We start from the raw sequence: 72,089 nt of genomic DNA, 5'->3' as shown, positions 1-72,089 counted from the left end.
CTCTCTCTCTCTCTCTCTACCTCCTTACCTTTCTCTTTTTTCCTTCTCTTTTCCTCTGTCTCTACCTCTTTCTCTTTTCCTTCTCTCTTCATGTCTTTCCTTTTCCCTTTTACTTCTCTCTTCATGTCTCTCTCTTTTGCTCTGTCTCTACCTCTTCTTTGTCTATCTTTCTCTTTTCTCTCTTTTCCTGTCTCTAACTCTTTCTTTTCTTCTCTCCATGTCTTCTTTCTCTCTCTACCTCTCTCTTTCCCCTCTCTCCCCATATATCTCTACCTCACTTTCTCATTCCCTCTATCTCCATGTGTTTCTCTCTTTCCACCTCTCTCTTTCTCTCTACCTCCTTACCTTTCTCTTTTTTCCTTCTCTTTTCCTCTTTGTCTCTCTACCTCTTTCTCTCTCAATGTCTTTCTCTCTCTCTACCGCTCTCTTTCCCTCTCTTGCTGTCTTTTTTCTCCATCTCTTTCCCGCCCATGCTCTCTCTTTCTCTGTCTCTCTACCTGTTTCTCTCTTTTTTCTTCTCTCCATGTCTTCTTTTTCTCTCTACCTCTCTCCTCTCTCTTTCCCTCTCTCCCTATATATCTCTACCTCACTTTCTCATTCCCTCTATCTCCATGTGTTTCTCTCTTTCTATCTCTCTCTTTCTCTCTACCTCCTTATGTTTCTCTTTTTTCCTGTCTTTTTCCCTTTGTCTCTACCTCTTTCTCTCTCATTGTCTTTCTCTCTCTCTACCTCTCTCTTGCTTGCTTGCTCTGTCTTTTTTCTCCATCTCTTTCCCACCCCCTCTCTCTTTCTCTATCTCTCTACCTGTCTCTACCTCCTTATCTTTTTCTTTCTCTTTTCCTCTTTGGCTCTCTACCTCTTTCTCTCTCTCAATGTCTCTCTCTCTACCTCTCTTTCCCTCTCTTGCTGTCTTTTTCTCATCTCTCTTTCTTTGTCTCTCTACCTGGTTCTCTCTTTCCGTCTCTCTCCATGTCTCTCTACCTCTCTCTTTCCCTCTCTTGCTGTCTTTTTTCTCCATCTCTTTCCCGCCCCCTCTCTCTTTCTCTCTCTCTACCTTTCTCTTCTCTCTTTTTTCTTCTCTCATGTCTTCTTTTTCTCTCTACCTCTCTCTTTCCCTCTCTCCCCATATATCTCTACCTCACTTTCTCATTCCCTCTATCTCCATGTGTTTCTCTCTTTCTTTCTCTCTACCTCCTTACCTTTCTCTTTTTTCCTTCTCTTTTCCTCTTTGTCTCTCTACCTCTTTCTCTCTCTCAATGTCTTTCTCTACCTCTCTCTTTCCCTCTCTTGCTGTCTTTTTCTCCATCTCTCTTTCTGTGTTTCTCTACCTGTTTCTCTTTTTCCATCTCTCTCCATGTCTCTCTTTCTCTCTCTTTCCCTCTCTCTCTGTCTCCACCCTCCCCCCCCCCCCCTTCCCCCACCCACCCACAGGTGCTGCTGGTGTGCGCCTTGATCTCCATGGACGCGGTGAACATGTGGTCGTACGAGGGCTGGCACAACCCCAACATCACGGGGATCTTCGTGGTCTGCATCGCCATCGGCTGCGCCATGAACTTCACCACGCTGCACTGCACCTACATCAACTCCGCCGTCACCACCAGCTTCGTGGGCGTGGTCAAGAGCATCGCCACCATCACCGTGGGCATGCTGGCCTTCAGCGACGTGGAGCCCACCCGCCTGTTCATCGGCGGCGTGGTGGTCAACACGGTGGGCTCCATCACCTACTGCGTGGTCAAGTACTTCGAGACCAAGAAGAAGAGCATGTACCAGGACCTGGAGGAGGCCGGGAAGGACGGCTCGCCGCCCGGGGAGCCTTACCGGGAGAAACCCCCGCCTCTGAACGGCGCCGGGCCCGGTGGCGACGCCGAGGTTCAATCTGGGCAACCGGAGAAAGAGGGAGTGACCGGAGGCGAGGGGGAGGAGGCGCAGACCGGCTTGGCTAACGGAGAGTTGTGGACGGGAGATGGAGGAGAAGGAGAAGGAGGAGGAGGAGGAGAAGGAGGAGGAGGAGGAGTGAACCCCAAGTTCATGACGGACAAGGAGGCGGTGGAGATGCAGAGGGAGCACCTCCACAGGGAGAGCGCCCCCTCCGGCCAGGCGGTCAGTGACAGCTACGTCGGCGTGTGGAGGTCCGTCAGGCACCTGCAGTTCATGAAGAAAGACACTTTGCTCGATAACATGGAGCAGCAGAGTCCCTAATAAGAGCAGGAGAGAGAACTGGAAAGACACTAGAAAACAGAAGAGAGAGCGAGGGAGAGAGGGAGGGAATTAAAGGTGGAGCGTATGGGAGGGGCAGAAAAACCCCTGAGGAGAGAGAGGAGAGGAGAGGAGATGGGTTGAATAAAAACACAAACACCTGGAGGCAGAGGACGACAGACTGAGGCTCTGTGTCCGTCGGGAACCTCTGTCAGATGCTCACGGGAAGCACTGGTCATGGCTGCTGCTGTTGCTATGAGACTATCGAGAAGCCTCTTTGAAGCTCTGCGCTCTTTTTTTTGCTAAAAAAAAAGTTCAAACATTTTCAACGTGCAGCAGCGAACTCTTTCCTTTGTTAATGAAGAGGGGTAAAAAAAAGAGGAGAAAAAAAAGGAGGTTCCCGGAGGAGATAGACAGAAAGACAGTGGAGGGCAAAAAACTAGACGAAAAACTGAATGAAAACTTTTGGGAGAAGCTGCCTGTGAGTGATAACTTACTGTATGCCTTGTCTCCTCCAGCTCTGTCTCTAAGCCATGGCATGGTATGATTAGGTTTGGTTTGCATTTCCATTGATTAGCAAGGTCTTGAAAAAAAATGAGTATATTATCGGTCGAGTCAGAGGACAGCAAAACAAACGGCAAAGTTTCAGGTTTGTTATTCCTCTCCTAATTACTTTTGTGAAACAGATAGACATTTAAAGACTCCATGAAATAGCATCTTTATGTAGGGGCGGGATCATTCAAAAGTGTAAACCAATGGAATATCAGTCAGGGAGAGAAAGGTGGTTTTATTTGATGGGAGGGGAGGCGGGGCAAAAATCTGTCATGGTTTTATTGGTTGGAATTTATAGTTACGCCTCCTGGTGCAGAATGAGGTCATTAAAGATGCTCCAGTTTTCCAGGAAGTAAAAGTAATTCAGAGTTCATTTCATGGGGACTTTAATAACTGTCAAACTGTTAAAACAGAAACCAGAAGGAAGCTGTTAATCCTGCATGTCGGAGCTCACAGACAGACTTTATCCAGGTTTGGACAGGTTGCGAAAGGTGATTGGCTCAACTGTCGTCCAATCGAATTTGGCCTAATTTTGAGACTTAGTTTGGAGACCCTGTCAGGCCGTGGCATGGCTAGACCCAGGCCAGAGGAGACAAGGCGTTACTGTTAATGTAGGATTGTTTTAATGCAACTATACCTCCTGCTCCGACTTTAGAGGCGGACTCAGCAAAGTTGTGATGGAAAATGTAAATCGACTAGTGATTACTCCCCAGGCAAAGCCCCCCTAAACAAGAGTCGGGATCCTGAGTATTTTTGGAAACATATCTGGACAAACTGACGTCACATTTGTGAGACTTAACTAGGCTTAATGTGGGCTAAAGAGATTAAACACACTGTTTTCAATCATATTGAGACTATAGGGCTGGGTATCGTTTGGAAATTTGAGATACTGGTGCCAAAATCGGCGGCATGAATTTGATACCGGTGACAGAACGGTACTTTTCTCAATACCTATGTTGAATAAAAGCTTATTTTTGTTTTCCCAACTAAAAGAAATAACATTTAAACTGTTAAGTCTGAAATTTTATACATTTATTTTTCTCCAAACTATCAGATTTAAAGAGTAACTAAGCTCCAAACCCAAATCTTTGGTGAAGCCTGATGCCTAATGGTGAAAAGTAGAGTACTGCACTGCTCATCTGTTATTGGCTGGTCTTTGTACCATGTGATGTCACCACCTGTACTCTGTGGAAGGTGACATCACCTGGCACAAACACCAGCCAATAGCAGACGGCCAGTGCAGTACCCTACTTTTCACCATTAGGTGTCAGGCTTCACTAAAGATTTGGGTTTGGGGTTTAGTTACTCTTTAAAGACCTTACTATAACTATTAAAGCTTAAATTTGAAATATTTACAACTGTAGCCCTCTCCAGACGATATTAGTATTACCAGGGGAGGTTGGTAAATTAGATTTTGCCCATGCACATCAATATTTTCAGCTAGTCATCTGGATCGTTTTCTTGTCACAAAAGTTGCATAATCAAATTTAGTGGAGGAACAAAACTTCTGCACACTTAGGCCCATGTGACTTTCTTTATTACACCAAGCTTTCAGTCTATTTTATCATCAATTTTAGTAAAATGCAGCCAGACTTTGGGCTGTCTTACTTACTTTGCGCAAACCAGAGATGAGTTTGTTTTGTCTGCGTTTGAACGAGCCAATCAGCAGTCACTTCAGGAAAAAGAACAAGCATGGTGATTGGATGAAAGACGATGTAAGATTGACCATTAAAGTACCAAAGTTTGGCACCGAACATTTCACATTTTTCTGTAGTTTTCTGTTTTCTGGTGTCAAAACAGCACCGACTGTCGGTACCCAGCCCTAAATTAGACTTTATCTCTCTACCAAGTGACATCTGTAGTTGGGACTTGACCCAAAATGGCCGGGTGATGTGAATAATTCCTCCAGACATTTCCTCTGTACACCGGCCCACGCGTGTCCCTTCAAAAAGACTTGCGTGGGATCATTGACAAATTTTATTAGAAATCGTCTCCGGGCGGCCTTGAGCTGGACAGATAGTCTCGTCACTCGGGGAACAGCGGTTATTTTGAAACCTGTTATTTGTTGTTATGTGATGTCTGGATGCCTGGATTCATGGAGCAGCTCTGCCTGAATTTACACCGGACACAAAAAGTCTGATTTCTTGGTCTTTATGGAGCAGATCTGAACTTGTTTTTAGATAAGATTCTGTATATTTTCTTCCCGTTTAGACCACTGATATATTTAAAAAATAGATGAAGCCTCTTGTTCGTTCCTAAAATGCTGATGATGCTGCTTCTGCGTGGCATTTTGGGTAAACGAATCCCAAGAGCTTGTACTCAACTCCACCAATCAGAAGAAATGTAAGAGTAAAGAGTAAATTCTGGCTCAGTTGCCTTGATCCAAGATGGTGATACGCCAGCGAAGAACTAGTAAATTATGTTCCACTGTCTGATTTTGGCAGCAAAATCGAAAGACCCACAAGATCAAATTGATATACATTGTAGCTGAGTATTAAAAAATTAAGAAGAGTTACTTACTAATTTACACTTTTACCAACATTAGATTTGCATTAGTAGATTTGCATTGGGCCCGCTGGTTTAGACGGCTTCAAAAATCAGATCTGTGCCACAAATAATTAAACAAATCAAAACCTTTTTGTACCTGTGTATCTCTAGCCAATGCTTAATGCTGTCTATACTTGTATTGACGCTGCATCTGAAATTTGGATAAGAAATCACCCAAAGAAAATGTAAAAATGTCCTGCAATCTAGGGTATAATCCACTTTCTGAACTACTGAGCCGGCTGTTTCAGGCCGGCAGGGTCTGCCGTCCCATCAGCCTGCAGCTGAGACTGAGGTTGGAAATTATTGGGTGAGAAAGTGAAGGCCTAGATGAAGGTGTTGTGTTAGCACAGAGAGGTCTAATGAATGTGTGTGGGAGGGGGTTGCCGGTCCTGGGACACCAGAATAAATTGTTGATCCTTTAAATTCAACCAAACATCAGTGATGGGAGGTGACTACTTCATAACCCCAATTCAAACCCACACCACTCCTTTCTGTCCTCTAACATCCAAGCCAGGTTCCTAAACAAGCGTTCACACTAAATATCAAAAGGGGAAATCACTATATGACATCCAGTGGATCGGTACAGTGGCAGCAGGTTATGACAATTTTCCACTTCAAAATCTGACCTAAATCATGTATTTTTTCATATATATTTGCAACACATTCATCTATTTTCCCCTCTCGTAACCCCTTTCAAATGTATGTTTGTTTAGGCCTCTTGTATGTGGATTGTCTGGAGAATACTAGATGTCAAGGAACAAGCAGCGTTATTGATTTTTTCCCCCTGATCTCCAAAATTAATTTACCAGAACACAGGATGAGATGTACCTTTCCCTCGAGCTGTAACAGGATAGAGTCCTTTGCAGCAGCCTGGCTTGGATGTTAGTCGTGGTTTAGATGATTAAAACGTTACTAAAATAAATAAATATGTTTGTTAAACCGTGACATGTAACTGGTGCGGTGTTTTCACATGTACTTTTGAATGGTATTGGAGTCAATGGGAGGCGCAAGGCAGGCAGCACCCCACGTTAAACTACTGATATGCAACGGTTTACTGTAAGCCAGTGATTCTCAACCTTGAAGCAATACCTCCTTGTTGCAGGTGCAAATATGCTGAATTCCCAATTTTGACACTAAATTATCAGTTTTATTTCCCCCTTTTCAGGCTTTTTCTTTGATTTAATTGATTAGTTGTTGGAAGAATCCCAAAGTTGTACATGAATGTACAGTATCTGAAATGTGTTTTCTCCCAAACTAAGAGTTGAGAACCACTGCTAGAACAGTCTGTGGTTGATATCAATAGATGGACAAGCATGATGAAATGAGCATAAACATGTTTTTTATTCATTCTGGTATATACCAAAACTGAGGTTTTCTCCATTAAAAATGAATAAGGAGGTATTAGTAGAAGTTGACTCTGGGTCCAGTTGTCTGAAGGTTGCAGTCTGTCTGTCTGCATGTACAGTGGGAGCCGCTGTGAAAGTCCTGCTTCATGCATTTATCCTGCACCCATCCTGCATTAGTGCTGCGGACAATTCTTTCTCAACCAAATTGCTTCCAGCACATTCCTTATAAAAGACAGCAAAACTTGTTTTTTCCACAAAATTCAATACAGCAGCAGTTGAGCAACAATGCAGGACTTCTACAACGGCTAAATCTGTATGTTTGTGTTTCTGTAGATTTGTCGGTCTGAGTCGGTTTCTCTGTCTGTAAAAATGGTTTGAGCTCCAATGAATGTTTACAAATTCACTTTATCTTATTATCACAGAATATTTGGAAAATGGCTACCAATGAAAACGGCATGTCGGAAGAGTGACGACTAAATAAACAGCCTGGTCTCGCAAAATGTTGTGAAATGAGCATGATGACATGTTTCATGCACGAAAAGTGAGAGAAATACGTGAAACTGTATCGTGAGTGAAGTTTTAGTTGCCTAACTCTAACGCTAACTTTAACCAAAGTTGTTTCACTTGCCTGAACTTAACTGGCAGCTAAACTTTTCAAACAGATGAAAATGTCAAGTCCAATTCCTGCTGTTGTCATCATAATCCTTTCATTTCAATAAATTGTGTGAGACTGTGTTAAAAAAACATTATACATGAATATATGTTTATATAATCCTTCCTGATGCATCAAAAAGAAAACTCCTCATTTCTGAGCAGCAGTTTTCCGTGGGGGTTTTTTCTTTCCAGGCTCAGGCGATAACGTTAACAATGTTTTTTATTTTGTTGTCACTCTTCCAACATGGCGGCTTCTCCCTTGAAAACAGCGGTAACATTTCTCCAGGCGTTCTGAGACGGGCCTCTGTCTGTCTGGCTGTGTTTCATCCTCTGGAACGGGCTTTTATGGAAGAGACAAAGTGTGTTTTCTGGACGGAGGGAGGGAGAGAGGGAGGGAGGGAGGGATGTTTCTGTGTGAGTCGGGGTTGAGTGCCAATGTGCTGAGTCTTTGTACAAACAGTTAACGAAGAAGGTTAAATGTTTTCTATTGAATTGTGAGTCATATTGACGGCTTGTTATTGACATGAGCCGGTCAATGAGAGCGGTTAACAGTGCATGCATGCAAGCAAGGGCCATTCACACTCACACACACTCTCACACACACACACACACACACACACACACACACACACACACACACTGAGAGCAGTTACTAGTGCATGCATGTAAGCAAGAGCCTCACACACACACAAACACACACAGAACAGATTAAAGTGCATGCATGGAAGCAGGTAAAGCACATGTGCACATACACACACACACACACACTCAGTAAGAGCATCTAACAGAGCACGCATGCAAGCAGGGAAGAAAAGTGCACACACACACACACACACACACACACACACACACACACACACACAGTGTATGTATGCTGAATAAAAGAAGAAGTATTCCCTAAGGTGTCGAAAGCGAATTGGAAAGGTTTTGAAGGAATAAAACAAGCTAAGAAATGATTATTCTCAGGTTTGTTTTTATTCATATGAGGATTATTTTCATTTGCATGTAAAGTTAAAATGCCTGTGAGTCTGTTTGGCTCCTGGAAGAAAAACAAAAAAACCCAGAAAAGATCTTTGGCAAGTAAAAGAACCATCTTCTCTTCAATTTGCATGTTTAATGCAAAGTAAATTGAAAACCATTTTTTTACAGGAATCCCTCCGCCCGACACGGTATGTTTGTTTATTGTTGGGAGGGAAACCCCATTTTCACTGGGGTTTCCATGGCGATGATGGTGCTTCCATCAAATCACTATCAGCACAGAAGAGGTTCACTGCACATGAACATGCTGAGGCAAAGATCCACACTGGAGATGATGAGATGATTGTATTTATGCTAGGGATCATTACCTGGCCTGTGTGTGTGTGTGTGTGTGTGTGAGAGAGAGAGAGAGAGAGAGAGAGAGAGAGAGGGATTGTATGCATTTGTAAGTGTGTATGGGTGCATATTTCTGGGTGTGTGCCTGCATGTGTGTGCATCTGTGTTTGTTTATGTGTGTTTGTGTGTGTGTGTGTGTGTGTGTGTGTGTGTGAGAGAGAAAGAGAGTGAGACGTGCATGTGCTTGTATGGCTGTGTGTTTTTATTGGCAAGCATTTGTGTGTGTGTGAGTACATTTTGGAGTGTTCACGCGCGTGTGTGTGTGTGTGTGTGTGTGAGTACATTTTGGAGTGTGTGTGTGAGTGCATGTGTATGTCTCTATGTAGTTTTTCTGTGCTTGTGTGTGTGCATGTATACTTTGCTGCATGTGTGTAAGTGCATGTGTGTGTGCCCCTGTCTATTCTTGTTTGTGTGTGTGTGTGTGTGCATGGTTCGTGTGTCTGTGGATGTGTGCGTTTTTATTTTTGTGTACTCTTAGGTGTGTGTGTGTCTGCTTGTGAATTTATGCGTGTGTGCCAGGATTTATATGGATGTGTATGTATCTCTGTATCCGTGTGTGTCTGTGTTTTTGTGTGTGTGTGTGTGTGTGTGTGTGTGCAAGTGTGTGTCATATCTCCTCCCAGATGTCAGCATCAGATAGTTGTGTACAGGAGAGAGGGCGTTCTCGCTCTATGAAGCTGAACGTTTCATCATGATGGCAGAGATCATTATCGTCCTCCGGGGAAAAACAACAACACTACAGCTTCGTTTTCTGCAACCTTTTGTTTGCCAGCGCAGTTTGTTGTTTTGTCTCCGCAGCCTGGCTGACGAGATGAATAGAGACGGATAAATTCATTCTGTAAATGGAAGAGAAACATCCTAAAATGAGACACTTTGATCATGGGCGGAAATTATGGGGGGGGGGGGGGGGGGGGGGGTCCGGACTGGAAAAACAGAGAGTTGTCCCCCTCAATATATCATTGTAAACATAACTATATAATTGTAAATAATATAATAATATGCATTGGAAGCACTTGTGCTAATTAGAGACGCAAAACAATGCGTTTTTAAGTTTCAAAAGATTGCGTCCCCCCCTTCATATGCCTCACAGTGGTTTGGTCCACTGCCTACCATCCCCAAACCCCCACACACATGAACCCCCACACACACACATGAACCCCCACACACACACACATCAGCCCTCGGTACGAGTGTCTGTGGAGCGATCTCTGGAAGTGTGTCAGTGGCAGCTGACCTACAGTAAGGAGCTACTTTGCAAAGGTTAATTTAAAACAAAGGATGTGTCAGACATTTTTCTTTACTTCTACCACTCAATCAGGGCAGTTTGGCCTCATGCCCCTCAAAAACGTATATGCCCTGCGGCCACAGTGGCCTTGCTGCCCCGCCCGCACTGCCCCAGCTGATTTCACCGTTTTCTCCTCTGACTCTTTTCTGTCAATACGGTTTTCAGACACCAGTGCCTTTTGTTGAGGTTATGAATTCTTATTGGGCAACATCAGGTGAAACGCTGCACACAGAACCAGTGGTGGGTTCGATTTCGAGCCTGGTATGAACCACTGGAAAACCGGGCTGTTTATGATGATAGTTTGACACAAATCTAGCAGCCAACCAGGAGACTTAATCGAACTCATCCTGATGTGCCAATGCCGCAAAGCTGTGACTTCGATTTCTGTTGCTGTAACTTCTGAGAATAGAAGGTTGACTGAGCTGAGGTAAGAAATAAGACAAAAAACTCAACATATAATGTTACGCATTGCTCGTATATCACTACAACGTTGACTTAGCTGACCCAGTGGCCTAAGAAGTGTTACGTGCCTAATGAGTATTAGCCTAATGTTTGTAATATTAATGTTAACAAACGTAACGTTAGCTAACGCTTGCTAGCTAACATTGGAAACATTGGACGTTTAGTTGATAGTTATACTATGTATTAAAAATAAAATCATCCTTAATCCTGAAGTTAAATTAATTATTTCCGGCCATTTGATGGCCTTGCTGCCCTGGCATTTGGCCTTTGTGCCCTCAAAAAATTGACAACACCAAAGGCCAAGTGTCCTTGCCCCTAAAATGATGAAATTCCAGGCCTGCACTCAATAGAATAAAACACATTTACAGTTGAAACCAGACTACATTTTGTTCGCTCCATTACCTCGCGGTTGAACCTTGTGTGTCAACATATTGCTACGGGGCAACCGCCTCTCCTAATGCATGATGTCTATGGAGGCAGGAGGTTTATGATACAGGATACTCGGTTAAATTAAAATGCGGGTTTTCATACCAAAATACTTTACCTTTGGTCTCCCCCTTCAGGAATTGATCTTGAGAAATTTTTCTCTTTATTGTCCCCCCCCAACAGTGAAATGAAATATCCGCCCTTGACTCTGATGTGAAAATGAGTTGGTTTGCTCTTGGGGAGCCGTGGGTCAGCAACAGAGACACTGAGAGTCGAGGAAGGTTCTGGAAGACATTCAGCAGTCATTCGATCATTTGTTGGTTTATTTCACAAGGCTTTTATTAGAATTAGAAAAACTAAACAGGACAACATCAAGGAAAAGCTGACTGAGAAAAAACGCTCTTGTTCAGCAACGCATTCCCAAGTTACTGCTGCCACCAGTTTTCACTGCAGCTGCTCTGGATGATTGATTTTCCAGTTTCACAACTCTGTCCAGTTCAAATTGCTTGTGGAAATGTTTGGCTGGCTAGTAGCAGATTCATTTGAAGTTCCTTGGTTCCCTGATGAGTCGTGTCACTTTACAACATTAGATTAGGTTTTTCATATTGTCTGTTGGAGTTTTTTGTTATAAGTGGCATAATCCATCGAGGATGTAATGTTAGCGTAGAAGGCCTTGCTAAGCACATGCTAGCAGTAATGTTAGTTAAGTTGTAGGGTTTTTAGGTTTCATAGTTCATAGTTATATTTTATATTCACACAATTTGCCTGTAAGTGTTCAGCTTGGTTGCTGTCAGTTGTAGCCGGTTGCCTTTGTTGTCCATCTAGACGACTTGTTAGCCAAGACACTGCTAGCTAGTTTTCCAACGTGATTTCAGAAAAAGTTGTGAAATGAGCAAAAACTCTGAAATACAGATTTACAGGCTGTGGACACAAATTATGTGGAAATTATGTTCCTCCACCATGAATTGGATTCTGTGACAATAACACGAATTGGACATGTCATTTTCAGCTAAAGGTTGGCTCACGGTTCAGTTTAGACAAGTAAAACAACTTGGTTAAGGTTTGGGAAAAGCTTTGGTCATGATGAAATGGGAGCATATCTATGTTCCCAGGGTCCTATGTTTAACCCTAACCCTAACCAACCATATTAAGCGAATACAGAGCTGGGGAACATCTTTTTCAGGTTCCCATTATGTGCTACATAGAGCTGGGGAACATAGGACCCTGGGAACATAGGAATGACTCCGGTGAGGGAGCGAAAACCTTCGTTAAAAATTGAAATTTGCCTCGTACAAGCTGGAAATTGAACTCCGGTCTCCTGCATTTAAGTCAAACTCATCCGCCCATTCACCGCCCGACCACAACACCCTTACTTTCCACTGAGCTACTTTGTGTCGTATAAGTCGTGTTCATTTCACATATTTGTGTGAGACCATTTATTTATCCAGGAAAGTTGACTGAGCTCCATGCTCTTTTTCAGTAAAACTAGTTTCACATTCACACAGTTCCACACCCACTGACCCACTGACTGGCATCTCTACTGGATCAACTGGGGTTAAGTGCCTTGCTCATGGGTGCTGCCGTAATAGAGAAGATCAGCGCTGTGCACGGTTCATCTCCACACCCTCAGGTAACTATTTCACCTCGGTCTGGTGCTGTGGGAGGAGGGATGGAGGGAGCTGGAGGGGGAAGTGAGGAAGAGGAGTAATCTGTTCTGTTCACTGTCGTTTCTCCTGCTAACGTCCACTCAGCACTTTACCGCTGCAAAACCCATCCCTAAGTGCCTTTCAAATGCCTCGATAGGACTATAGGACACACACACGTGCTCATGCGCGCGCACACACACACACACACACACACACACACACACACACACACACACACACACACACAAATACATACACTCACACTCACACATGCCCATCATGGTACAATTTGCAGGGACTCAGGTTGCTGATAGCAGGCCATTTCCAGAGACAGGAGTGACTGAAACTCATTTGTTGGGAGGGACAGGAGGAAGAGGGGAGAGTTTAAAGGAGAGAACGAAGAGAGAGGAAAAAGAGGAGAGTGAGAGAGAGAGAGAGAGAGAGAGAGAGAGTGAAAGAGAGAGAGAGAGAAAACCAGAGGGGGCAGTTGGCACCTATAGCTTTTATCTTTTCAGTAAAATGAAAATGAATTTGGCTCAGCTTCAGACAGAAACACCAACAGACTGCCTTCATTTTGGATCATCAGCAGAACAGCCTGTGATTTCAGTTTTGCAGCAGCTGTGAAACAAATTTTGGGATTAGTACTGTAATACTGTACTTCATATACTGTACCTGAGTTGCATGCGTCAGTTGCAGGTTTGCTGCACACTTAATCACTCAGACATTTGACATGAACATTTACTTGCACCGTGAGAACTTTAAAGGAATAGTTCACCCAAAAATGAAAATTGGGTCATCATCTACTCACCCTCATGCCAAATGAAACACAGGTGAAATTTGTTAGTCCATATAACACACAGGGAGGCTGCCAGCACAACTTGGTAGCAACCTTCTCCAAAACAACTGAAGTCAATGGGGACTTGTTCTTTAGAGCTCCACAACAAAAACAGCCAAACAATCACACTGTGAATAGAAAGACCTATACACCATTATTTGTTGCAAATCAATCAGCTGTAGTTAAGATTTGCACTAAATGATGGTGTAAATATACTGTAGGTCTTTTTGGAACTCTGAAGAACTGGTCCCCACTGACTTCAGTTGTTTTGGAGAAGGCTGCTATGGAGTTGTGCTGCAGCCTCCCTGTGTGTTATATGGACAAACTTCACCTGTGTTTCAACTGACATGAGGGGGAGGAGATGATGACAGAATTTTCATGTTTGGGTGAACTATTCCTTTAAAGAGAAATTTTATGAGAAATTTAAGTCTGTCCGTGAGTGTGCAAAGCTACACTTTTATCACCATTGTTTTCCTGCGTTTTGCTCGCATGAAAGAGCTACGAATGTGCACAGGACAAGTTGTTGTTTGATATTGTTATTCTGTCCCAAAGGATTCAGAGCGCTTTGTCTTTGATGAGGAGAGCCAGCGGTTTTAATTCTGCGTGTCTGCCGGGAACCTTTCCTTCCAGCGCTGGCTTCTCTCGTGATTTTCAAAGGAAAGGGTGTCGGCTGCTGTTGAGAGCCCACTGTGCTTTTAGCCGGCGAGTTTTCAGAGGTCTAAGTGCTAGAACCTAAAACTCTTTCAGCGTTTAGCAAAGAAACTCACTTCAAACACGATTACAATAGTCACACAGCGACAGCACTTCCCCAAAGCATTGTTTGCTAAAAAAAAAAAAGTAGACACAAGGGCTTAATAGGTTGAAAAAGTATTGCTCCATAATAAATACAGTAAAAAGGCAGCTCACAGGGTTTCAGATTTTAATTTAATTGCACATATCCATCCCAAAGATAAAAACCCCTTTTAAAACACGAGAATAAAGAGAGAGAAGAAAAAAAGAAACAAACAATGCAATGGGACAAAGACATCCTGAGAAGCTTATAAAAATATCTCACCCTCCAAAGAAGTGAAGAAAATCTAGACGACAAAAACAGCCACAGGGTGAGCTGGGCAACGGAAAGCAAATGACAAAACAACAAATGGAAGAGAACGGTAGAAAAACAAAATGCACGAATAACAGAGTCTATAGAGCTGAGTGGTGCATCATCACAAACAATTTTACAATGATATATATTGTTTTAAACCACCTCCTACATGGGTTACCTTTTAAATGAGTGCTATCTATCTATCTATCTATCTATCTATCTATCTATCTATCTATCTATCTATCTATCTAGATGAAGACAAAATACAAAACTAATTTTGTGTAGATCTGGAGTAGCCATTTCTACATTCACAGCTCCCAACCAATGATCATTAGTGATATTTTTAGATTTTTGGCGCAGAATTTATGGCGCGTTCATGTCATATCGGAAAAAGCGCAAGAATTCAATGACATCTCGTTGCTACAACTTGGAAGGCCTTAATTATCATTAATTCGTGATGCCAAGTGGGAGAAATCGGAGCTTGCAGAAAAGTCCCATTTATCCTTCTTGTAATTACCACTAGGAAGTCGATGTGAAGGGTTTTTCCCAGTCGGCAGGTCGTATTTACAGTCAGTCTGATATGACATGAACACAGCATTAAAAACAAAAGTTGTTTAGAAAAGGCGACGACACTGTCGGCTGTCAACATCAATCAAAACAGTGAAACAGCCTGGCACGTCTGCTCATTTGTTTACTGTTGTAGGAACAACAAGGAAGGTGCTACATGTAGCTAGCTAGCTTGATTGATCCCTGGTGTGGACAGTTAGCTTCCTGATACTGTGATTGCTGCAATAACAATATATTACTGATGAATGATAGAGAGGAAGAGAAAATTGGTTTCCATTTCATCCAGTGCTTGTGGTTTTGTTATCAGTGAGTTTGACAAACAAAAAAAAAAAAAACTGTGATTGATTACATATTAAAAAAAGGACAGTGGCTCAGTGGTTAGCACTGTTGCCTCACAGCAAGAAGGTCCAGGTCAAACCCCGGTCCGTCTCAGGTCCTTTCTGTGTGGAGTTTGCATGTTCTCCCCGTGTTTGTGTGGGTTTCCGCCGGGTGCTCCGGTTTCCTCCCACCATCAAAAGACATGTATGTTAGGGTTAATACTCCTGTCAGCGCCCCTGACCAAGGCACTGGCAAAAGAACTGGAGTTGGTCCCCGGGCGCTGTACTGCGGCTGCCCACTGCTCCTAGTGTGTGTATAGGATGGGTCAAATGTAGAGGACAAATTTCCCCATGGGGATAATAAAGTATACAAAACAAAACAAAAAAAACATGTAGGAATACATTTCCATCTCCTATCACAGGCTGTCGTCCAAGTGAGATAAATCAAACTTTTACCAGACTGTTGCCACACCATTACATCCCCATTGTTCCCAGAGGCTGTAAAGGCTTTGACTCAATGTAGTGGAATGAGCACACTTCTGGAAAAACATCTTGATTCACAAAATCCATCCATTTTCATCTTACTTGTTTAATAAACCCAAAAATCTGTATATTAACTTGAATTTACTCAGCAAAGTAACTAGTGTTGTACCTAAGGTAATGATGCAAACTTGTTCTACCTGGGCAGAAAAACAAACCAGCCGTTTCTGTGGGATATGATTCATTTTACATGACATCGTTATTGTGAGTATTCAAATGGAAATTGACAAAACATCACACAACGTGAACTACATCACCAACTACACATGATGCGGAACTTGATCACACTTAAAGGTCCCATATGGTGTAAAGCAGGACTCCCCTTGCCTCTGTGATGATAAAGGAGTTGGATGGTCTATCTAAACATGGTGAAAGTATCAAAACGCACGGTCGCCAACTAAATCCACACAATCCATATTAGAAAAGCGAGCCTCTAAACGAGCCGTTTGGACTTCCGTAACTTTGTGGCGTCACAAAGGTTCGCTCATTATCATTTTTGTAAGAAATAATAGACTAACAAAGTGTTTTTTTCAAAGCGGTTGAGCGGTTGTCATTGTTTATTAACCGGAGAGTTTTCCCTACCTGTAGCTGCCGGGCCGCGGCGTCTCATGTTTCATTCTCGAAACGGTTAGCCAATCGAAACAGAGGGGTCGTTAATATTAATGAGCCTTAAAGACACAGCGTCAGAAACAGCCTGTTCTTGGTAAGGCTCAGAGAGATGCTGGAAAATTAACGTGGAGAAATGGATTGAGAGTGTTTTTGGTTCATGACACCACACACACAGCTTTGAATGGACCTCAAGACACAAAATAAAACACTGGGAAGTGGAGAATATGGGACCTTTAAAGAAATGCAATTAAGATGGTACATGTTCTGACAGAAAATTGGACATGACCAACATTCCCGCTCGATAGTTAGATAATGAGAATTTCTCCTCACAGACTTTCATCATCAGACTCCAGCTGCCTCGCTACACAGCTGCAGTGGTGCTGTTCATTTATTACTGGGATCGTGACCGGTGGAGATAATCTGACGTCGCCGTTTGAGATGGAGGCTTTTCACAGAGGCTTAGGAATTTGAATAGGGCGATGAGGTCACTGGCAGAGGGATTTGACAACAGCTCCTCTGGATCCATTACCTTTCATTTGAACAAAGACGCTCTTAGAGCTCAAGATTGGTTTGGGAGAAGCGAGCGCTGTTCCTGCGCCTTTATTTTCACCAAGCCTTCAGGTTACTGTCATTTTCTAAAACTGTCCGATGAATCTCTGTTGTGATCGATCGACTCTGTTGATCCCTGTGGGGGGAAATTTGTTTTTTTTCACCTACCCCCCCTCCTCCGCAGGGAGGTCAGAGGCCACAGAGCTGGTAGGGATTCAATGTCTTGCTAAACGACACTTCAGTAGTGGTAGTTGCTTGAAGTCATAGGGGAATCGAACCTGGGACATTCCGGGTACAGAGTAGCCTCTCTAACCAGTAGGCCTCCCTGCTGCCCCTTTCGTGATAGACTGCATTGGTTTTACATTTATATTTACATTTTAAGTATGTAGCTGATTTATCCAGAGTGTCTTACGATGAGTGGAACAGTATAATGAGTTTCAATTCCTCGATCAACATTACAAGCAGCTAATAGTAAGGAGCGGAAAGGTCAGGGCCTTATGCTGCGTTCCTGTCATATGTCAGTTACCATAATTGTTAGCTTCTGAATGGGAAAACATTTTCAGAGTCATTCCTATGTTCCCAGGGTCCTATGTTCCCCAGTTCTAGGGTTAGGGTTAGGGTTAGAGACCTTCAAAATCAAATAAAATGATAACCATTGGTTTTGTTGTGTTTATATAGCTGTTTTGAAGCCTTGTTCCAATAAAAAAAACTGGATAATATTTATGAAATATTTGAACTTGAAACGGGTCAAATTTGACCCGAACACAATAGGAGGGTTAATGTGTGTTAACAGAATATTGAACTGGGGAACATAGGACCCTGGGAACGTAGATACACTCCCAAATTTTCCCGTCAACCTCCGAGTGGAAACTTCAATTAGGAAATATGGGAACTTCGTGAAGGCCCCGATGTCTCCGCCCTGACAGTAAAAAACATGGAAATGTGTTAATGCAGCAACAAACATTGGTCGGCTACAATACAATTTACAATATCAGTTTAAACTTAAAATTACCATTTTCAATTTCTTCACGCCTCCAAGTCATTCAGAACAAGGTAGTAATATTAGTAGTAGTAGTTGATCGTAAAGTACCGAACAGAAAGGAGAAAGAGTGAAAAGACGACTGAGCACACTATCGGTATCCTGAGGTTTCTGAAACACAACATGGGAACGCTTCAAAGTCGGAGCAATGGGAAGTCATCCCATCGTTCTGCTTCCTCCCATCTGAGGTGAACGCGGCATTAGTGCCATTACAATATTCCTGTAGAATGATGTAATCTCTTGTGAGTGCTTGTAAAAGAACAACACAAAATTGTCTCACAAAATTTGGTGAAATGAGTGTGTAAATACAAAAATGCAGATTCAGTGTTGTTGACATGAATTGTGTGAAGATTACATTCCACCAGCATGAAATGATTATGTGATATTTTCACCTGTTAGTCACATTAAAAGATTAGTTAACGGTTAAGCTAAAACAACTTTGGTTAAGGTTAGGGTTAAAGTTTTGGTCATGGTTAAATAAGCAAAATTGTCGCTGAAACTGACAACTTAAGTTCCCAAGGTCCTATGTTCCCAGGGTCCTAAGTTCCCAGGGTCCTATGTTCCCAGGGTCCTAAGTTCCAAAGGTCCTAAGTTCCAAAGGTCCTATGTTCCCAGGGTCCTAAGTTCCAAAGGTCCTATGTTCCCAGGGTCCTATGTTCCCAGGGTTCTAAGTTCCAAAGTTCCTAAGTTCCTAGGGTCCTATGTTCCCAGGGTCCTAAGTTTACAAGGTCCTATGTTCCCAAGGTCCTATGTTCCCAGGGTCCTAAGTTCCAAAGGTCCTATGTTCCCAGGGTCCTATGTTCCCAGGGTTCTAAGTTCCAAAGGTCCTAAGTTCCAAAGGTCCTATGTTCCCAGGGTCCTAAGTTCCAAAGGTCCTATGTTCCCAGGGTCCTAAGTTCCAAAGGTCCTAAGTTCCAAAGGTCCTATGTTCCCAGGGTCCTATGTTCCCAGGGTTCTAAGTTCCAAAGTTCCTAAGTTCCTAGGGTCCTATGTTCCCAGGGTCCTAAGTTTACAAGGTCCTATGTTCCCAAGGTCCTATGTTCCCAGGGTCCTATGTTCCCAGTTCAATATTCTGTTAACACACATTAACCCTCCTATTGTGTTCGGGTCAAATTTGACCCTGTTTCAAGTTCAAATATTTCATAAATATTATCCAGTTTTCTTTATTGGAACAAGGCTTCAGAACAGCTATATAAACACAACAAAACCAATGGTTATCATTTTATTTGATTTTGAAGGTCTCTAACCCTAACCCTACAACTGGGGAACATAGGACCCTGGGAACATAGGAATGACTCCCTTGTGGGGCTACTGCTGCACCTTCGCTCCATCCACAAGAGGAATTGTTTAAAAAAAAAAAAAAAGTTTTGCAGTTTGGGATCATCAGATGTTATGAGGTCTGTCTGGTAACTTTGGCTGAAAGTTTGGTTGATGTTTGAATTTTGTTTTGCAATATACAGATATGTTTCTGCTATATAACATTCAAAAAAGAAGTTGTAATAATGCAGGATAGATGATTGATGAAGGGGGCTTCTACAATATCCTCTAGGCTTCATTCAGGTCCTCCATTTCTTGATCAAGTGTATGGAAGACCTTGGCAGCTCCTGGAGGACACGTTTACACTACATTAAGTCCATATCTTATACGCTAACGAGCTGTAACCAGAGCTAAAGTGATCTTTTACAGCTCGGGCTGCACCTGCTAAAAGTCACATGTACAGTATTGAGTTTAAGTTTTGCTTAGTTCTGTTCAGCTAAATGTAGACAAAACATGCAAAGTGACAATAAACAGGAGTAAAATGCAATGACAGAGAGTACAGAAATATTAAAAAATTTCTAATTTGTGTAGATGAGATAAAAAAATAAAAAGACCCGAGAGAGAAAAGTTTCTACAACAAGATGTGTAAAATGACAAGGAGAAGAAAACAAATTAAATTAAAAAAGGCCCTGATGCAGAAAATGAAATCATAAGGTAATTGAGAAAGTGTTAATGCGAGGATATGCATGAGTGTCTGTGTGTGTGTGTGTGTGTGTGTGTGTGTGTGATATATCTAGGTTATAGCAATCACCCTCTCAAAATTCCAGTGGGTACAGTAAAGCGATCGATTTGGCAGTGAGTGTTCAAAGTCAAAGTTAAGGTGATGCACATTCAGGTAATAAGAATGTGCATCAGCAGTATTCTTCCACAGCCGGCGAGGCCTGCAGCAAGCGTTATTCACACTGACTGGTTTCACATAGGTAGCAGCTACAAAATGAAGATTTAATTTAATTTAGCTGACACTATCCAGCGAGTGCGGCAGTAGAAAAGGTTTAAATTCGTAGATTAACGTGAAAAACAACCAGTGCAAAGATAACAAAACCCTCAAAAGAAACCCCTCAATATAAGAGAAATATTGTTGTGACACGAGAATGATCTTGTATGAGAGAGAAGAGCTGGATGATGGAAACAAGTAGAAAGGATTTTTCTTTCACACTTCGAGACAAGAGATCATGGGATGTCTGTTCTGGTTACACTGATGGTTTACAGTTTAATGGTTTCCACACTGCAGTTTCTTAACCCTGTGTTATCCAAGGCTGAGACTGGACCCAGGGATAAATCAGCCCCTTTTTCACAGTTTGTACCAGGTAGGGTTTTGATTTTTTTTGCCCAAGCTGCAAAGTCAAAATCTCCATATTCAAAAATCAATCGCTGATCAATCGACTTCACCCGGACACCATGGGTATTGTCGATGTTAAGCTCACTCTGAAAGTGTTAAAAAATTGACTGACAATTTTACTGTGAGTCAGAACAGCAAAGTCACTCCCCATCTTCCTTCATGGGATGAAAACTTCTCAAAAACGACCCCGTGTCATGAATCATCTCTCCCATATCTTCCTCCTCTACTTCTACCTCTACTCTACAACTAATTTGTTCTTTATTCTCTTGGGAAAAAAAACTCAAAACGTCTACCTCACTTCTTAGCTCTTATTGTCACCCACGACTATGGATCGTTCCCTTGTGCAAACTGCTGGTCGGGTTTTGACTAGACTTGAGAGAACAATGCATCTCACCCTTATGCTTTGCCGTTTTCAAAATTACACTAATTGGCAATTACAGGACAAAATGAAACGTTTAAATAACCGCTGATCTCCCACACCACAAGTTGGCATGACATGAAATTTGGCGCACATGTCCAGCTATCCTAGCTCTACAAATTTGTCTGTACTGTACGCTTTATTGGATTTTCCACCATTTTGAGCTTCTTGAAAGACAGTCCAGACAGCAGGTGTTTAGAACAGCAAATGGAAAAGCTTTCATGAGCTGGATCAATATTATGTTAGAGCAATCGGTGACAGAGAGGAGAAAAGTGTATTGCTATAAAAAATTTTGCAAATTATTACTGTGAAAATACAGATATTTTACTTTCCAGGAGAGAACACTTTTGGATTCGCCACCTTATTGGTTAAATATTGACTTGTTGACTGTGTTTCTCTATCTATTGGAAATGATTTTGTAAGTGTGTAAAAAGCTTTGAGCCAAAACAATCAGTAAAAAAATATTATGCATATGTAGCTAGAGTGTGTGATGCTTTTTTCTTCTTTCATGGCAGATGATTACTTTAACCAAACATGGAAATATCTCAGATCTGGGTTATACATCTCTCTCTCTCTCTCTCTCTCTCTCTCTCTCTCTCTGTGTAAATCCATCCCCAGTTCTTCCTGTGGATGCCTCTCAGTCTCTCTGTTCATTACAGGCAGCAGGATCCAGCAGATACTGTCTCTATCAGTCCTGCTGCACATCATTGGCTGTTCACTGAGCTGTGAAGAGCTCAATAGAGCCGACACCATTACACACTGCATCAATAATGACAGGACTCCCACAGAGGAGCTGCACCGGCAGACAGTAGAGTAGAGTGGAATACAATAGACAAGACAAGACTAGGTTCTGCTAGAATAGAACTAGACTGGACAAAACTAGACTAGAATGGACTAAAACTCGACTACACTAGAATAGAATAGATTAGAACTAGAGTGGACTAAGCAAAACTGGACTACAATAGAAACAAAATAGACAGCAATAGAGTAGACAAGACTAGGTTGTGGTAGAACTAGACAGGATGAGAATTGAATAGATGAGCTCAGACTTGATTGGACTGGACTAGATTTTGACAAGATTAGAATAGAAATCAATAAACTAGATAAGACTAGGCTGCAACAGACTAGAATAGAATAGAACTTGACTACACTAGAATAGAATATAATAGACAAAATAAGACTACAATATACTAGACAATAGTAGAATCAAATATAAAAAACTAGACTAGAATAGACTGTAATAAAATATAATTTATGTAGACTAGATTACAAATAGTCTAGACAAAACTAGACACAACAAAACAGACTAGACTATAACAGAATATGCCTAGACTAGAACACAATAGAATAGATTAGAACTAGAGTAGACAAAACTAAACTAGACTAGACTACACTATAATAATTAAAGAATTAGACTAGAATAGACTACACAATAATAGAACTACACTAGACAAAATTAGACGAGAATAGACTAGAACTCAACTACACTCGAATAGAATAAATTAGAGTACACTAAACAAAACTGGGATAGAATAGAATACAATAGAAGCAAATGTGACAAGCAGTTTCAACTCTAGTCTGGGCCATTATTCACTTTAATCAAATACAATAAATGTATTGGAAATGAATAATGTTATCATACAGTAGAATAAAACAGAACAAAATCAAACACACACACACACACACACACACACACACCGACAACAATGATAGACAATGCCATTTAAAGCTGTTTTATTGATTTAAAGGTTTGAAGCTAAATCAGACCACTCCATTAGACTTTATGTGCTCCAGGCACACACACACACACACACACACACACACACACACACACACACACACACACACACACACACACAGAGCTCTCCCTTGGTGCGATATGGATTTCCTCTGGAGGAGAGAGGCTGTCAGACAGAAACCATGAATCTGACAGAGGTGAATGTGTGTTTCATGAGCTTATCTTGCAGTTCAACACACACACACACGTCCGTGTCGAATGTGAGCGCACACTCATCCATATCTCGTGCCGTAATGCGATACATGTATGGAAAATAAATGTAAGGCACACAAAATTGATTCTTTGTTATAGTAAACAAAGGAGAGATAGAAGAGAAGACACAGATAAATTAAAGCAAAAAAGAGGCAGTTGATGCTGCTTTGAAGTGTGTGTGTGTGTGTGTGTGTGTGTGTGTGTGTTGGGACTCTGTTCAGTTACTACACATGATTTGACAATCCATTCAGACAAATGGGAGTGTGTTTTTGTGTGTGTTTCACAAGTCTATCTGGCTGGACAACACACACATTTCTCTAATGACTGAAAGGACAATTACCCAGTTTATACGGCAAATCCAGTGTATGTGTGGCAAATAACTGACTCACTGCACTTTGACTTGATGTCAAAATTTACCCTTCTCAGGTGCGTAAGTCTCAAATGATACAAATATAGGTTAGTTTGTGGAATCAGAAAATGTATGCATGCTATCACTTACCATACAAAGCAAGTAAAAACTAGCTTAGTTAGCTAGTTACATGCTAGTCAGCTCTGAGCGTCTTAGCAGATTATGTGCGAAAAAAACATCACTGTCATCACAAGTGTATATTACAGCTAACATTACTGTTAGCTAACATTACTGTTAGCTGTAACGTATAACATATAACAGATGACATGTATTGACACAGTGCAGTGCGTGAAAATATTGCAACCCAGTCCGTCAAAATAGATTAAACTAGTTGAACGTTTGATGGTAATCGTCATCCACTAACAGATATAATCAGCCAATGAAATGTGTCCAGATTGCTTCAAAAGGTTTGGAGACCCGCCCACAACAAAGAACAGACTAGAACAGACTAGATCCAGGTGGTTTCAATGCAGAATTGTCTGTGAATCTGATGGACGCCAAATGTCCCATGTGAACGCCGCCTACTGTTACTACCACAGGCTTCTCAGACTTGCAGTTCAACAAGGACCTAGTAAAAATCCTACTGTCTCTAAGCCACATCACCACATGTGGATACAATTTCTTATCACAAAATATAGCAGAGATAGGAGAGAAGGAATGACAAATGAGGCTTAGTTTAAAAAAAAGGCATGTGTGAGTGTATATGTGTGAGTGTATTCTTGTGTTTCTATATTTATGGGGACCAAATGTCCTCACAAGGATAGAAAGAAGACAAAAATCCTCCAAAGTGAGGACTTTTTGACTGTTTTCACTGCCAGATTTAGGATTAGGATTTAGGTTAAGGGTTAAAGGATAAGGCTTGTGTTTTTTAATGCATTGCTTACCGTCAACAAATCCTACTCCTGTTACTTTCTGACTTCCCACGTACAGTTTTTAGCCTTCAACCCAGAAGTCATTGGCTCCAATTGTAAGCTAAAAACCTTGAAACACAGCTCACAAAGACATAGTTTACATTTTAAAAATCGCTAACTGTCACCATGAAAAGTCAGGCTGTTGTAGTTATTACCAAATCAATTTCAAATGGGAAAAAATTCTTCATTACGCCGGGGGACTATTTTCAGTGCTACGGAACTACTTTCCTGAGATCGCAAAGTGTTTACAGCCGGCTTATTAAGTTGTTTGAGGAAAAAGTCGTCCGGCCCGGTGCATGGTGATGATGAAATATGCTGCAGAGCAGCAGCATGGCTCTGTGACGGGTTTTTAACCGTTTTTTAATACAGTGGAGTTCTATGGCTGCTGGGACATGGCTGCATTGGACACCGGCTACATGGACGAGAATCTTTGCTGATTTTATTATTTTCATAGGATTTGTTAACGGTAAGAAATGCATTAAAAAACACCGGCCTTATCCTTTAAGATTAGATTTAGGTTTAGGCTAGAGTAAGGGTTAAGGTTAGGTATGTAGTGAAGAAGAGTATGTTTAGGGTAAAAAAAAGTCCTCACAAGTACAGTAATACAAATGTGTGTGTGAGAGAGAGTGTGTGCAGGCTTGTGCGTGTGTGTGTGTGGAATAAAGGCTTCACTTTAATGCCTAGTGTGGGTGAGTGGGTGAACAGAGAGGTAGGCACAGTTGGCAGAAGAAGAGTTCGCTTTCTCTCTCTCTCTCTCTCTCTCTCCAGTCTCTTTGTCTTTGTCTCTCTGTCTCTCTCTCTGTCTCTCTCTCTCTCTGTACCTACTGTATAATTTGCTGTATCCTCATCTTCCAGGCTCGTGGCATTGAAAGGCACACGGCTTAGCTTAATCGCCTGCACACGAGAAACTTAGCGGGCGTCTGGCACGCTCCGCGCAGATAGGCAGGAGTGTGTATAAGACTCAGGGTTCTGCGGAGATACGTATGTACACACACACACACACACACACACTCGCTCACATCTTAAAATCCGTACATTCCCGTCATCGCACCTCTACTCTACATTATCCGTGTGCAGTTTCTCACTGAATGCTTCTGTTGTTGGGATTTAAGGCTAAATCCCTGAAAGGTCCTGTAATGTTCACTCCTCTTGTGTTTCTTTTTTCATATGAACTGCAGTGGCAGTCATTGTAGAAGTCGCCCTATATGTTGTTATCCTGCATTAGTACTTAATACAGTGTCCTTCTACAGGTTTATATCCCTGCATTTATCTTGCATTAGTGCTGCAGGTAATTCCTTTTTGAATGTTATGAAAAAGAACTTAAAGGATAAGTTTGGCGATTTTAGACCTATATACGTATAATTCTCTTCCATACCATATGCAGTACTTGGACCCACAGACAATATTGGCTCCAGAGTCAGCTGTTGGTTGAAGCAGCGAGCTCCGCTAACAATGAGTCCAAACTGTTTGTCAAATTCTGTTCAAAAAGTCCAGTCTGTGAAAACGATATGGAGACGACCATCATATTTCTCTCCACGGGCCGGAAAGCAGCGGCACTGCACTTTTTCTACTGTTTACAATCTGACCTGACCGTCCAGAACTAGATCACTCCGCCAGGAACTCCGCCTTTCACCCCACAGCGGTCTGTGCTGCGGCAGAGAAAAATAGTTCTGTGATTTCCAGCTTAGTGAAAGTGTTGGAAAAGTCAGAATTGTGTCATGAAATCAGAGCTAATTGTAATTTATGTACTTTGTAACTTTCCTGTTTCTTCCCAACTCTCCTGTGGAGCCACAAACGGCTTTTTTGGAGATATTTTGACAAACAGTTTGGACTCAAGAGGCAAGAGGCAGCGGAGCTCACTGTTTCAACCAACAGCTGACTCTGGAGCCAATACTGTCTGTGGGTCCAAGAATAACAAGTATGTTATAGGTAGGTCCAAATTCGCTTATCCTTTAACTACTATGTTGCAACACAAAACTCTTTCTGTGCTGCATCTTTCTTAAGATCTGTGGACACTATGGACACCTTTAAAAAGCAGCTCAAGACCCATTTGTTTAGACTTGCCTTTGTGTATTTACTTTTGTTTTTACTGTGTTTTTTTGTCTTTATTTATTGTGTTTTATGTCTGTATGCATGTTTATGCTTTATTTCCTCTGTGAAGCACTTTGTGATGTCTCTGCTCTCGAAAGATGCTATATAAATAAAGTTACTTACTTTTCAACAATCTAACATCTACCATCAGACAATTCCTTGTAAATATGAAAAAGAAGGCAAAACTTGATCTTTCCCAATAATTCCTCTTAGGGATAGAGCAAAAGTGCAGCAGTAGTTCAGCTGGCATGCAACAAGACAGTAGCTGCATCTCAGGAAAACCTCTGCGATGTTTCTCTAATGGATATTTTAAAGATGATAGGGTTTCTTGAATGAATGTGAAGAATGTGAACGCACAGAGCAGTCACATTATCCATGTGCAGTTTCTCACTGAAACTCTCATAATGTGATACAACACAGCAGGCGGCTGCCATCAATGTCATACACATACATGCATACATATACTGAATGTACAAAACATTAGGCACATCTTCCTGATATTGAGTTGCAGCCTTATTTTGCATAATCCACATCTCAACTGTGTCGAAGCTTAGAAATCCTTCTCGAACTCGTCTCTGCTTGGATTCACCTCATTATGGACTTCATGAAGAGTTCAGTGTCTGTAATATTTCTTACATTCAGTGTACTGTACATTTGACAAAACAACTCATGAAGATCGATGTTTTCCATAACAGCTTGTGCATACACACGGCTCCGGCTGCATACAAATGATTGGTTGAGTGTGTAGAGTGAATGTACAGCGGTAGCCGTCAATTGGCTTCATCTGTTCAGTTACGATCCTCCACCAGCTGCAACACACACTGCAGACCAGATTTTCTCAAAGGTTGTAGATCGAGCCAAGTCAAATCTTTTAGCCTTTTATTACAAAATCGATATCTGCAGGTCATTGTCGTCCACCTCTGATATGATGGATATGATGCAGTTTGATTGATTACATATTTATTGAAGAATTGTTCAATACTACACTGCTTGTCTGTGGAAAGCCCTCAAGCTGAATTGACTTTAATTCAGCAGTTTAATTGGATTCCACATGCATGAATGTTCTTATTATTACTATTATTATTAGTAGTAGTTTTAATAGTTTTAGTGTCCCATAATGGTCTAAATGCTGTTTTAGAGGCTTTACGACCCTGACAAGAATACAGTTCTTGTGGAAACACTGAATATTGTATTTCTTTAGAATTTTTTGGCATCAAAATGGTCCAATATAAAGATGTTAAATATCAGCATATGTTGGTTATTTCAATCCAAAAATGCTGCTGTATCAATCAAACCCTACTTGAAAAAGACACAAAATCTGAATTTTCTGAACAGTTCCTCTCAGATGCGAAACAATAATGCAGCAGTAGTGCAGCAAGCATGCAGTAATCATGCAGTATAGGATGTCTACAATGGCTTCTGTACAGAGAGATAATGCAGTATGCAGATGTCTGTGTGCAGAAGATATTCGCTCTTAAATGAGTGTGGAAATCTGCCTGTGAAGAGGCGTAGCAGTGAAATACAGATCCATCAGAAGCAATGGTGTCAGGAGGCAATGTGTCATAGTAACTTTTTACTTTTCCTAGTAACAAGTAGTGCAACAAATTACTATCTCAATTTGACTTATGCTATCACAGTTACCAATCAAATAAATAAGCTTGTAGTGGTTTCATCAATCTTTGAGTTCTTACCGTAGCCGCTGTGTCCTTGGTTAGAGGGAATTCTTATAAAGACATTACTAAACTAAAACTTTTACTGTTGTATTGTCTTGCTGTTCTTGTACAGTATTGTGTTGTTTTGTGATGTATTGTTTTATGTTTTGTAGTATAATGATAAAAAAAAAGAAAGGGAATTCTTTCTGACTCGCACTTTCATCATTACTGCCACAGAACTTCCAGTTGAAGTAGCAAACAATAAGCTCTTCATTCTCCACTTCTAAACAAAAGTGTGGGTTAAAAGACTTTTTCACTCCCCGTCTTGCCAGGATGAGTTCATACTCAGTGCAGAAAGAAGAAAGGTGGCAGCGGGGGGGGGAGGGGACAACTGTCTATATTCACACAGGTATCTCAGGTAATACAAGCAAATATTAGATTCAGAGAAACAAAAGGAAATATGCATCAGTTTCTCCATTCATCAGGCAAAATAAAGCTGTCATGTTTGTTAGAACTGCCTCTAAATATCAGATAATAAGTTGATTTATCCAGAAAATATCCCGTCATCGTCCTGAGTCATCGTCCCCTCGGCTGATGCGGGCACATACAGATGGGAAATGGCAGAAGATTTGACCTTTTCGGAGTGGAAGTGTTCCCACTACTTAGATGTCACTGAGCCAAAGGATGACGGGAACATTGCAGTCGATTGTAAATGAGGCTCAGGGACAAAAAAGTCTTTTCACCGCAAATCACACACACAAAGCCAAATCTCCTGAAGGCACAAGTCTCTGGCACAAAAATAAAGTCACAGGACGTGGGATGAAGTCCCACTCTCAGGGGGAAATGTGTAAAGCATGAAATGTGTAATGATACTTTTTTGAATAACAATCCTAAGGACATAAAGGAGTGTCTAGTATCTTTTTACAAACTGGTTCAAATCCAGGGCAGGAAACAATCTGCTGGTCAAGTGATGGATGAATTCTGCAATCATCATCTAATGAGCAGGGGTGGAAGTAACTAATTACATTTACTCCCCTTACTGTAATTGAGTTTTTGTGTACTTTTTGGAGTAATTTTACTTAAGTACATTTTTACTGAAGTATTGTACTTCGCTATTGTAATTTGCTACATTGTATTTACAAGTATTGTACTTTGCTACGTTGTATTTAGAAGTATTGTACTTTGCTACATGTACTCTGTAACGGATGCGATTTGAAATGACATCCATTACAAAGGACACATCTCTCCATAAGCACCAGTAACTGGATCATTATAAATTGGCCAATTGTGGAGCGATTCACAGGGAACAGACTGTCAGTAAAGAAGAGAAGAGTATCGGGCTTTACTTTGTTTCTGCACTTTATTTTGTCATTTCTGTTTCCAGTTAAAAGAATCTAGTTTGAACTCTGTCCTCTCCCCTTTTTATAATCACATGGAAAAGATCACAGAAAACGTTTTTTCTAAACACTTTTCTAAAAAGCAACATACAATTTTAATACTTTTACACATTTTAAATGAGCTACTTTTTACTTTTACTTAAGTAAATTAGTAATTTTACCTCTACTTATGTAAAATATCAGCAAAGTAACAGTACTTCCACTTCAGAAGGACATTCTAATACTCTTTCCATCCTTGGTAACGAGACAAATAGGATTCTGAGAATAGATTAGGAGCTGTTGGCTGCCAAAGTGGCGAGTAGAGTAGATACCATTAGCATTTGGCTAGTGGCTGGCAGTGATTTCCTACCTTGGTTGGGACCTTGAAAAGGTTTGCGGCTCTGTTTCTGATGAACCGCAACGTGATAAACATAATTTAAGCAGGAAGATTACCACTTAATTATCCAATTTCCACAGTCTAATCTGAATTTGTCTTTCCGCAAATCCCTCCTTGATACACCCTGACACATTAACACCCACAAAGCCCCCTGCAGAGTCGCTCCTATCTTCTGTTGGAGGCTTAAAACTCTTCAACAAATACTTCAGGTCTGCCTCACCTCCCCTCCTCCCATCTCTTCCTCCTCCTCTTGTTCTAATATGCTCTTATCTTGAATTTTAAAAAGAATTCTACTATTCTACTATCTACTCTATCCTTTCTACCTCTCTCCTCAGTTCTTACTTCTCTTATCTTCTTTTCGTAACACTTCTCTAGCTTACACTAAAATATTATGAGACTAATCTTTTTTTCCGCTTACTGCATAAAACATGGCAACAACAAATACTATTTGGTTTTCTATAGGTTTTCTATGTGTGTGTGTGTGTGTGTGTGTGTGTGTGTGACTAGGAGGGAATAAATCCTTTCTATATACTTATCTCCCCAGCTTATTTCCTTTATATCGTCCATCCAACAGAACTACATCCAACTACTTTTTGAGTCTTTTGAAAGTGAAAGGTCATGAATAGGATTTAGACTTCATAGCAACTAAAAATATGCCTGCAAATACTATGAAATAATACAATATCGACTTATGTACCAGCAATACTTTTGTTCGGGTTGTAGATAAACTTGGAAGTCATTTTTTTCTGAGTTTTATTACTGCAGTTACTTATAGGACAGAATGAGTAGAGCAAGGCACCAACACTGCCACAGTTAGGGGTTCAGTTCCCTGTGCAGCTCGATGTGTGGAGCGAGCCAGCAGTGATGGATAAAAAAAACAAAGAGGTGACCAGGAAAACTAAGAGGCAGAACAACAGTAATCTCCCATTAGAAATGAATGGAAGATCTCTGTCCAAAAACCCCTTGGAATGCTGAAAAAGTTAAATATCACAGTTGTGAAAATGTTGGAAACAACTCTCACACAGTACAGATGTGATATGAACAACATTGACCCCATCTAGTGGCTGTAGAGTTGTATTACATTATGACACATGGCAACAGACAGGTGTACAATCCTTCACCTGTAGAGGTAAAATAGCTCCATCTACTGGACATTGTATTGCACTGCATCATGAAAATGGTTGGCAAAGGGAAAATATTTCTTCAAATCTATGAAGTAAAGGTATACAATATTATGTATACATTTATATAATGTATACAATATTAGTCCGTCGGGTCATTTTAGTGTTGCTGGAGGTGCTATGCTTCAATTCCAAACATAGTGTCTCTGTCTGTGCATACATTTACATTATATTACATTACACACACTGTCACCCGTGTGTGTGTGTGTGTGTGTGTGTGTGTGTATGTATGAGAAAGACAAAGAGAGAAAGAAAGCAAGAGACAGAGAAAAAATCTGGGATGATATTGGATGTCACAAAGTTTCAGACACAAAAGGCAAAAAAAAAAACATACAGCAAAAGCTTTGTCCAAAAAATCACTTTTATTTGAGTTGTAGCAGTGCATTGTGATTTCTGGTGGAAAAAAAGACACAGCATTTTGATTGGTATAAATGCCAACCATGGATTTCTTTTCTTTTTTTTTTTTGGTGTATGCATTTCTTTTTTTTTTTTGCATAAGGCAAAACCTATTCATCATGTGGCCCTTTTGCTAAAGCTAAATTTTTCTGGCTATAAAGATTATTTACTGGCTTTAAAGATTACTATCGTGTTTTATCTATCATTTATCATTTATCATTTTTCATTTAGACATACTTAATCTTCAGTTACGCCTTTTGTTTTCTCAGTTAGATCATTCTAACTGGTCATTTAGGCCGTTATAGTATTTGAAAACTGTAAAATACAGTTGGTTTATCTGTCTGTCTTCACCTGGTGTTGACCCTTGACAAAACCGCCACTCCAGTTGCACCAGTTGAGACAAACCAAGCTTTTAACCCTTACAAAAGGCACAAGGTATGATTTCAAACACACACACCCACTATCCCCAAGTAACACCACACACACACACACGCACACACACACACACGACCCCGCCGACCACCCGTCTCCGTCCCATCAGGCACTCACACACCCTTCTCCACGCCCTAAAGCTTAGCTCGCTTTCTTGGCATTCTTCTTCTTCTTCTTCGACGCCTGCTTCTTGGAGGAGTCGCCGTTGGAGGGCGTTGTTGTTTTGGGCGCCGTTGTTTTGGGCGTGGCCGACTCTGACGCGGTTGGTACTTGCTTTGGTGCCGGTTCTGGTTCGGAAGGCTGCTGCGGGGCCTTCTTGTCTTGCGCTGGTGCCACTGGTTTGGCCTCACTAACCTCAGTCAGTGCCTTGCCCTCTGCCGCTTCTGATTTTGGGTCTTTTGCTTGATTGGTCTCGACCTTCTTTGGCTCTGGTGTCGGTACTGGTTCAGAAGGCTGTTGCTGAGTCCTGTCGCCTTGCACTGGTGCCACTGGTTTGGGCTGCTGCGCCTCACTGACCTCGGACAGTACCTTACCCTCGGCTGCTTCTGGTTTTGGGTCTGTCGGTTGATTGCTCTCGACTTTCTTTTGCTCTGGTAGCGGTTCAGAGGGCGGCTGGGTCTTCTCTTCGTGTGTCGGTGCCGCCGGTGTGGATCCAGCTGGCTTCTGGACCTCCTCTACTTTAACCGCTTCTGGGAGAACTGGTTCTGCTGACATCGATTCTACCTCTACAGCTTGCTTGGCCTCCACCTGCTGAGGAACTGGATCCGGCTTTGAAGGCTTCTCTGCGACCTGAGTTTTGGTTCTGAACTGGACTAACGCTGAGGCCACTCCGTCTGCTTCAGCGTCTACATCATCATCCTCATCATCGTCGGCGGGGGGGGCCAGCAGGGAGGCGGCGAACTCCTGCAGCCTGGCCTGCTCTGCCTTCAGGCGGGCCATGTCCTCCGTCAGCACCGGGTCCTCCTCCTGGATCTCCTGGAGCTCCTGGATCTCCTCCGGGGTCAGGAGGGAAGATGCGGGAGCAGCTTCGGGGACAGAGGACTCATCCTGGGCCGGGGGATCGGTGGCGGCGGCGGGCTTTGACGAGAGACTGGAGTTGGAAAAGCGGACTTCCTTAATCTTTTCGTAGAGGCCTTTCCTCTCTTCCTGCAGTGAGCGGCACAGAAGCTCCAGCTTCTGAATCTTCACGACGAACAGCTCAAACTCTTTGCCTTTCTCGGCCCTCTGGAGGAGGAGGAGGAGGAGGGAGGAAACCAGAATGTGGAGCAAGAAAGTGAGAAACAAAGGAAGTGAAATATTAGCAACCAGGGGCCGGATTCACAAAACCCTCTTAAGAAAAAAAAAATTCTCAAGTGCCATTTTTTTCTTAACTTTAGTCTTTTTTAATAACTGTTTTTGAGAATAGCATTTTTTCCTATTTTATTTCTTAACTTTCTTCTTATGTTTCTTCCTCAATCTAAAAAAAACCAATAATAATTCTCCAAACTTTCTGCCACTCCATGTATTGTCCTATGTGACAAACCCCATCCATTTGGCACAAAAGCAGAAAAAACAAATTATATTTTCTGTGTTTGTTGGCAGCGTCTGGTGGTTTTACTACAAACGGTACTAACTTGGATTTGCATTTTACATTTTACATTTGCCAATACACAAACTATGATGAAACTGTTCCTTGTGCCCCTTATGTAGAAATCCAGCTTGAATGTTACAGTAGAGGAAAAGGTAAAAGAAGAGGAAAATCAAACTGATTTTTGGTTGAATTAGACCCAAAACACCTTCAGAAGACTCAGCCAGAATTTAATAACCACCCTCTGTCCTCCACATCTATTCTTTACACTGATCAGACCTATATTTATCTACAATGCACCTACACTACTGTGTGTATTGCACCTACACATCCGTACCTCTTCAATCATATCAACCAGAGCCTTGTTGCAGCTCTCGAACCTCGTCTTCCACACATTGGACTCTTTCTCCAATTTCTTCATCTTCTGTGTCATCTAAGGGGGCAAAAATGGTGACAGTTAAAAGGCTGCACCGACAACATCTGAAATCCCTTCTTAACGTACAATTGTTTTTGTCCTGCTAATGTGTGTTGTTGATACTAGAAACATGGATGTGTTCAAAAATGACACAAACAAAAGTTGCAGACAGACAACATACCAGTTTATGATGTACAATGTAAGTGAATATGATCAAAAATATGACAGTACATTAGGACATTATAGTAGAAGTTACAGATGAATAAAGGTTTTAGTTATATTTATAGATAAAAATAGAGAGGCGGAAATAAGGGCAAAAAACATGCAAGTGGGGTTCAAACTCGTCTTCTGGTTGTAGAGTCTAATCAAAACCATGTTGTTGTTATTATTAGTAGTATTATTTTTATCAACAACAATAATAATAAACCTTGTTTATAATTTATATAAAGACAGTTTACAAAGTGCTTTAAATAAAGGTATAAAAAAAGCAAAAACTATAAAAACAGGATAAAGACACTGAAAACAAAAGTAGTTAAAAATATAAAAACACAAGAAACACAAGGTCACTGAACAAAATCCAAGCTTGTATTGTGTGTTTTTGTTTGCCTGTCATGATAATCATTAGCCTGTTTCCATAATTAACCATGTGGACTCTTACATATTTGGCTGTCTGGGCTTTCCACAGACGCTAAAACAGCTGACAGACATGTAGACAGACTGGTAGCATGACAGCCAGTTAATAATAATAATAATAATAATAATAATGAACTTTATTTATAGAGCACTTTTCATACAAACGATGCAGTTCAAAGTGCTTTACATTAAAAAAAAATAAAATAAAAAGATGCTTGATATTAAAAGAAATACAAATTGAAAACATACAAATTAAAACAAGGGCAAATGGAAAGGAGTAGCAATAAATAGATCAGTAGATGGTAAAAGGGACAGTAAAAACAGAAACTGGTAAAATCGATATAATATGTAAAAAAAAAAAAAAAAAAATAGTAAAAATAGAATGACTTCAATTAAAAGCCAAGTTAAATAAATAGGTTTTTAGCTGTCGTTTAAAAATGTTCACTGAGCTCGAATCTCTTATGGCTTTAGGTATGGTATTCCATGATTTTGGAGCATATGTGTAGTATTGTTTGTGTTTAAAAACCCAGCAGGCCTGGATGCCTTATTTCTATCCACAGTACATGACATATCAGCGGTCACCACCCACCTTTTCCATCTCCTGTTTGAAGCTGACGTAGATGTCGTTGCTCTTGGACAGCGTCGCCTGAAACTCGTCAAACTTCTGAGAGTAGAGGGTCAGCTGTGGACAGACGGGAAGACAGACGGTCAGACTGAACCACAGACAGACGGAGAGACAGACAGACAGGCAGGCAAATCCGGTTCATGTAACTGGCCAAAAAAGCCAGCCTTTACATGTCTGGATTCAAGAGACATGACAGTATGCTGGAATGTTTTGACTCTGTGTTGCTGCCCAGGGTGGAAATTAAACCGCAGCCACCAGCCAAATGCTGCTAGATATTGGCTGCTAAAGGCTGGCAAGGCTGAAGCACATGAGTCCGGTCTCCAAAACTTTTCTGACGTCTTGGTCTCCCGCCTGTTTTGACTTTCACGTCGTCATGGTAACAGCTTCCGCACTGAGAAATTCACCAACGTAAATCGCTCCACAACCCGCCCAAAATTAACACTGGTGAAGTACAAAGACTAGATTTTTGTTGACTCCTGGATCTAAACTAGAGAAAAGGCTACAAGTTCTTCGCCTAACGTTCCCTCTTCGATCATGAAGGTGAGTTTTAGCTTCAGTTTCTCCTTGTCCGATGTCATCTCTTGGCAGTCATCACCATAACGTTACTACATCATGTATCTAGTGCTAGTCACCATTACAATTTTGTTGTTTTTGTCGTCTCTATTGGATTCTCAATATGGAAGTTGTTACCATGACGACGGGAAAAGGGCCTATAGGATGCTGACTCGGCTTTTCCCTGACTAAAAACTTTAAAAATAGGTCATTTTATTGATGTTTGGTTCATTTTTTCCCCAGCGCTACAAATAGTGTACATTTTCAACCCATATTAAGTAATAGTCCTCAAATTTCCAAGCATTGATTAGTCAATTGCCTATATGATGGTACATTGTTCCTATACACTGCTGGATTACCAGTCTACAGTTGCAACCTATTATATGCCATGTTGCCTGAATGTATATAGAAATAGAGTTCTGAATGTAGAGTGATATGTACAGTATAGTCTCCTGTCCATATGAAGCGTCATATTGTTTTGCATACAGTTTCTTTGCACTGTATGTGAGGTTCTGTTGTCCCTGTTGTTGTCAATATGTTCCAGCACTAATGTCACCAAGGCAAAATCCTATACATTTATTATATTTGGAGAATAAAGTGATTCTGATCCTGAATGACAGCTGACTGTCAGTTAACTGGATTGTAAAGAAGCCAAAGCTCTGTGTGCACCTGACCATGACGACTACTCTGGAGGCCTGAATCGACTATTACTACGCTGCTGCCTTTGTTTGTTTGTTTTTGGGTTTTTTTTACTTGAATTTAAACTTTATGTGGTCATTTCTGGGTTGAGTGACCTTTTGGGAGTTGTAACCTGTGAAAAAAAACATTGCATAATTTCAAAAAGATATGGCTATTCAATGAGACAAAAACTTTCTTTCCCATATTCCTGAAAAACATACTATATACAGACACATGGTTGGAATGATTTAGCTGGGAGGAGATCTGGGAAAACATAAGGTATGGAATAATGACCGGGCTTCCAAGTGATGAATTACAAATCAGCCATTAATTATGAACGATATACACTGCCAGAGGCAATTTATCATTCATCCTTGTATGGTTTTACATTTACCATTACAAACGAGGTAGTCCTACCTAATTTTCATTTCAAGCTCTCAGAGCAACAGCAGTCGATCGTCTCGACAATCAATAACAGACAATGAACCAGTAAGAAAAAGTGTTCACTGCTCTTTTTGTCTTGTTTTTTTGTTTGTAAATCCATATTCAGACAGAATAAACCCTACGCAGATTCATGAAGAAACCTCTGCCACATTCTGGTACAATGTGGCAGAGGCTGGTAAGTTTGTCTGCATCAGTTTATTTGGCTGGTTCAACATGTATGCTACAAGCTAGCATACATGCTACTAGCTATGAACACTGTAACATGGTGTTCCCTGTTCTTCAGGGCGGCCACTTGTAAATCAACTTTCACAAGAGATTCTAAAACTGAATATTTCAGTTCTTATTTCGAGATATGAACCTATAAGAGACAGTGGTCCTGTGTGGGTCAGCGCTAACACGCTACAAATGCTACAGATGCTAAAACTGTGTTGCTCTCACGGTATTGTAAAGTTCTGTGGAAATGCATCGACCATATGACCTGTGTGGTGTTACATTTCTGTTATATTACTGTTGTTTTTGACAGCGTGGTAGTTTGTAAATGAACATTCATCCATGCTACATGACAGAATACATCCTACTAGCTATGAACCTGTAAGAAATGACTGTTCTTTTTGTCAGCTTGTTAGTTTGTAAATCAACATTCGCCTGAGGTTACAAGACGATTAGGGCCATATGTGAAAAATGTATTTGGGTTCTGACTTTAAACTCAGAATTCTGACTTTATTCTCAGAATACTGAGATTAATCTCAGAACTCAAATAAATGTTTCACATGTGGCCCTAATCCTCTTTAGTACAAGACAGAGTATATCCTACTGGCTGTGAAATGATAACAGAGTGTTCACTGTTTTTTAAAGGGGCATGAAGTAATTATTACCTCTATCGCCCTCTGTTGGCGACCGGTAGCAATTGCAACAACACTGACAGAACTGATCTTTTCCTACACAACTCTCTGGCACAGTGGGTTTTGAAAGCTAGAAATCTCAGCATCAGGCAAAGTAATCGATCAGTCATTGGTATTGATCAGCAACCCTATCAACCTCTGCAGATATATTGTGGTCGTTTTGTGCTATGGGACAGTAAAAAAAATATTTTTGCCCCTTTAAGGCTGGTTACATTCGTCCATGTTACAGGGCAGAATGCATGTGGAAGAGACTGTGTTCACTGTTCTCTCTGTAAGCATGGCAAGTTTCTACGACAGTATTCACTGAGCCTGCGAGACAGAATACGTCCTACTGCTGTGAACATGTGAGAGATTGTGTTCACCTTCTCTTTGCCAGCATGTTAGTTTGTAAGTTAATATTCACCTGTGCCTGCATGACAGTCCCTTGCTCTCTGAGTTGCTGAGCCTGCAGTTTCCACTCTGCAGCCTGTACCAGTAACTGGTTAGAACAGAACAGAAACATACGGCGCGTCAACCAGAGAGAGATGAAACATTCATTACCTTCTTCTTCATGGTCAGCTCCTGCTCCTTCATAGCGAAGCATTTCTTTGTTTTGTCAATAGCCTCCCTAAGCAACTAGGCAACAGGAGACAGTACAGAATCAATCTGGGGGGCTTTGATACAAACACATCAAGGACAGTTAAAAATGGATTAATAATTATACTGAGAATATACTATTAGTGCTTCTACTGCCACTACTACTAATTCTGCTACTGCTATAATAATAACATGAATAATAATATATACAAAGTAATGTCAATAGTATCAGTTATTGTTAATAACCATGAAAATAATAAATGAATAAATAAATCATTGAATAGTAATTGAATAATAACAAATGTAGCACTTTTCACATGTTATGAAGTGCTTTACAGTCAGTTACATATGAAGCAAATACATTAAAAACAATGAATAAATGAGATCTGGAAATTAGAAAAGTAGAAAAAATGATCACTCAAGAATAATCAGGAATGGTAATAAATACAAAACTTGTAAATTTAATAGTAATTGGTAATGATTTACCAATAATAATGGCCAGTCAGCATAAACAATCATGCATATAAAATGATAACTGCAATAAAAAAAAACCCCCCAAAAAAAACATTACCTTAAATACAGTATCAGTATTCAGTATCTCTAAAATGTAGAGGATCCAGTCTGTTAAAGTGGTTTCATTTTTGGTTCATTGGTTTCAACAAGGTCTTAACTCACCGATTAACCTTTAAAAAGTACCATGACTGTTTTAATTTTGTGGCATTACTCATTTTGTCAGAGTAGCTGTCACTTTTTTCAAATGATGGAGATCTCTTTAATATATCCTTGTTGTAATCTATTTCATGTTAGAGGGGCATGTTACAGTGCACCATTATTGTAGATTGAATAGATTAAAATAAACCTTTTTTACCCAATCAAAACAGTATTGTGTTTCCAGTGCACTAGGTGTAAAAATAAATCTGTAATAAGTAATTTTGTTAGCAGAGTAGGTGTCACTTTCTTTTTCAAACGGTGGATCTCTCATTTTGGAGCGAAACTCTTCATAAGCAGCATGAGAACTGAGAACTCACGTATTCCTTCTCCCTCTTGTGTTTCTCCTCGGCCTCGGCCAGCAGAGCGTTGGCCTGCTCCAGCTTGGCTTCGGCCAGTTTCTGCTGCAGGTCGCGGTGCTTGTTGATCTTCTCCAGACTCTGCAGGGAAAATCAAAAATGCAGATAAGATAAGATAAGATAAGATAAGATAAGATACGATAGCACGTTATTGATCCCCTTGGGGAAATTCAGGTGCCACAACAGCAATTGGCGGACGAAATAGTTACTAAAATAAAATAAACGTAATGTACATAATATACAATAGAGACAGTGCAATAAATACTGACACGAATGAATCTGAACTAGGCCTGGGTAATAGGGTTGAAAACAATATCACGACAATCAATATATATCACAATATGGCTTACATATGTAAAAATCACGTGTTAAATAGTGAAATAAATAGTCAACTTTTATTTTATTTTATTTTTATTTGTTTGTGTGTTTTATATTGACTGTTGTGAAGCACTTTGTTACCTGTATTGAAAAGTGCTATACAAATAAAGTTATTATTATTATTATTATCATTATTAAATTGATGTTCAAAGCATTGAACTGCAGGGTAATTGTAGGTGAAATGTACAAGTAATATTTCTTAAAATGTTTCATACTAAATTTGCTTGTTATTATCAATTTAGACAACAGAATTGTGTATCGTGAATTGTGTGTAAAATTCTGGGGAAAACACTGAATTCTTGTATTTTTGTTGCACTTTTTTGCCATGAAAATGGTTAAGATTTGGAATATAAAAATATCAGTTATCGGCAGCTTCAAACCAAACATATTGGTAGGTAATGGTATTGGCCTTCAAAACCCCATATCGGTCAAACCCTAATTCTGAGTACATTGTATTATATGACTTGCTGCAAACCACATTTCCCATTTGGGACAATAAAGTCTTTAACTCCGACCTTTGAACCCAGCCCCCCCCTCACCTGCTCCTTCAGCTCATACTGGTTCATGAGGCTCTCCAGCTTGTCGGCCAGGTTGGCGTTCTCCTGGCACAGCTTGGTGTTGCGGTTGTTGTGTTGCTCGATCTGAGCCTGGATGTCGTTCAGCGTACGCTGGAAGTGATTGGAGATCTCCTTCCTCTTCTCCTCATCCTCCCTGCAGCGCTGCAGCGTCTCCGCCTGGGGAGGAGAGAGGACAGGGAGGGGAGGGAGGGAGGACAAGGAGGGAGGACAAGGAGGGAGGGAGGGAGGACAAGGAGGGAGAGAGGGAGGACAAAGAGGGAGAGGGGGTAAAAGAAAAGGGGAGAATAATGTTAGAGCAGTGTGAAAGAGAGAAGTGATAGTTTGTCCTTTCTCCTGACATATTTTAATTATTTAGCTGACATTCTGATCCAGAGTGACTTACAGTAAATGCAACAGGAAGGTAAAAGAATAAGTTTCAATTCCTAGATCACCAACATTATAAGCAACTAAAGGTGATTAGTGCAAGTGTCAGAGCCACAGCATCCTGACAGACAAAACTAATACAAAAATAGATAAAATAAATAATAGATGAAACATTAGCATAGTATCCTTCTAGACCACGACTAGAACTAAAACCAAAATATGTCAAGACAACTTCTTCATCAAATTTCAAAATAAAGTTTACATTACAAAATATGTGTATTTCAATAAAATGTATGTAATTTGTATTTTGAAAATACAGAAAAAACAATGATGTTTTGAAATGAATGAATGAAATTAAATGAAATTTTTTCAACTTCACAACAAAATTTTATGTAATGGAAATTTGGCCTGCTGTAGATGTCCAGGGAGGAAAGGGGGACAACATGCAACCGTCCCATGCAGGAATCCAACCCGGGACTTAGAGTGACTGAACCAGGGCAAGCTGATGCAGTCCCCTCTTGATCCAATCAAATCCTATCAAAATACTAATTGAAATGATTCCACGGGTGATCAATGACAGTGCATCATATGACACAAAAGAACCTGATACTTCTGGTTTCCAAATAACACATGAAATGGTCCAACTAGGGCTGGGCGACAACACACATTTCTGCTGTCTAAATTGATGATGACAAGCAAATCTTACTTAAAAATTCTCATAAAATGAGGTATGGTAGGAATATTATTTGAATATTTCTGTTTTGTTTGACATCACACCTAACATCACCATTCGGTTCAATGAGATGAACATTCATTTGATTATTTAACGTGATATTGCATACATGAACCATATCGTGATATATATTGATAGCTAGAAAAATCCTTATGATTATCATGATATTGATTTCAACCATACATACCATATACCATAGACAGAAAGTTCTCCAACCATCCATGGGAGAAAAAAAGACATCAAAAAGTTCTAACAAATGCACAATCACACCAAAATCCAACCATCAAAAACTGCCCTGCACAAACATTAAAAAAATTCAACCCAAAAACTGTGAAACAATAAAAATCACAACATCAAAACAACCTGTTTCACAAATAAAGGGGGTGTAAAAAACCCCCCCCCAACATGTTTCACTTTAAAGGTTATGAGTCGAGGTCACACCATCTGTGAATTTTTATTTACGCCTCGGTGCAGCATGATGTCACCATTACAAACACACAGTTTTCCAGGAAAGTTGAAGTAATGGGAGTTCATTTAATCATACTATAAAGCAAGGAATCTCTGTCTGTCTGTCTGTCTGTGTGTCCTTCACATATCGCGAGAACCGTTCGTCCGATCGACTTCACGCTTGGTGGGTGTTTTGCTGGGGACCCAAGGAAGTGCAGTGTCGGATTTGGTGCAATTTGGACACGCGACACGTTCAATATTAATAAACTTTGAATAAACAAGCGAACAGCGCTCTGGTGCGAACGGGCACTGCACTAGTGACTTTAAAAAGGAACATAAGAAGGACCACTAACATGTGATATTGTCCCCCACAAAAACACAGACCCTCCGTGTCTTACCCAATGACACTTCAGCATGGTGGACCCTAACCCCCCCCCCCCCCCATGTACCTTGAGTGTGTTGTTGTGTGTGTGCAGCTCCCTGCACAGCGCCTCCAGCTTGCTGCGGGCCACGATGCCGCGCCGCTGCTCCGCCTGCAGCTGCTCCTTCTCCCTCACCAGGCCGGACAGCTTCTGCTGCAGGGCACACAGCTTCCTCTCATCACCCCGCCACAGGGCAGCCTGCACACACACACACACACACACACACACACACACACACACACACACACACAGGGGGGAAAGTAAGAAGCTTGTTGCAGTATGATGGCTGTAATTACATATAAAAACATAATTAGATTGTTTGGATTGTATGATTTGTGCGATTTCAAACAAGGCTGAAAAGAGACAGAGCAATGAGATTGTGTGAACTTGTGTGTGCAAGTTTCTGTGTGTGTGTGTGTGTGTGTGTGTGTGGTTCTAGAAAGTATACACTCTACAAACCATTCTAAAAGTCTCATATTATAAGTTATATAAGTCTTATAAGTCTTATAAGAGCAAATGTGTATCATGTCTAAAAGGTTATATCAAAAAGACACTTAAATTTCATTACTATTATCATTGTGTGTGTGTGTGTGTGTGTGTGTGTGTGTGTGTGTGTGTGTGTGCGCACAGATTGACTGGCTCTCACCACTTCAGCGTACTTCCTGACCAGGGCTTCCATTTTCTCATCTGGGGAAGAAAGCTTGTTCAAACTCTGCATGATGACAGAAACCTCTGGGGAGAGAGAGAGAGAGAGAGAGAGGAGAGAGAGAGAGAGAGAGAGAGGGAGAGGGAGAGGGAGAGAGGGAGAGAGAGAGAGAGAGAGGGAGAGAGAGGGAGGGAGAGAGCGAGACAGAGAGAGAAAGAGAGAGAGAGAGAGAGAGAGAGTGGGAGTAATCAGCTTGAGGCAATATTTCAGTTACAACATTTACATGGTTTGAAGTAAAGCGTTTAATAATCTGCCGCTCTTCACTGCACTGCACCATGTTGTTTGCTTTGTAAATAAAACATCAAACATATTTACATAAATAAATAGAAAGATTGAAGAGAAATCCAGCTGTGTTCTGCTCACTCTGATTATGACTTTAGTCGGAGTACCTAACTCAATCGAATTATTAGTATGCATGTAGAGTAAATATACTTATGATCAATAATGTTGCGGCCTGAGACTCTCAGCATCTTCCCCGCCTCACCTGTCTCCTTGGTAACGGTGATGTCATCTGCTGCTTCCTCCTCCATCTTCTCCGCCTCTGGCTCCACCACAGTCTGACTCATTCGAAACAACACAAAACTTTATTGACACGCACATGTACACTCACATGTATGATAAGGATAACCTTTTGACCCTTAAAGCTGCAATAAAGGGATTTTAAAGTGTTTTTTTTCCCCCTTTGTTTTCTCTCTGTGAGTTGATTATGTATAAAGAGGATGAACATAGAAGTAATTATTTAAGTTGTGTATGATGGACTATAAACATTAAGTTAATTGATTAAGTTTAGAAAAGGGGTAGGACCGAATAAGTATTTTACTTCTTCCTACTCCATTTCGGACATGTAATATTTATTTATTTATTTATGTTGTTTATTGAGAATTTGTTGTATATGTTTACTGTTAATTGTATTGGTTATTCTTGTTTTGTTTTCTTACATATAAACAGTACTGTGCAAAAGTCTTAGGCACCCTAGATTTTTTATATAAATTTCTTAGAAGTCTTAGATGTGTATTTGTTTTCTGCATTAGTGTGCCAGTAGAAGTAGTAGCTGTTTATTGTACATTTTTGATATTCAGAAACTTTTCATTTCATTAGTTTTGAAAGCATCTTTGCTTTGTGGATATCTTTGACATATGCCTAAGACTTTTGCACAGTACTGTATACCGTATATATATTTTTTTTTAACATGTTCAAAATAAATCTATTCTATTCTATTCTATTTTCCGACCACTAGAGGGCGACAGAAACTGCAACACATTTGTAAATAAAGCACAGCAAAGCCACTGCACTACGGAGGCCTACTAAGGACAAACCTAGCAAAGCACCGTGCATAAAGGCTAACAGCTAAGCTAACCGTACCTATGGAGAAGTGTCACCGGTTACCAGTCTCACTTTGACAGATCTTTCTCCTGCTGAAGGTCACATGACCCACAATGACAAGTGAAGAGGCAGGTAGCAAGTTTACTAGTTTAACAAGTTTCTTATAGCAGGTTTTAGAGATCCTGTCTTCATGCCTTACTAGCTCCCTACCTGTTTGTCCAGCAGACTGGCTGCGGACCCGTAGGTGCTGATGACGTCCTCCAGCCGCCTGCTGAGCTCCTCCATGGGGTCGGAGGGGCCGGGGGGCGGGGCCTGGCCCTCGGTGCTGCCGTCCGGGCAGGAGGACTGGGGGGGCGCTAGCACCTCAGCTGCTTTCAGCGAGGCCTCCATCCTCTGTTCCCTGGGACCGGAGAGACACACAACATCAGCATCTAGTCGTTCCTCTGTGCGTTCAGGCTGAAGGTCTGATGTGCTGCCATCACTGGAGCATGTGTGATATTTACTCACATGTCACTTTAAGCCACTGATTATGGGCAGTATGTGCAGTATTTCTACAGTATTTCTACACCAACCACATGTCATTCAACAGCCCGATACACCATCACTCCATATCAGTCCACTGCACCTTTACTGCACTTTGCTGCTGATGTTTTTGCACCCTCGTTAGTTGTAGTTGTATTTTATCGCTAATTGTATTTTATTGCTTATATCTTGTATATTGCTTAGATTCTGTACTTTTTATGCTGATATTTTATATTTCTTATTTATTCTTTGTAAATGGGAAGTCTTTGTATATGTGTGAAGTTTTAATTCAATGCATCATTTGAGGTTGACGTAATTGCAATTTCGTTGTGCTTGCACAATGACAATAAAGTTCTTGAACTTCTTGAACTTGAACTAGGCACCGCTGTTTTCACCGGACATTCACTCTGGGTTTCATCATTGTCAGAAAATGAACACATTCATATACAAACTGCCACTTTCTGTAAGATGAGATAAAACCTTACTGATCCCTACAGGGAAATGTGGTTGCTGCAGCAGCAAAAGTGATGGGATTCAGCAGAGAAAAAGTTAAAAACGAATATGTTTGACTTGGCACTTCTGTGATTTTGATCACATTTTTGCTTTTACTACTACTACTGCTGCTATTACTACTACTACTACTACTACCGCTATTAGTACTACTACTACTACTACTACTGCTGCTATTGATACCAATACTCCTACTACTACTCTTACTCATCTCATCTCATTTAAGTAAAGCAGCATGTGACCAACACCAACATCTGTATTTTGCCCATGCACTCATTTTTTGCATATAAGTAAAGTCCACATATCCATGCTGTAAATTGAGCTGAATATAACTGTGTGTGTGTGCTTGTGTGTGTGTGTGTGTGTGTGTGTGTGTGTGTGTGTGTGTGTGTGTGTGTGTGTGTGTGTGTGTGTGTGGTGGGATGGAAAATAAGGACAGAACTCAGCAGTCTGCCACCGGCTGCCTGTCAACATGTCTGTCATCTTACTAATGGGACATGGATTTAAATGTGGGAGGACATAAGCCTCCAAACCCCCGTGGCGCCCCTCGCCTCCCGCCGGGATCTCATGGTGTGACTTTACTTAACACAATATAAGAAAAACATTTTCAGACTGCAGCTGCCAATATAGCTGGTATTTTGGGACAGTATTCAATACAGCCAAATATTTTAATTTGACCATTTTCATGCCATAAAATACCCTAAAAATTTCAACTATGTTTTTCCCAGAATTTTATTCTTGCTATGAGACCATGGGACTAAAATCTCCACTGAAACCCAGGATGATGATAATATAATAATAATAATAATAATAATAATAATACTTTATAATACTTCATAGATCCAGTAGGATACCCGCATCATTTTTTCTACCTCCTTTATTAGTTCAATATGCGCTAAACTGACGCAGTGCACAAATTTAGCAACACAAGTAGGTTATTAATATTAAAATCCCTTACAAAAAAAAAGAACATTAATGAGCCTACAAAATACGTTAGGAGGAGACTGTACAAATATCACAGCAAAAGTAAGCTAAATCCCTATGAATATGATAGGGAATTATACCATTTTATAGCTTGTTATGATACAAAATGAGATTAAAAATAAAATAAAAAATAAAGTATAATAAGGTCACTGTAAACGCACTACAGGGTATCATACAGACACTCGAAGTCCCTATAGGAATATTATTGGAATATCATAGGAATATTATAGGGATGTTCGTTAGGGATGGGCAGATAAACCGTCAACTCACAGGACATCTGGTCTCCTCCTGCCTCTCCTCTGCTGTCGGGAACATACTGCAGGATCAATTGACTTGATTGATTTAATAATTCATCGGCTGATCGAGGTCGCAATCACGATCAATATCACTGATCCTGTAAACATTTAGATTTAGATTTTTGATCGGTTCTGGTGCACCCAGGCTGCCATGGGTGGAAACATCACTGCTGTCAAGTCAGCCAGCCAGAGCACGAACATGACTTCCGCTCTGTTCTTTTCAAAATAAAAGTGGCATTGGTTTAAACTCCAAGGCACTCAAATATTGACTACAAAAAATTTATTCTGTACAAAAAACAACAAAACTGCATACACATAGATAACCAAATACAAATAGTGTTTTTTAGATGAGTTGTTGTTTTAGATGTAGTCATTTTGATGAAGCTCCCTTTTTCATCTAGCCTAAATTGAGAAATGAAATCTATAGGCTGCACAGATTAAACCAGTCATTCTCAACCTTTTTCATATTAAAGACCCCTAATTTAGTTCACATTAGAGCCACAGACCCCCATTTGATGAGATTTTGTCTCTCGGACCCCAATCTGAGAATATTTGTATTGTTAGATATGATTTTGTCCAGAATTCAATGACTATCTTGTATGTAGGTAGAGAGATAACAGAGAAACTAGGATGAAAATAATCATTCTTCTACATTCTCTAATTGTGTTAACTTCTTGTAAATGAAATAATGCTGAAGTTTAACAATTCATCAATTTGCTGGAGGACCCTCTGGAACCCCCTCAAGGACCCCTTGGTGGTCCCCAGACCCCACGTTGAGAACCACTGGATTAAACTACACAGACCACCTTTCATTACTGCTGCATAATATTTTATAGAGGAATACACACTTGCACCTCAACAACACACTATAGCATTTAGGCCCAAGCAGCCACAGAAAAAAAACATACAGCAGAACGTTTAACTTCCTGTTTGGGTTTTTTCAAAATAAAAGTCGCAGTGTTATCGTGCTGCTTTTACAGTAAAAGCTGAGTAATGTGGGGAAACAGAGTTCGAAAATCAGCAAGCTCCTTCCTGGTGTGTGGATGTCCAGCTTTTACCGTACCGCCTGGTGTACGAGCACACACTGGATTTCCCTTCAGCAGTGCAGACCGTAATTCACCTAAGCAGTGTGCACGTCAAAAAGCCTCACACACTAACAAGTGAACACACAATATCCACTGAATTTTGGGACATATCAGCCACTGTCGCCCCTCCACCGCCTGCCACGGCTACAAAAAATTGTAGAGGAACTATTGTAATGATTTGTAACCATGTGAATTATTTTTTATCATCTTTTTATCTTTTATTGGCTTTTTATTGTCTTTTTATGTCTTTTATCTTTTATCTTCTATCTTAATTTTATCTTACTTTTATTACTTTTTATTACTATTATCTTATTTATTTTGGTTTTCATCCTACGATTATACCACTATTTACTTGAATGTTTGCTCTTTTCCATCTCTGTCCTCCTATGAATTTAATCCCTGTTTGTTATTGTTTTATTGCCTTTTAAATTCATAATTTGAGTATTCTGTTTTTATTTTGTCTGTCAAAGCACTTTGTAAACTCTGTTTTTAAAGGTGCTATATAAATAAAGTTATTATTATTATTAGTACACTCAACAAAACATTGATCTTATCTTCATTTTATCTTCTTAAAATATTCATATATGGAGTAAAATATAGATTTACTGAAGATAGATATGGATAGTAGATACATGTATGGTTGTGTGTTTCGTGTGTCTATCATGTGTAGCTACATTACATATTAAAAAGCAGATAAAAACACAAAAAGACACTTAAATTTTATTACTCTTGTTGTGTGTGTGTGTGTGTGTGTGTGTGTGTGTGTGTGTGTGTGTGTGTGTATCATGTGGCTATTTATCCTGCACAGCTCTGTCGCAACATGACTGCTGCCACTGCTATTATATCTGTCAGGTTAAAATTAGCCGCCTGAGCTATACCCGACCCCCATTCTGTCACACACACACACACACACACACACACACACACACACACGCAAACACACACACACACACGTACGCACAGATACACAGACAAGTAGTCATCTCAGACAGCCAGTCCCCTCTCTGTCACACTCAGGATAAACACTTATGTAGGTACACACACACACACACATACCACACACACACACACACACACACACACACACACACCAGTCCCTCTCCCCCTGTGCTTCCAAACCACACCTGTTGTGTTCGGATCTATTCTGAGAGCGTCCAAATATGGTCAACCTGTCTCTTATGTCAGTCACATATACTGCTGTTACACACACACACACACACACACACACACACACACACACACTGTCACTGTCTTTTCTGAGTATGAAGAAAGCTGTTTATGAAATAGTGTGTGAGATAGAGAGAGCAAAAGTGTGTTTGTGAGAGTGTGTATTAATGTCCAAGTGATAGAGATTATGTGTGTGTGTGTGTGTGTGTGTGTGTGTGTGTGTGTGTGTGAGAGAGAGAGAGAGAGAGAGAGAGAGACTATGACGATATGTTCAAGTGTGTGCAAATAATAAAACTTTGGATTGTGTGTGTGTGTGTGTGTGTGTGTCCGTCAGATTGCTTCCCTCTCACACACTTCCACCCACAGTAACTGCCCCTCCCTCCAGCAAAAAATAAGCTCCACCCACTATGTTACGCAACCAATCACATTCCTTCTCTTTGAACTTCAGTCATGCTATCAATCAAATCAAAGTAAACAACTCATATTATTTTTCACTGGATTATCAGCTTCTCAAAATGCATTCAGGCCTGACTCCTGACCTATACCGGCCGGGCAAAACACCACATAAACAAAAAGGCTTTAACTTTGAAGTAACTAAACTAAATCACAATTACAAAGGCAGCTACACAGGCGAGTTATATTAAGTTGAATTGGCAGTATGTTCCAGCTTAAAAAAAAGGTCTGACAGTCACTGCTTTCATATCGCTGTTGTTGGGTGAAAAGGTTTCTTGTCTTGTTTTTAGTTTGACCACATTGTAGTTTTGAGTTTATCTAATTGGTTTTGAAAAGGTTTCTTAAACTCAAAGGTTGTAGAATTTTCTCATAGAAGGACATGTAATCCTTCAACTGAGGTTAAAGTAAAAATATAGTAATAAATAATAACAAATAATATGATTATTTTTCATATTTCACTTTCAAGTATTTGTTCATTTTGTTACTGTCAATTGCTGATTGATGCAATACAACAGTGATCCAACCTACATCCAGTTCATGAAATCCTTTACATTGTCTGTTCTAAACAGTCGGTGTCTGGTCGCTCTTTCCTGGAAAAATCCTCTGCCGTACAGGAAGTGATGCGTTTTACGTTTCCTGGTTTGTTTTGAATCAGCAGAAGAAGAAGAAGAACTGGGTAGTTAGCATGAGCAGCGATAGCCGCCATGGCTGAACAGACAAAGACAAGAGAAACTCAAACTGCAGCAACAGAAAATTCAAGGAAAAAAGAAACGGATTCATCGCTCAGAGGAAGGCGAGCTGCTGAGAAGGAAAGACAAAACTAGAGCGAACATCGTCATCGCCTTCCAGAGATGAAAAACACTCAAAGATAATAATAACTCCAAAATATTCCCTTAGATACCGTATTTCCTCTAATAGTGGCCAGTAGTCAATTAAAAGCCGGGTCTCCGATAATGCCCGGGGCCGTGGTCGACACGAACAAATAAAGGCCGGCTCCAAATACAGGCCGGGGAAAAAACAAAGGAAAAAACAACGGTGGATACCAGTAAACTCCTGGTGCCTGTTATATAATGTAACTGTAGTTTGTAGTAACGTACAAGTGCCACAAGATGGCAGTATGTCACAAGACGGCTCGGCCGGCAGAAGTCTCTGGAGCGTGCCGTCGTCGATTACCGTAATTATCGGTAATGCGTCGCAGTAACAGAAAAACGGCTAACGAACCCCAACAGAAGCAGATCAGAAAACAAGGAGGCTTCATACTAAAATATGAGCAAATATACTTATCAAACAGAGGGAATTAGAAATAAAGGCCTGTCTCTAATATAAGCCTGCTTCCAATAAAGGCCTGGTACCCTCTGCAGTTGAGGTAAATAAAGGCCCGGGCCAATATCAGAGGAAATACGGTAGATTGCGGTTTTGTTTATTAGCTGCAATCTACACTGAGTGTCTGTATTACAGGATGTTGGGCCGGCGCCGACATTGAGCGCAAAAATTGTTGCCAAAACCAAGAAAAACAAGAATTTTTCACCCTAAAACCTGAAAATCACTAAAACTGGAACAAGGTTTTCACCTGATATGAGAGTTTTCAAAGCAACATGAGGCAGCTGACAGAGCTCCTAAGAGGCCAAAGAGTGTCTGAACTGCAGATCTATCGCTCACACAAACTGCGAGATTACTTCATGTGGCAAAGAGGACAGTCTGGAAAATAATGACAACATCTGCCAGACAAACTGCATCGGCAAAGAGGAACAGTGACGGCAAGTGGAAGCGGACTGACAGAGGTAGACAGATGGAAAAAGTGTAATGAATAAACAAAACGAAACTCAAACCCCTAAATATCTAAAAAAAAACACACTTCTGTGACACTCTCAACAAAACAAAGGTACATAATGAGCTTCATACAGCTGGTGTTTACTCCTTATTAGGTGCTTGTTAGGCGTGACACATCTTTTTCTCTCTGCTATATTTCCATCACTGTCTAGGCAAGGCAAGGCAAGGCAAGGCAAGTTTATTTATATAGCACATTTCAGCAACAAGGCAGTTCAAAGTGCTTTACATAAAACATTGAAAGCATCGAGACAAAGTGAAGAAGAAGAATCAAATCAAGTAAAATAGAAAGATATTTTTTCCCCCCTAAAGGAAACACAGAATCAAGCGGCGTTACTTCTTGGTATTGAGTAGTCACTCTCACACTGGTGACACTGTCAACCAGTATAGGATTAAGTGTGCCTTACCTCTCCAAAGATAATCACAACTTAAAAGACTTTTTGCCGGCCTGGTGACACTGTCAACCAGTAAACAATTAAGTGTGACTTGCCTCTCCAAAGATAATCACAACTTTTGTCAGCTTCACCGGACAAAAATATGTATGTCTAGTGTGTATCGTCAAATTAAGGAGAGAATAATCTTTAAAAATTCAACATTTATCATTACAAACCACTGTGAATCTGAAAGCTCGGCCACTGTTGAGGTGATGACAGATTATTTCACAGTGACTCAGCAGAATCTCGACTGAATAAACACCGTAAGCGACTGAACCGACTGTATCCAGTGGCGGCCATTATGGAAGTCCTCCTTCATGCGTTTATCCTGCGTTAGTAGCTACTCTCTTGAATAGTAGTAGAACTAAATTAATATATTGTCAACAAAATTCATGTATCTCTAAACCAACTACTTGCAGACCCTTCCTACTGCTGGAAAAAGAGTAAAAAATGATTTTTCGAAACAGTTCCTCTTGGGGAAGGAGCCATGATGCAGCAGTAGTTCAGCAAACATGCGGTAAGAAGTGTCTCCTCTACCACGGCTACTGCTTTACCAACACAACATGAACACAAACATGAATAGATAAATACACTAAAAAAACAAGTGAATACCAGCAGTGTAGAAAATGAGGAAGTTTCTTACCTGGATCAGTGGAGTGAATGAGAAAAGGAGAAAGAGAGGTAGACAGAGAGAGAGACAGAGAGAGAAAGGGAGAGAGAGAGAGAGAGAGAGAGAGAGAGAGAGAGAGAGAGAGAAAGGAATGAGAGAGGAGGGTCCTGTTTGGACGATGACGGCTGGAACGACAGCTGACCCTCAAAATAACCACCCAGTCTTAACTCACACTCTGTGCTGAGGGCCAGCTGTGTGTGTGTGTGTGTGTGTGTGTGTGTGTGTATGTGTGTGTGTATGTGTGTGTCTATGCACCTACACAAGTGTGTGTTCTGAAAGTGACAGAGGGAGAACTGGAGGGTTAATTCTCAGTGTGTCCTTGTCTGTGTGGATGTGTGTGCTATAGGGGTTTCCATGCATTTGTGTGTGTGTGTGTGTGTGTGTGTGCTGATAGGACCTTCCTGGAGGGCAGCATGGCTCTTGCCGGCCTGTTTGCCTGCTGGTGTGTGTTTGTGTGTTTTTGATAGATGATGCACCAATGAAAACAAGTTGATGGTCTACTACCCATTTTAGAAGCATTAAATTATTTAAAGGGGAAGTAAGCAAGACTTTTACAGCCCCATAACACAAAATAATCATGATATATCTGGGGGTTGGTGATCAATACCAATGACTCAGTGATTACTTGTCCAGCTGCTGAGATTTCTAGCTCTCCAGTCTGTGTGTGGAAATTCTTCATTAGGAATAACCCCTTGAGATGTACCATCTCGTTTTCAAGGGGGTCCTTAACGACAAAAATACAATATAAACATAATTAGACAAGACATTTAACAAGACAAAAACAATAAATATCAAATAATAAGACATACAAAATCAGGAGATCATACTCCAAGCAGAGCATGAAAAATGGATCATTCATTCATCGAAAAATATTAAAGTATTAAGGTATTCAATTCAATTCAATTCAATTCAAACTTTATTTCAGTATTTCAGTTCACTATTAATGTCAGTGATAGCATTAAATCATAAAGTTATAATACAAAATAATTATAATAATTATAATTATAAAATCAAATTATTATAGAGGTGTTATTATTATGGACATGTACAACTGATCCCATAATAAGAAGACAGGGTATTTTTGATGGTGGAAAGATGATATGGACCGAATACTTACAGGTAGATTATTCAAATCAGAGGGAGCTTTAAACATAAAGTCTGTAATCTGTTTTGGAAAAAACAACTCCCAACCAGTTGGCAGCTGCAAAGTAATGTTTGTGTAAGGAAGTGAGTTACACTGAATCGCCAGTAGAGGGCGTTCTTGCATTTTTTTGGTACGTATTGTTTCTTTCTGTTGAGGTTGCCGTAGTTTTGAGGCTTTTGTCTCTCCGTGGCCACCGTAGATCCGGTTCTGTTTTCATGTTACAAGGTAGGCACCGGTATCTACTGTTCGCCCGCATAAATCGGTATTTTAAAATATGTCAAATGCCCTTCATTGTTAGATTTTATATCAAATGGCTGTTATAGATTTTTTATACAACAGAGCCGATTATTGTTTGAAAATGGAAGTTGGAAAGCTGAATTTGACACTTTGTTGTGTTGTACGGTTGAGCTAGCTAAACACAATATTGGTTAACATGATAAAATGTTAGCAGGCTAATTGGGCTATTACTTTGTATGCTATTGATATTTTTTCCATATTGACTGACCATTTCTTTGAGTGTTTTGTTTATTTTTGTGGTCTCAGAAACACAACAGTTCTGTTTTCATGTTAGAAGATGACCAGCTGCCTGTATGGCGCTGCAAGAGAGAAAACAAGCTGTTAAAATGCAGAAAAGCCGCTCTGCCTCAACCGCCATCAGGACTCCTGTCTCCCTTCTGAACCACTAGAGCAGAAACTGTTCAAGGAGTGTGAGGGCTGACAGACAGGAGAACAGGGTTACATTTGGGTTACTAGGAATAAGACTAAGTGTAGGCAGATGGTAGTGGAAGTGACGTTGGCCATATTTGATGTGGAGTGTGTGTGTGTGTGTGTGTATGTGTGTGTGTGTGGGGGGGTGTTGTGGGCCTAAGGCTAGTGCTTTTTTTCAAAACTGCCACCGCCTTTTTTTTTAACATGAAACCACATGCAGAGCGGCCACAAGGCTGACAAAAGGAGTCCGCTGCGCTCGGAGGCTTTCAGAAGTTAAAAAATTTTCAACTTTTCAGAAAAGCGCCGGGTGACGTGAACTACTTCTTTCTCAGCCAACCAATCACGATGAAGGAGAGGCCAGCCGTTACCATAACAACAATAAAGATGGAGGAAGTGCCGGTGGAGAAATTGGTCGTCGTCATGAGTGAATTTCACACTGCAACACCAGTCATAAAGAGGCAGTGTGGATCATACTGGATGTGTATTGGGAATATGTGGTAAGTATATATCTTCTCAGTTAGGACGTTTTCACACCTGCGCTTTTAGTCCGGTTAAATCGGACTCTGGTTCGTTTTCCCGCTTGGTGCGATTCGTTTGGGCAGGTGTGAACACAGTAATCACACTCGGGTGCGGACCAAAACAACCGCACCGAGACCCTTTACAGGAGGTGGTCTCGGTCTGGTCCCAAACGAACTTGTTTGTGGTGGGAACGTGATCCGACCTCGATCCGACCCAACTACCAGGTGTACTCAATTTACGCAAGTTTGAGCTAAACAGCTCCTGTAGCCAGGTACAGCAGGTACAGCAGGTACAGCAGGTATGTAAGGGATAATGCCCGACGAGGTGTCCATTATCAGGAATTAATGGACGACGGGGAGACCTGAACCGTCTGACGCGCGGAGTCCATTAATTCCTGATTATGGACACCTCGAAGGGCATTATACCGCTTATACCATGGTCAAAGAAAAAAAAATAAGACCATTAATTTATATTTTCATGCGTTTTGTAATCAAAATCTAAAGTTTTTCACAAGCCATAACTCAGTTTCCCTGGTAACACCTGAGGGTTTGACTAATACCTGGAACAATCATTACCATCCCATCAGGTTCTTATGCAACCGAAACATTGTTGACTACTCCAGTAAATAGCACGAACCTTAGATAGGACTTGGCAGCGGGAGATATTTCTAGTCCGCTCAGCTCATAGAACCCTTTGGCTCAGCTATGAGCCAGAAAGCTAACGTTATGCTAGCAACATTCAAAGATTGTTGATATTTACAAACAGTAAATATAATTTGACAGTATGTTTAACAACAAGACTAGCTAGCTATCCAGCCATGTCATTGTCCCCAAATCAATATCAAGATTTTCACGAACAAATGAGAGGCCATGTGTCTGTCGGCTGCAGCCTGAAGTAGCGAGTTGAATAGCGAATGGGATGTGAGATGATCGCTTACCGTATGTGATGCAAAGTATCGGTAAGTTCAGAGGGGCAGTGTACTTCTTGCAGCTTGTGTGTTACAGTTGCCATCCTGTGGTGTTCAGAGGGTGAGGCACTATGCTATAGTTACTCATTTTAGATACAGGCTGATGCTACGAACAGACAGTTTCACTGGAACTACTTAGTAGGTGTCCATTATCAGAAATTAATGGACACCCTGCAGCCAATCAGAATCAAGTATTCAACCAGACCATGGTATAAAGCCAGGTACAGCAGGTACAGCAGGTATAGCAGGTATAGCCAGTACAGCATTTTCAAGACGTTTCCTCAAAGTGCATTCGGCATTCTGCTGGTACAGTTTTGCCTGGTATATTGCCCAGATAATTAATAATAATAACAGTTATGAGCAAATGCCAACTCTGCCGTTGCTCCATGTTGCATAGCAATGTGCACTAGTCCAGAACACAGGACCTTCTTCCTGTATTTACTTTCTTGCTCCCGCCCCAGACACATCTGACCAATAAGCAGAGTGAATGTTCTCACGTGGTTTGTAGTGATGCATTTTGGTTCGCTTGGATTTTTCTCTGTGTGAAAAGAAACCGAACCAAGGGGAAAACGCTCCAAGTTTACAAACTCATCAACTGATTGGGACCAGAGCAAATGAACTAGAGGTGTGAAAACGCCCCTGATGTCATCGTGATCACTCACAAGAAGCTCTAGTCAGCGCTTTTTCCACACAAACTAACGCTAACTACAACATCCTGTTAAGCTGTGTTAGAGGTGTTGAATAGCAATTTCTTCTTCTTTTTCCCCTTCTTCTTCTTTGAGACTGAATGAATATGAATAGACAAAATGAGTTCTGCACCTACTAACTACAGCCCAATGTACAATCTCTTGAAGTCTGCTAAATTCATAGGACAAGAGTGGAAAGGTCCTGTCAGCACAAATTTTGGGCTAATGAGGGAGATTGAAAACTTGGCAGCACCCGAACTTTCTGGATAACACCTCCGATCAGCATCCAGTCACACACCGATGCCGCCATGTCTCCTGCATATCGCTGCATCACTGATGAAGGACCGCACTGAACTGAAGCTTCAAGGTTTAATCATCACACAATGCCTCACTTTATGTAACGCTCTCCAAAGCTGCTTTATTCATTGTTGCAAATTAAACGTTCAAATCTGAATAAATTAACATTATTGTCATCTAGAAGTGTACAAAAATACTGTCTAACTTTTCTAAAAAGCTGGAATACACAGTAAATAAAAGCCATGTGCTGCAGAATGTATTTCAGTGGTATCACCAGTATTTCAATATTCTACATGTTTGTTTATTTACATTTTTACAGTTTTAGGCATTTAGCGTCAGTGTCTTGCTCAAGGACACCTGGACAGGATTTACAGCTGCTGATGGACTCAAACCTGAGACCTTTCAGTTACAGGACTGGTCTTTCTAACCACGAGCCCAGCCTGCCTGCTTGTGGGAAAATGAACTTGTCAGATGCACAGGTTTTAATAACATCTGTTTTCATCTCCCGAGTTACAGAAGCATCATTATTCAGCATGTGGAACAGCGGCTCTCTCCCTGCCAGGCGGCTCGGCCTCGTTCGGGGCTCTAATTACATTTTGTGCAGTTCATTTTATGGCTCCGTAGCACGACCTTGAAGATTTTTTTCCCCCCGGCTATTGACTCAACAAATAAACTGAGCAACTGAGCATCAGATGCAGCGCGGGCCTACTTACGCTCATTTTGGTCCTCCGCAACATACAGGAGAAATACAGAGAGTCTGGTAAAAAATGATGCTGTTTGGTGGACGATTTTATCCAAAACGTCTCATGAGTGCGTACATGTACAGCATGGATGGCTCTATCGAGAATCAAATCCTTAACTCTGGCAGTATTAGTACCATGCTCTATTTTATTCCATTCTATTCTGTTCTATTCTGTTCTGTTCTGTTCTGTTCTATTCATTGGGGGACAATTTTCAAAGCATGTTACCATTTGGTCACACATTTTTAGCTTGGGTGCCCCCAATGAGAATAGTTAGTGCCATAGTCTACCCATTGACCTACAGGTTCTATTCTATTCTATTCTATTCTATTTTATATTCTATTCTAATCTATTCATCTGCCATTTGTTGGGCAATTGTATTCAAACCTGTAATGCTAACTTCACAGGTTTACTTTTCTATTCTATTCTATCCTATTCAATTCTATTCTATTCTATTCTATTCTATTCTATTCTATTCTATTCTATTCTGTTCTATCCCATTCTGTTCATTGGTGGACAGCTTTTCTCCAAAGCAAGTTACCATTTGGTCCTACATTTTTAGCTTGGGTGCCCCCAGTGGGAATGGAACCCCTACCCCTAACCTATGCTCTACCTATTATTGACCTATTTTATTCTATTCTATTCTATTCTATTCTATTCTATTCTATTCTATTCTATTATATTATATTCTACCGTTGCTTGGAAGCAGCCCCCTCATCGCTCATGCCAGTGTCAGCGTCCATCAACACAGTAATCCTGCAGGACGCAGAGCCTCCTGCTGTCTGTCCGCCTGCAGCTCCAGGCTCCAGGCTCCAGGACAGAAGTTCCTCTCTGCTGCGGAGGTTTTGTCGTCAAAGTAGAAACAGGTAGAAACAGAAACTTCTTCCACTCAGCTCAGCTCACTCTGGTTTGCTGTTTGCACACCAAGTCCGCCACCAAGTCGAACTCGTTCTGTCCCAGCCACAGTTCGGGAAGCTCCTTGACCCGGTCCAGACCGAACTCCACCACCAGAGCCATCAGCACCTCCTCGTCCACCAGATCCGCGTCTATCCCGCCGGGAGGCAGCATCGCGGCGGGGACGTGGTCCAGGAGTCCCGCTGGAGTCCATCCGGACGCTCCGAGGTGCGCGGCGTCGCTGCCGTCTCCAAACCGGTCCGTCACGGTGCCACTAAGCTGGTAGTTCACGGTTTGTATCTCATGCACGTGATGCTGATGAGACGCGGGTCCATAGTTACTGTAGTACTGCGAGTTCAGCTTCTGCAGGTGCCTGCTGGCCGCCAGCTGTCCTTGCGAAGCGACCGCTGCGCAACTGGAGCCTGGGAAGTGGGAACCGTTGCGCACTCCGACACTGTTGCGCATCCCGTTACCGTCCATATGCCCGGTGTTTACATGTACACTCCCGACTGAAGGCACACTCCCCGTCCCCCCGAGGTGCAAGTGACCCCCCGTCGGCCCGTCATATCCCAGCTGCAGCGGTTGCTGCAGGTGTAGCGGGGTGGAGAACTGTCCCATGCCCAGCTTGCTGTGAGCTGTGTCCGGGTAAGCGGAGTGGGGGAGACCGGTGCTCAACGCGTCGGGGAGCCGCCCGGCGTGGTTCATCATGGCCATCATACGCTCCACCATCTCCTATAGGAAGACAGGTAAACGAACGAATAAAGGAGAGGTTCAAGTGATTCAACAGCTTTCTGCCAGATCAACCAAAGATGCTGGGAATTTGTCTCAGTATGTTCGGGATGGACACGAGACGGGACATCAGGTAGCCTACACACACACACACACACACACACACACACACACACACACACCCCTCCCCATGCAACACCCACTGCCAATGACAGCAACAACAACACATTAGGTCCCAAAATTGCATACATTGTATATACTGTATGTTATGTATTGACATATATGGAACCACATATATAAAATGCATCTTTTATGTACACGATATGGAGGGAATCTATGTCATTATTACAAAAATGAATGGCCACTTTCATATGTTCTGCACGCATTTACATATATATACACGCACGTACAAATATACATTTGACATAGAATATACTTACATGTATTTCAAAGGGCAGTGTGAGATTATTTCAGGTCGATCACAGTCCACATAGTGCGGATATAAAGCATCAACTCGCAATTTAGTTTGAACATATTCCTAATTCGACATCACGCTCTCTTATTAATCCAGAACTGACTCCCACCGTCCAAACCCAAAGTCGCCAACATTCCCTCCTAAAGTTGCATTGCAGGAGTTTGTCATCGCTGGAAGGGCATCACGCTGTTAACAGCCGGTGCGCCTTTTCCTTTCCCCCAACATTTGCGCTTTTACGCACGAAACTCGCTAACTGTTCCTCCGCACGATGCGCCTCGGCTCTCACCACACTCCGGATCTGTCCTCTAACACAAAACCTCCAACTCCAACTCTCCTGCTGCGTTTTGATCTAGCCTTTTTCTCCGAAACCAAACTGAACGGTCGGTCTGTTCCTCCAGGCGCTCTCCTCTCTACAGAGGATACAGCTGCGCATCCAGCCAGCCAGCCGGCGATGGGTGGAGCTTCCCAACTCCTGGATCTGACAAGGAGTGGGGCGGGGGGGGGGGTTGGGGGGAATATGGATATCACTGTAGAGCATCGTGTGTTTTTACGCACCGTTCCCACCTCTCTGCTTAGCGCAGCAGTAACCTGGGCCGACACATCTGATAAAGCAATAATAAAGCAACACTGAAACCACTGGTGTCCAATCATCTGCACAGTAAATTTCTCACTGTTAATAAGTGTTTATTTTTCAGTGACAATTATTTTGAGCTGACAAGTAGGAGGAGAGAAGTTTGCCCTGTCATACAGCTGATCTGGCTCTCGTCAAAACTATGTAAAGTGTTAAATTATCTCTGATGTGTAGACTGATATAAACACTGTGGCATACTGTTGACTTTTAGAGAGTTAAATTAACACTGATGATTTTGCTGTATAAGTGTTATCAAGGATGGCAGCAAAAACAAAATGTAGCATCACCCATGGACAATTGAATTTATCCATATCCACTAGTAATTTTCCATTGTTATCATTAGAGCTTGAGATCAAATCTTGAGGTAATTGCTGGGAGTGTCTGGTCTTGCCAGTGAGAGTGATTTCTCAGTGTTAATGATGCTTGTTAATTATAATAATATAATGTTACAAGACTCTCACAGTTAAATTAACATTTTTTTTATTTCTCATGTGATGCAGACATGAAAGTTTGTGTCATCACTCTACCTGCGTGTATATAGGTGACCAACCCCGACCCTGACTGTTAGTGTCTGTTAGGAGAGGAGGAGAGGAGACAAGGGGAGGAGAGGGGAGAGGAGAGGAGACAAGGAGAGGAGAGGAGAGGGGAGAGGAGAGGAGACGAGGAGAGGAGAGGGGAGAGGAGAGGAGACAAGGAGAGGAGACAAGGAGAGGAGAGGGGAGAGGAGAAGAGAGGACAAGGAGAGGAGGAGAGGAGAGGAGACAAGGGGAGGAGAGGAGAGAGGAGAGGAAACAAGGAGGAGAGGAGGAGAGGAGAGGAGGAGAGGAGATGAGAGAGGAGAGGGGACAAGGAGAGGAGAGGAGGAGAGGAGACAAGGAGAGGAGAGGAGGAGGTTATAAATTCTACTTTGTCTAATTACTTGTCTCAGCGTTAGTTTGTGCATGTTGAATTTCTATGGAGACTCTGTAGGAGACTATAATTTCTATTATAACTTACTGTTGAAACTTTAAGAAAAGTGCTTTGTAAATATTATTCATAATCTTGTTATTGATGTCATTATTGTTGCTGTTTTTGACCTCATGCTTGTGTCTTTTTGTGGCTTTGCTTGGTGCTGCAAACTGAGCAGAAAACAATATTTTCATTTAAAGCTTGGTTTCATTTAACCACAGTCATGATTTCTTTCTTTCTTTCTTTCTTTCTTTCTTTCTTTCCTTCCTTATTTCCTTCTTTCTTTCTTTCTTTCTTTCTTTCCTCCATTCATCTCTCTCCCTCGACAGAAAGACTGCTCCCAGTTTTGAAACGGTTCCCAACCTGAAGTCACCTTCCTTCCTCACCTTGAAGTTAAAACAACCCACGGAGGAGAAAAGGAGAGAAGAAGAAGAATGTTAGGAAAGTAGATTTTTGACACCTGGGGATTTGTTTTGTTTTGTTTCTTCAGCATGAGAGCGGACCGGGGAGACGTGAAGAATTTCCTGAAGAGACGAGTGTTCAGACAGGAAGTGACTCTGCTGTCCTGACTGGAGTCTAAAGGAGTCTGAAACTGAGTTGTGAGCAGGAAGAAGGAGTTTTTTTTTTCTTCTTCTCTGCTTCATTTAACTGGAGTCCTAATTAGCTGTTTCTCTCTGGTTCTGATTAAGACAAAGCTTCATGTCTAGACCTCCCACGCTCCCTCCCTCTCTCCCTCCTTTCTTCCCTTCCTCTCTCAATTACTCCCACCTTCCTCCCTCCCATCCTTACTCCCTTCAATTACTCCTTCACTCCTTCCTTTCCTCCTTTGCTCACTTCCTCCCTCCCTCTCTCACTCTCCCAGTCTCTGTCTCTCTCCCTCTCTCTCTGCCTCTGTCTCTCCCTCTTTTTCTCTCTGCCTCTCCCTCTCTCTCTCTTCCACAAGCACAATAAATGCAAAAACACTTCACCACTTTAGATCTCACCATCTTATCATGCTAATAATGATGATGTCCCAACAGTAAACCTGAGATGGAGAAGGACACAGAATCACAAGGCTTTCCATCTATAATTAATTTCACACTGCAGATAATAATAGTGTTGTTTATGCATGTTCTAGTGTTGTTTATGCATGTTCTAGTGTTATTTATGCTTGTTTTAATGTACTATGTGCATGTTCTAGTGTTATTTATGCATGGTCTAGTGTTGTTTGTGCATGTTCTAGTGTTATTTATGCTCATTTTAATGTACTATGTGCATGTTCTAGTGTTATTTATGCATGTTCTAGTGTTGGTTATGCATGTTCTAGTGTTATTTATGCATGTTCTAGTGTTGTTTGTGCATGTTCTAGTGTTATTTATGCTCATTTTAATGTACTATGTGCATGTTCTAGTGTTCTAGTGTTCTAGTGTTGTTTGTGCATGTTCTAGTGTTATTTATGCATGTTCTAGTGTTGCTGATGCATGTTTTAATGTACTATGTGCATGTTCTAGTGTTATTTATGCATGTTCTAGTGTTGGTTATGCATGTTCTAGTGTTATTTATGCATGTTCTAGTGTTATTTATGCATGTTTTAATGTACTATGTGCATGTTCTAATGTTGTTTATGCATGTCACAGTGTTGTTTATGTTTGTTCTAATGTTTATACATGTTGTAATGTTGTTTGTGCATCTTCTAGTGTTGTTTATGCATGTGCTAATGTTGAAATTCTGTGATGTGTGTGTTTACATGACTCTTTTTGCTATATTCTGATTTAGATTCTATTTTTCTCTGCTGTATCTATTTGCTGCTATTTGCAAATTTCCCCACAGGATTCACTGAAGGTTTGTTTTATCTAATCTTTTCTTTTCTCTGTGTTTTGTTCCCCACCTGGAGAGAAACCACAGATTCCAGCTGCCTGTGGATTTAACTTTCTTAAGTACAGTTCAAACCAAAACATTGGATGTTCTGTGTTTATCTGTCAACTGGCTAAGAGCTGCAGACTGAACCGGAGAGAGAATACTTCATTTAATTGGGAGTTTGAATTAAGATAAGATGAAACTTTCCCCCCATGATCCCTGTGGGGAAACTGGGTCGTTGGAGTTGAAAATAGTAAAGGGATCCAGCAAAGAAAACTAGAATATGAATAAAAATAGAGCAAATGTGGGTTGTATAAACACACGCAACTGACAATTCAAACACTAAAACAAAGTAGAAATGTATGGATGAAAGTATGAAAAGGTGTGGATTAGTTTTAAGTGTGTGCAGCATAACAGCAGTAGTAGCAGTGGAACTTACTGAGACAAAAAGTAAATGAAAAATATGTACAACATGAGAATATATCACACAAATCTATTAAATATGTAAAGAATTATTTTCTTCTCTGGTACTGAATAAAATGGAGAACTCCCACCATCTGTCACTTTCCCTTTCTCATTGTAACTCTTGCTCTCTCTCTCACTTTGTTTTATGTTCATGTTCTATCTCTTTATCAATTCAATAACTTTATTGGTATGATTGTTTATCAGAAACAATATTACCAAAGCAGCATGCAACTTGGAAAATTTAAAAAAGCAACAAACGGTCAAATCAACATTCAAACCATATTGAGGAGGCACTTTCTCTCTCCTCCTCCCTCCCTCCCTCTCTTTTTCTCTCCTCCTCTCTCTCCATCCTTCCTTCCTCCCTCTTTTTTCGTTACCCTCCTTGGCTTCATCTCCTCCTCGTCGCCACGGCAACAGTGATGAAAACGAATGACAAATGTTTGCTGCTGCAAAAGAAACTTGCTCGATGAGTCATCGGCTCCACCATCATAATCATCGCCCAGCTGGTCAGCAGCAGCTTCTGTGTGTGTGTGCGTGTGTGTGTGCGTGCGTGTGTGTGTGTGTGTGCGTGTGTAGGTGTGTTTGTGTGTGTGTGTGTGTGTGTGTGTGTGTGTGTGTTTCGGAGCCCACTGGCTGGCTGCCCTTCCTCTTCCCTCTGCACTGTACTCACACTGCCTGGTGCCTGGGGGAAGTTTAACTTTTTCATAAGCGCTCAATGATTTATGAGAAGTCTTCGATACACACACACACACACACACACACACACACACACACACACACACACACAGTACAGGAAAAGAGCACTAAGAAACAAGCTAACCCACAAGCTAAGACATCAAGGTGACTCACTAGAACACACACACACACACAGGAGAGGAAAGAGTGAAGAAACAAGCTGCAAAGATATCAAGGTGACTTACTATAACACACACACACACACACACACACACACACACACACACACACACCAAACTTGAGAGCGATTTTATCCTAAATATAGTCTAATGTTACGATCACTCCTACAGTTTGTTTTCTTTGGTCCAAACCAGAGTGGAAAAAGTCACTTTGTTGCATTTTTGTATCTAGTTAGTTTAGATTCACACACTCCAATTACAACCTAATCATGGCTTGTAAACTAAAGTCACATGACTCACAAATAGTTTGTTTATTGGACAGAGTTTTAACCTGTCATCCTGCAGGTTAGACATTTTCAAGTCCAATTCCAGCTCCTGTAACTTTATCTCAGCATGATGGACTTTGTCTGTCTCTTCTTCTGTGGTGTTCATACCAGTTCAGAACACATGAAGAAACAGCTGAATATGAGCATCAGTCCAGACTTCATATTGCTCTGCTAGGCTTTCCAAGCATGAGGAACCGCATCGTCTCCTTCTACCCATAATCCCTTGTGTTTCGGGGTGGTTTCCTGTAGTCGGTTGGATTAACGAACCGCACCGCAGTTCTGTTGTTAGAGGACTGAGACTCTCTGTGTCGTTATTTGGTGCCACCAGAGTTCAAAGGTCATCGTTCTCACCTGGACAAACCGACCAACTAAAAGAGGAAATGCTCCACAGTTCCAATAAATCGCTCCAAACCTGCTTGGTGTGAACACAAACTAATTCTAACTAAACCGCCATTACTCAGACCGACTTTGACAACAAGCTTTAGGAAAGAGGTGAAAACAACAACACAGCTGCTGCTGTGTGGCTGTTTGTTTACATCGTTACGTCTCTCACACACGTTAGTTTCAGGATTGTTACAGGGTCTGAAATGGCTTATTGCAGGTTTAAATCAGTAATTTTACTTTTACTTAAAGGATAAGGCCGGTGTTTTTTAATGCATTGCTTACCGTCAACAAATCAATAACAAAATCAACAATGTGTTTGCTCTACTCCCGTTACTTTCTGACTTCCCATGTACCGTTTTTAGCCTTCAACCCGGAAGTCACTGGCTCCAATTGTAAGATAAAAACCTTGAAATTCAGCTCACAAAGACATAGTTTACATTTCAAAAATCGCTAACTGTTACCATGAAAAGTCAGGCTGTTGTAGTCATTACCAAATCACATTCAAATGGGAACAAATTCTTCATTACTCCGGGGACTATTTTCGGTGCTACAGAACTACTTTCCTGAGATGAAATATGTGTTTACAGCCGGCTTATTAAGTTGTTTGAGGAAAAAGTCGGCCGGCCCGGTGCATGGTGATGATGAAATATGCTGCAGAGCAGCAGCATGGCTCTGTGACGGGTTTTTAATCGTTTTTTTAATACAATGGAGTTCTATGGCTGCTGGGACATGGCTACATGGACGAGACTTGTTGGCAAAACAAAATCAATACTGATTTTGTTATTTTCATAGGATTTGTTGACGGTAAGCAATGCATTAAAAAGCACCGGCCTTATCCTTTAAGTATATTTTGACTTAAGTGTTGTATTTCGCTATATTTTAAATCACATCCATTAGATTAGTTACTTTTTTACTTTTTACTTGAGTAGATTTTGACACCAGTAATTTCTCGCCTACTTGAGTAATTGTTTTTGCAAAATAACAGTACTTAAACATGAGTTGGATATTTTGGCACTTTCCCCTGACACACACACACACACACACACACACACACACACACAGACAGTACAGACTGTACAGACTGTACAGAGAGAGGACAGTTAATGGTGTAAATCTAATGTGCCTGCAGCCAGCCTGTCAGCAGCACCTCTCTGTTTTTAATTAAAACCTTCAGACAGACAGAGGAACATGCAGTGTAACAGTTAGAGAAGCCAACTGGAGGCTGAAGGGTTGCTGGTTCAAATCCCCACAAGGAAAATTTGAGATATACTGTATTCCTCCTCTACTCACATTATGTTCCTGTCTTGAAGTTTTAAAAAAATCCTCCCTACATCTCTCCTCAGCTCCCATCTGCTTTACTTTTTGGCTCATCCTGATCATTCTCTGGTCAGGGATATTTTATCACACCTTAACGCTGACCTCTGACCTCTGACCCCTGACCTCCTTACTGTTGTATGCTTAATGTTGGGGATCTAGGAGCCGAAGCTTCTTCTGCTTCTGCTGTTGTACTTATTGTTAGTCACTCTGGATCAGAGTAGCAGCTAAATGCCTGAAATGTAAATGTCAGCTAAATGCCTAAAAGCAAGTTTTCCAAAATCATTTTAATTTATCTTAGTAATTATTGTGTCAGGCTGTGGGCGCAGTCACCTCTGTCTGTAATGTTATTCTACTCACAGTAAGTCTCTCTGGGTAAGAGCATCAGCTAAGTGCATTAAAGGGGCCCTATTATAGGAATTCATATTTCCCTCGATTTATATACATATATAAATTTTGATTTAGTTTGAGTGGTTACATTTTCATTTACTGCTGTTTCTAAAACCCATCCGTTTTTCCCAGTCAGTTTCAGACGAACTTCAGGAAACGCATCACAACTGGACTCGGTCCTGATTGGTTCCCTCATTAAAGAATGACTGAAATCCGTCCAATCAGGCCAGTTTGTAGCATTTGAACTGGAAAGCCTTTTTACCTCATTTGAATTAGAGGAGCTGCTGCTGTCGACCAATCAGGGTCCAGTATTGTGACAACTTAGTCTTCAAATTCATCCTGTTGAACTAATTCACTTGAACTTTTAACTACACAACATTTATATTACATGATGCAAAACATCATGGATAATAATAACAACAATAACAACAACAACAATGATAATAATAATAATAATCTTTATTTATATAGCAATTTTCAAAACAAAGTTAAAAAGTGCTTTACAATCAAGAGAGATACAAGACAAATGACAGATCAATCAGTCATGTACAATTAATTACATAGAAGTAAATAATAATAATAATAATAATAATAATAATAACAATAATAATAATAATAATAAAAAGCAACAAATCACAAGAGCACTATTCTTGTCCTGAGCCACAGTGTATTTGAAAACAAAATCATGAAAACATAAATATGAGATCTTTAAACTGTGCAAACAATCCAGAATCTGTTTCCACTCGTCTTACAAGTCAAATCTACAGAAGCCAAGTCCTGAGACTTTCTGACATCTTAGTTACCGGTGCTGTGGTTCCTGAGCGCTGATCCTGAGGCAGGGCTGTAGGACGCTTCCAAAAAACTTCACCGGCTGCTGTCTGCGCTGTTGCCATAGCAACCCAGCCTCCCGTCGCACCGGGGAGAGACAGATGGTGATGTGCGGCGACCGGGCTCCGATCGCGCTCGGCGGGACGCTGCCGACAAAACAAAATATTTTGTCGCCGCGTGTCTAAATTTAGTGTCAGTCTGCGCTGAAGATGCAACATGTGCTTCCAGCAGAGCGAGCAGACGGAGAGAAGAAGAAGAAGAAGAAGATGATGAGGAGAGGAAGAGAGTAGAGGAGGAGTGTCGAAATGAGAATAGATACGAGTCTCCATGAAGATATGAGAAACAACAAGTGGAAAGTGCAACTAAGTGTTTATGAGAAGTAATTCAGTCACTCTGTGTATGTCATAATAAATAATACTAATATAATAAACTTTTATTTATAAAGTAATATTCTGCTATTACTACAACTCAGTCATTTTTAGTGTTTTGTTATACAGCAGAGGTGTCACAGTTTTAATTGTTTGAGACTTGACTTGGGTTCTGGTGACTTGGGACTCGACTCTGACTTGTACTCTGATGACTTGAAAAGGTTTCTAAAGTCTTGACTTGAGATCTTGTGTTTGTGTAAATGACTTAGATTGAAAGTTTTGAGATTTGTTCCAGCAGACGACTGAATTTAAATTCTGTTTTCTGAATTTGTATGGAATGATTGAATTTATTGAAGTTGAAACTGATTATAGAAATCAAACTCATGATGCTCTTACCGAGTGTTTATCCTATTAAAACCATATTGCATTGAAAAGTCCTAGATATTTAGTTTTCTTTAAGATATTAAATTGATACTGGACTCTTGATTTGTTCTGACTTGACTTGCTGTTCTACATTTAGACTTGAGACTTGACATTAATGACATGGACTTGACTTGGACTTGTGCCTCGAGATTTGAGACTGACTTGGGACTCGAGTGAAGTTGACTTGGTCTCACCTCTGTTATACAGTATTGAACGCATTTAATGCTGTGAACATGAATGAGCAGGAATTTGAAACATCAGTTCACTGTCTGAAATGACTTTGCACATATTGGTGTTTTTAAATTAATTATTCAACAGTAACTTGACTAGACTATTAATTTCAGCATGATTATTTTTTAATGGGATAGATTTTGGACTGATGTTACTTTAATTATATATATAATAAAATGAATTTGATTACATTGCTTTTGATCCTGCCCACTTTAAATCTTGGCTGATTATGTTCTTTCATCTAATTTTATTTGATATACCTGTTTATTCTTCTTTTCATGTGTTTTCACTTGCTTGTACCTCTTATTTTCATCTCCTTCTTAGCTTTTAAAGTACTTTGTAAACTCAGATTTTAGTGCTATATAGCTCAAATTATTATTATTATTGTTATGCGAATATCGTCAATGCCAGAAGGACTCAACAACAAATATTTTAAAAAAATGTAAATGTACTATTTTCTATATTCAATGAAACAAATTGTCACCTAAAAGAGTAAAGAGAGTAAAAACATATCATCACCCAGATGGAACAAAGCGTGTTGCTCAGAGGTGAATAACTGCCTTGGGAGCCTCCACCGCCGCATGTGATGTACTGCACTGCATTATGGGGGTTATGCACAGGTTTGAGAGCGTCTCAATGATAATGAGATACAGTACATGGCTACCAAGGACAAAGCAGCAATAAACTCTGGCTGAACTTAATTTTCCCCTTGAAATTCCCCCTTAAGTAGCGGTTCAGCGGTACGATCGCCAGCCACATGGACAAATGAACGAATGAATGAATGAATGAATGAATGAATGAAGCTTTATTCCCCCTGTGGAAACTTGTCCTGCACAAAAACCACACTCCCCCTAAAACTATCAGGTACTATCACAGTCTTACAGTTAGATTTTCACATTTTCCCCTTTACGTATTTGGATGAAGCTCTTATCCACAGTGACTGATGCTGCAGGTAATTGTTTTAGTTCCTTGCTCAAGGATTTAACTTGTGACTTTTCAGTTACTGGGCAGTCTCTCTAACTACAACCTTATGCTGTTGGTCAGCTGATCAGACAGCAGTTCGGTGCTTCTTGTGTGTTCATGTGTTATCGGATATGTCGGAAAAACTAATTTCCTACCTGGAAAAAACTCCAAAGTCGGATGATTAAGTCGGAAAGTCAGAGAAAATTTTGCTACCCGATTTTCGGAGTTATGACGCAGTGTGAGCTTTAACCTTCTCAACAAGGTGAAAAAAAAAAAGTTTTGTGTCAGTCAACAGTAAGAAAACACATGGATGCTCCTTTTTTGCGAGTTTGTAGTTAGCCATTTACTAACTAACAGTTGTTTGAATGAAGTTTGGTCAAATTAGCTTGTTTATCTGCAGGATGTCTGTGTTTGTTTACTGTTTGTCTTCCAGGTTTGTTTGTTTGTTTCCGACAAAATATCACATGAATGCAACGCGGTTTAGCAGCTGACTTTGAAGTCCTGGATGTCGGACTTGACTTGAATGCACATGAATGCACAATTTGCTTTTGAACTGATGGCACTGAGGAAAAAGAAAAGTGGCATTTATTCACTCGCCCATATTTTCCCAGCTTGTCCAGGGATTTGAACCAGTGACCTCCCTGTCACAAATCCTGCTGTTGTTTCCCCCTCCACCCGCTCTCATTTGTGATGTTTTTCAGACAAGATGAAACACAAACAGTAAAGACTATAAAAGGCAGTAGAGACAGGGGGTTTCCATCAATATAATTTGCCCTGATATGTGCCGTTAATCTCTCTCTCTCTGTATAATATTGGCAAAGCTCAAGGCTAATTTCTTAGGAAGCAGCTGTGAAATTGATGACCAAGCAGATGGCTAGTATGCAGGCTCCGCTAGACCACAAATTTATGCTACAATCAAGTTAAACAGGCCGTGTGTGTGTGTGTGTGTGTGTGTGTGTGTGTGAAACACCTCCTGAGGTGGTATGCGGTCCTATCAGCTACAATCAACAGCTGTACTGAGGCCTACAGCAAGCAGTTGAGGTCTGACCCACAAGCTTTGATCTTAGCGGAAAATTGTGAAAAGCACACATCAAAAAACCCGCTGGACCGCAACAAATGCAAACTCTCCCACATGATTATGGAAATATAATACGGCTACAGTGTGTTGTTGAAATCCCTATTCATACATTTATCCTGCATCCCTCCTGCATTAGTACTGCAGACAGTCCCTGAACAAAATGAATACATTGAAACTCAAGCCTCTTCCTGCTAGGAAACAGTGAAGAAGTGTTAGTGACATGAACATTTGTGATGCGTCAAAAAACGGACGAGTGAAAATGTCACAACCCAGTCTGTGAAAAAAGTAGAAACTAGTTGATCTTTTGACAGAGCACAGGTAAACATCATCTGCTAACGCACTTCATCAGCCAATGGAATTTGTACAGACTGCTTCAAAAGGTTTGTAGCCCCGCCCACAGCGGCACAACCCTAGGTGATTTCAACGCAGACCTGTCTGTGAATCTGATGGATGCCGAATGTCCCATGTGAACGCTGCCTTGGTTATGCAAACATTTCTCAAAGGCAAAGCTGCTCTAGAGGCAGAACTAATCTGATTGGTTGAGTTAAACCTCAGTGGGCGGAGCCAAAGATACAGTTTTTCAGTGCACCAGTTAGCTAAGTGGCAAACTTGAATGGCAAGGAAGAAAGTCATCTAGGCTAACTAGCTAACCTAGATTAGTGATTCTCAACCTTTTTCATATTACGGACCCCTAATTTAGTCCACATTAGAGCCATGGAGCCCCAATTGATGAGATTTTGTCTCTCTGTCCCCTCCAAGAGAATATTTTTATTGTTAGATATGATTTTGTCCAGAATTCCATGACTATCTGTATTGTCGGTAGAGAGATAACAGTGAAACTATGATCAAAACAGTCATTCTCCTACATTCTCTAACTGCATTAACATCTTGTAAATTAAATAATGGTGATGTTTAACAATTCATCAATTTGCTGGGGACCCCCTGGAACCCTCTCAAGGACCCCTGGTGGTCCCTGGACCCCACGTTGAGAACCAGTGATCTAGGCTAACTAGCTAACCTAGATAACTTAGTTTGGCCTGATTGCAGCTTTTCAGTTAGTAGCAGAGTGCTAGGTTTCATAATATTAGCTTCCTCCTCTCTTACCTGTTGACTTTTTCACTCAGTCTAACGTAAAAACTGTGGTTATTTGGCTCCGCCCATTGAGCTTTAACTCAACCAATAAGATTATTTCTACCTCCAGAGCAGCTCTGCCTTTGAGAAAACTCCAGTCTGCAAACAGATCATTCCTTGTAACTTCAGCTGAAAACCTTTTTTTTTTTTTTTTCATTAAAACAGTTCTTTCTTAGCTTATGGTGCCTTCAGTCATTATGGTCCTACTCTCTGGAATTCTCTACCACAGTGGTTCTCAGCGTGGGGTCCGGGGACCACCAGGGGTCCTTGAGGGGGTTCCAGGGGGTCCCCAGCAAAATGATGAGGTGTTAAACTTCTCTGTTACTTCATTTATAAGAAGTTAACACAATTAGAGAATGTAGAAGAATGACTGTTTTGATCATAGTTTCTCTGTTATCTCTCTACCTGTAATACAGATAGTCATGAAATTCTGGACAAAATCATATCTAACAGTAAAAATATTCTC

The 72,089-nt window shown here is 40.9% G+C and overlaps 3 protein-coding genes across 4 annotated transcripts in view; 1 reads left to right on the top strand and 2 right to left on the bottom strand.

Annotated features, from left to right (window-relative positions):
• The window catches only part of slc35d3 (solute carrier family 35 member D3), a 13,004-nt gene extending 10,805 nt beyond the window's left edge, over window positions 1–2,199 (top strand). Inside the window, exons 4-5 of one of the 2 annotated variants that reach the window (XM_071527696.1) lie at window positions 1,432–1,938; window positions 2,026–2,199. In XM_071527696.1, coding sequence (XP_071383797.1) covers window positions 1,432–1,938; window positions 2,026–2,199 — 681 coding nt within the window. Of the gene's footprint in view, window positions 1–1,431 lie in introns of both variants that reach the window. The other variant, XM_071527687.1, reaches the window with a different exon arrangement.
• A 29,510-nt stretch (window positions 2,200–31,709) lies between these two features.
• Window positions 31,710–52,317, bottom strand: LOC139650869 (alpha-taxilin-like). The gene is made up of 11 exons (XM_071527657.1): window positions 52,268–52,317; window positions 44,557–44,746; window positions 43,508–43,580; window positions 42,964–43,049; window positions 42,345–42,515; window positions 40,314–40,508; window positions 39,358–39,477; window positions 38,294–38,368; window positions 35,142–35,234; window positions 33,842–33,937; window positions 31,710–33,161 (listed from the first exon to the last, which is right to left on the bottom strand). The coding sequence occupies exons 2-11, from the start codon at window positions 44,734–44,736 to the stop codon at window positions 32,079–32,081; spliced, it is 2,172 nt and encodes a 723-aa protein (XP_071383758.1). The 5' UTR covers window positions 44,737–44,746; window positions 52,268–52,317; the 3' UTR covers window positions 31,710–32,078.
• Window positions 52,318–58,249: 5,932 nt separating this feature from the next.
• Window positions 58,250–58,978, bottom strand: cited2 (Cbp/p300-interacting transactivator, with Glu/Asp-rich carboxy-terminal domain, 2). The gene has a single exon (XM_071527667.1). It carries the CDS (start codon window positions 58,976–58,978, stop codon window positions 58,250–58,252), a length of 729 nt encoding a protein of 242 aa, XP_071383768.1.
• Between the last annotated feature and the right edge of the window lie 13,111 nt (window positions 58,979–72,089).

Source organism: Centroberyx affinis, unplaced genomic scaffold, assembly GCF_046629955.1.
Source record: "Centroberyx affinis isolate AG114_WGS23_722 - 3 ecotype Tasmania unplaced genomic scaffold, CSIRO-AGI_Caff_v1 ptg000115l_1, whole genome shotgun sequence".
In the NCBI taxonomy this organism is placed as follows: domain Eukaryota; kingdom Metazoa; phylum Chordata; class Actinopteri; order Beryciformes; family Berycidae; genus Centroberyx; species Centroberyx affinis.
This window is presented reverse-complemented; position numbering and strand designations above follow the sequence as displayed.

Coding starts and splice junctions, on each gene's coding strand:
- cited2 (XM_071527667.1), bottom strand. CDS start 58,978: ATGGTGGAGCGTATGATGGCCATGATGAACCACGCCGGGCGGCTCCCC.
- LOC139650869 (XM_071527657.1), bottom strand. CDS start 44,736: ATGGAGGCCTCGCTGAAAGCAGCTGAGGTGCTAGCGCCCCCCCAGTCC. Junction 43,050..43,507: donor CACCGTTACCAAGGAGACAG/GTGAGGCGGGGA, acceptor CTCTCTCCCCAG/AGGTTTCTGTCATCATGCAG. Junction 39,478..40,313: donor AGTATGAGCTGAAGGAGCAG/GTGAGGGGGGGG, acceptor TTTTCCCTGCAG/AGTCTGGAGAAGATCAACAA.